We start from the raw sequence: 72,089 nt of genomic DNA on the forward strand, positions 1-72,089 counted from the left end.
AGAGATTAGAGCGGCTATCTTTGGTGTTTCATGGTGCATTCAACACGGTTATAACAAGATTATTTTGGAGGTTGATTCCAAGCTTCTCATCAAGTGGCTCAAGCACAATGTAAAACCACCATGGAGCATTCAAGACAACCTACTGGAGCTACAAAATCTAATAAGTCGGCTTGAGCCTTTTCATTGTCATTACATCTACAAGGAGGCTAACTATACGTCGGATGCTTTATCAAAAAATAGTCACGACTATGACATTCCTCAACACTACTATACCCATCATCAATTGCCAGAAGAAGCAAGAGGATACTTCAAACTTGACCAGTTGGGCATGATAAATTTCAGAAGAAGGAAGTTGAAGAGAATAAAGAAACCACCTTGATCTTTCTTTCAATGACTTTGGATCTCGCAAGTCATAGTGCATCTATCACTGTACCTTGCTCGTATTGCTTACACGTCTTCATTCGAGCTTTTACTTTTTCAAGTTCTAGCTTTAGTGAAGATGTCATAGTTTTTTATTTGATTCCCTTTTCTTACTATTGTAAGGGAGAGTCTCCCTTGCTTATGCTTTCCTAAATTATATTGTACCGAGAAAAGTACTTTCTTCTTGGTGCTTAGATCTATATTTTTTTTTTAGTATCTGGAATAAGTGAACCGATCTTAGTAAGTTAGTTGACTTTTAACCACTATAAGATCGGAGGTAAGATTTATGCCTCTTATTGTACTTTCTTTTTATTTATTTATTTATGATAAAGTGTGGGGGTGTGTGGCTCAACCCCTGATGGACTCTAGACTCGTCTGTTAATTTATTTTTTTTAAAAACTCTTAATCCTAAATTTTGAATTTTAAACCCTAAATCTCAAACCCCAAACCCTAAATGCTAAATCTCGAATCCTAAATGTTAAACCCTAAGCCCTGAACTCAAACCTTGAATCCTAAATTTCAAATCTGAAACCCCAAACCCTAAACCCAAAATCCTAAATCTAATTCTAAGCTTATAACTCTAGACCCTAAACTCAAAACTCTAAACCTTTAATCCCTAATCCCAAACCTTTAAATCCTAAACTCTGAACTCTAAACCCTAAACCCCAAATGCTAAATCCTAGATCGTAAACCTCAAGCCTCGAACCCCAAATCTCAAATCTCATATTTGTGGTACGATTATTTTTCCTTTTTGTTTTTATATTTAAAATCTTTTCTTGTTCTTAAAGTATAAACACAAAATCATTGATTACATTCTTATTACGTACTTAAAACTTTTAAAAATTTGGTACTTCTTAAATTTTTCTTATTCTTACGCTTTTATATTTATTTTTAGATTTTTCAAATCTTCTTAAAATCAAATTTAGTTCATTTAGAATTCTTAAACTAATTGCAAAAGTATTAATTGTCATTAATTCTGATGACTTCTAATAAAAAAAAGTTTTATCATAAATATATTTAATTAATTTTTAATTCTTAAATATTAGAAAAAATAGTGAAAAGATGATCTTGTTTAAAGCAAACACTTTTAATGAAGGACAAAAAGTTTAAACGATATTATAAGACACCTCACACTTTTAATAGATTATAGATTATAGATATATTATAGATTATAGATATGTATATAAATATAGATTATACATTATAGATATAATTTTTTTTGCTTAAAATATTTAAGTCAAAAAAATAAAAAAATAAAAAAAATCATAAAGTAAAATTTCTAGTTTTTTCTTTTGGAATATCACGAAAAATCATAATTTCTACAATAAAAATTTTAATCTTTCATATGAACATTGTTGTAATAATCTGTTTATTGTGTTATAACTGCAAATGACACAAAAAATATAAATCGCATTAGCTAAGAGTCATGCAACAAGCTCATCACATCTCCCACCCCCTAACCACGCAATCGTGCTTTGCCCGCTAAAACTAAAATTTCTTAACTCATTACTTTGAGGAGTTGTGTGCTGTGAGGTATAGAAGATAAGTAGTCGCAGAATAAAATAAAAGATTATTTTATTTTATATTTAGTTGGAGATATTAATTAGTATCGGGATAACTTATTTCTATTACTATTATATAGAAGAGGTGGTTTTGACGTAGTTACCAAAAAACTCATCTACTTCCACTTAATTACATACCATGCTCCAATATATAATTATTCTATTATTTCATCATAATAGTTTGAATATTTAATATATTCTATTAATTTAATATTTAATATTTCTATATAATAGAAGCACTGTTTCGGCCAGTGCTTCATCAATTACTATACTATCCCTAATTATTCTGTAATTTACTATATTATCCCTAATTAATTATTATAATTCATTTATATATTAGAATTAATAATTTTTTTTATTATATTTCCCCTATATAATTATTATAAGTCATTTATATATTAGAATTAATAATATTTAATTAAAAAAGGATATTTATCACGTTTTTTACAGCTACTTTAATCGTAATTTTACTATATCATCCCTAATTAATTATTATAAGTCATTTATGTATTAAAAAATTAATAGTATTTAATTAAAAAATAGATGGCATGTCTGCCTATATTACCCCTAATTGCTCCGTGATTTATTATATCACTCCTAATTAATTATAATAAGTCATTTATATATTAGAATTAATAATATTTTTTAATATATTACCCTAATTAATTATTATAAGTCATTTATATATTAGAATTAATAATATTTAATTAAAAAATATATTTATGGTGTTTGTTTCAGCTACTTTAACCGTGATATTACTATATCATCCCTGATTAATTATTATAAGTCATTTATGTATTAAAAAATTAATAATATTTAATTAAAAAATCAGCTTCTTCGTCATTTACTATATTATCCCTAATTGCTCCGTGATTTACTATATTACCCCTAATTAATTATTATAAGTCATTTATATATTAGAATTAATATTATTTAATTAAAAAAAATAGATGTTTATGACGTTTGTTTCAGCTGCTTTAACTGTGATTTTACTATATCATTCCTAATTAATTATTATAAGTCATTTATATATTAAAAAATTAATAATATTTAATTAAAAAATAGATGATATGTCTATCTATGGTTTCAACCAGTGCTTCGTCTATATTACCCCTAATTAATTATTATAAGTCATTTATATACTATAAATAATAATATTTTTTATTATATTACCCCTAATTAATTATTATAGGTCATTTATATATTAAAATAAATAATATTTAATTAAAAAATAGATATTTATGACGTTTGTTTCAACTGCTTTAACCGTGATTTTACTATATCATTCCTAATTAATTATTATAAGTCATTTATGTATTAAAAAATTAATAATATTTAATTAAAAAAATGGATGACATGTCTGTCTATATTACCCCTAATTTCTCTGTGATTTATTATATTATCCCTAATTAATTATTATAAGTCATTTATATATTAGAATTAATAATATTTTTTTACTATATTACCCCTAATTAATTATTATCAGTCGTTTATATATTAGAATTAATAATATTTAATTAAAAAATAGATATTTATGATGTTTGTTTCTGCTGCTTTAATCGTAATTTTACTATATCATCCCTAATTAATTATTATAAGTCATTTATGTATTTGAAATTAATAATATTTAATTAAAAAATCAGTTGCTTCGTCATTTACTATATTACCCTAATTGCTCAATGATTTATTATATTACCCCTAATTAATTATTATAAGTCATTTATATATTAGAATTAATAATATTTTTTATTAAATTACCCTTAATTAATTATTACAAGTCATTTATATATTAGATTTAATAATATTTAATTAAAAAATAGATGTTTATGACGTTTGTTTCAACTGCTTTAACCGTGATTTTACTATATCATCCCTAATTAATTATTATAAGTTATTTATGTATTAAATAATTAATAATATTTAATTAAAAAAATCGATGACATGCCTGCGTATAATATCCCTAATTGCTCCATGATTTACTATATTACTCTAAATTAATTATTATAAGTCATTTATATATTAGAATTAATAATTTTTTTACTATATTACCCCTAATTAATTATTATAAGTCATTTATATATTGAAATTAATAATATTTAATTAAAAAATAGATATTTATGACGTTTGTTTCAGCTGCTTTAATAGTAATTTTACTATATCATCCCTAATTAATCATTATAAGTCATTTATGTATTAAAAAAATAATAATATTTAATTAAAAAAATAGATGACATGTCTGCTGCAGCTGCTTCAACCATAATTTTGCTAAATATCGCTTATAATTAATTATTATGAGTCATCTAAGTGTTAAAAATTTAATCATATTTTTTAAAAAATAAAATAGACATAAAATGATAAATTAACTCTTGATGTATTAAATTAAGTTGACCTACTTCAACCGTGATTTAACTGTATCACCCCTAATTAATTATTATAAGTCATTTATATATTAAAAAATTCATGATATTTAATTAAAACATTGGTTTCGACATGGCTGCTTTAAGAGTTGCGCTGTGATTTTACTATATCACCCCTAATTAATTATTATAAGTTATTTATGTATTAGAAAATTAATAGTATTGAATTAAAACAAGAAAAATATGCGTTTATGACATATTTGTTGCAGCTGCTTCAACCATAATCATCTATGAGAAGATGATCCCAGACTTTATTGTTAATTGAAGTATCTTTTGTTTCAGTTTTATATGAAATAATCCTATGAATATTAGTTCTACATCTTTTCTATATTTTGTAACAGGTCTCAATCTTATCATCAAACAATTAAAATAACCTGACTACACGATACATTACACTTTTTTATCATGTGAAAAAAAACTATCTTATAAAACTTCACTCCTTAGCGAGTACCGTCAAATAGTTATTATTTAAAAAAATATCATTTTAAATCAATGTTCATTTATGTTTGTATCTCATCAATATCGAATATTAATGTTAAAAGATGTCTATAGTGTTGAGCCCGTGCTGACACGGGCCATGCACCTCTAGTATTATATAGAAGAGGTGGTTTCGACCCCTCATGTAATTACCAAAAAATCCACCTACTTTCACTTAATTACATACCATGCCCCAATATATAACGATTTCATTGTTTCATCATAATAGTTTAAATATTTAATATATTCTATTAATTTATATTAATTAACTATAACTACATATTGAAAGTAAAAAAAAATCTATTATATAGAAGAGGTGGTTTCGACCCCTCGTGTAAATACCAAAAAACCCACCTACTTCCACTTAATTACATACCATACCCCCAATATATAATGATTCCATTATTTCATCATAATAGTTTAAATATTTAATATATTCTATTAATTTATATTAATTAACTATAACTACATATTGGAAGTAAAAAAAATTATTTATTTAATTGGCTAACATGTTCAAAACTAATTTCTTACCACAAATCACAATAATTCATAACTTAAAATATTATTGACTCTCATTATTTTAGCAATGCCACATAAATTGAGACAATAGAAAAAGAGTTGCAAATCATAATAATTAACAACTTAAAATATTTAAAAGATATATAAAAATTTTAGTTGACTCGCAAAATTCTATCGAAGCCATATAAATTTGGACACAAGGAGTAAATATATTATTCGATAATTACGTAAAAATTATTATAAATCACAATAATTAACAAGTTAAAATACCTTTTTAAAAATCGATAAAAGTTCTATTCAACTCTCAAAATTTTATCGGTGCAACATAAAAATTATCTTATTGGAAGTAAAAAAATTTTATTTTTTTAATTAGCTATCATGTTCAAAACTAATTTCTTACCACAAATCACAATAATTAATAACTTAAAATATTTAAAAAAACATAGAAATTTTATTGACTCTCATTATTTTAGCAATGCCACATAAATTGAGACAAAAAAAAAGTACTGCAAATCATAATAATTAACAACTTAAAATATTTAAGAGATATATAAAAATTTTAGTTGACTCTCAAAATTGTATCGAAGCCACATAAATTGGGATACAAGGAGTAAATAGGGGGTTTGGGCCACAGGTGACAAAAGAGTTTTAAAATGAGGTGTAGGTGACACAAGTCTTAATTATTAGGTGGAGGTGACAATTACTTTATTATGATTTAAGAAAGTTGGAAAAGTTTGAAAATAACCCACAAATTTTTAAATTTATACTTTGATCCAAATGTTAGCCTATATAACGAAAAACAGAGAGAAAAAAAGGCGTCTTTCTCTCTCTTCTCACCCTTTGTTGATTTCTCTCTCTTAGCGATTTTTGTTGTTCATTGTTGCTACTGCTTCATTATCATCATCTTCTACTTCATTATCATCTCCATCTTGTTCTTGTTGACCATTTGTTGTTGTTGTTACCGCTACTGTTGCTATTTGACCAATTTATTAGGTCAAATTTTGTTTCTAACATCACTTTCCACTTTGGCATTACTTCATAGGAGACGTTGGTAAGTCGAATTATGATTTTTAGTTGAATTTGTCATCTAGGTAACTGCTATTGTGTTGTTGTTTTCCAACAATGGATAGAATCCAATCATGAATCCAACATAAAATCCATCTGTTTAAATAGATAAATCATCTGTTGCGACAGATGAGACATCTGTTTTAAAGAAAAACTGATAAATTGGATTCATGTTTAAACAGATGGCTCACCTGTTGCAACATTTGACATATATGTTGCAACAGATTAGTTACCTATTGCAATAAAACCTGAACACGTTCCAACATAGGTTACAACAGATTAATAACTTGTTGCATCAGGTAAGTCATCTGTCGCAACAGGTTAATTATCTATTGCAACTGTCACTCACCTGTTGGAACCAGCTTCAAAGGTGATTTAGTTATAACATCAATTCCAACAGGCGATTCATTTGTTGCAACAGATATTCAGACCCGTAACATGAATCCCAAAAGATAAGAATTTGTTGCGACTCATAACTTACCTGTTGCAATAGATAACACATCTATTGGGATTCATTCACGGTACTATGAAATCATATCAACTTTTTTTAACAAATGACTTTATTTAAGTACCACTAATGAAGGGATTAATAACAATAGGGGTGGATTGTCATGGTCATTGGGTCGAGAAGAACAATCGATATGTATGCCGTTGGAAGGAGGGTGAAATGCTAAAGATGATAGTTATGACAGTCCAAAGTGATGTTTCGTATGATGATTTTGTGAACTTAATCATCAGCTTTTGTGGACTGAATTGTCAACTGAAATAATTCGTCATCAGCTATATGCACAACTCCTTTGAAAATCAGAGGGTACTGACTTTCAAGATAACCGATCAGGTTCGTTTGTATTCTTATCTAAGTGAATCAACCAGGCCGGTGTTAAGGGTGTACATGGTTGAAAAGACGAGAGAGAATGAGAACCATAATGTAGAAGAAAAAAAAAAGAAAACAAAATACTTCTTTGATGATAGGTTGGATGATCTAGACATGAATATTCCAGATGCTAATCAAACACTTACGCCCGTTGATGCGACCAATACGATGTGCAGTTCTTCTCAATCGACACAATCTGGAAATCTTCAAGACGACGGGACTGGCTTTTTTATTGGAATGTCATTCAAGGACAAGAATGAACTATCTAACACTTTGTTTATTTCTTGCGTGAAAAAAGATTTCAGAATAAAGAAGGTGATTAATTCGAGCAGTGTCTTTTGCTTCAAATGTGTTAATTCGAACTGCAAGTGGTGGTTGAGAGCAGTGAAGTACGCAAGTTCTGATAGATTCGTCATTTATAAACATGAAAAGCATCACACATGTGGTTTGGAGCACATCTCGGGCCAAAATCCTCACGCCACGGCAAAGGTCCTCGATGAATATTTCAAAAGTAGTTTCCCCGATGGCAAAGACCCTTCAACAAGGCTTATGGCCAATTAACTTTTTACAGATTTGGGTGTCCTGGTCAGTTATTAGAAAGTATATACGGCCATGGGAATTGCCAAGGACCTGGTTCAGGGGACACTCGAGCATGGGTATGAAGTGTTGGATGCTTACCGTTACATGATTGAGTCCACAAATCTCGGAAGTAAGACGGCATTGCATCTGGATGAAAATGGAAGGTTCAAGTACTTTTTTGTATCCTATGGTACTTGGATTCAAGGTTTTTGACATTTGAGAAAAGGCATAGCCGTTGACGGTAATTTCTTGAGGAGCAGGTATAATGGAGTTCTGCTAGCGGCGGTGGCACAGAATACGGAGAATCACATCTTTCCTGTCAATTTTTGTGTAGCGGACAAGGAATGTGATGCCTCTTGTGGATTTTTTTGAACAACTGCGACGCTGCATCGAAGATACCGAAGAGTTGTGTTTTGTATCGAATAGGCATCCAAGTATTCCAAATATGGGTTCACTTTTCTTCACTTCAGCTTACTTTGGTTGTTGCATCAGACATCTTGGAGAGAACATTCAAAACAACTATCACAACGAAAGGGTCGTTACCCTTTTTTATAGAGCAGCTAAAGCATATAGTAGAGAGGAGTTTTTAGACCATTTCAATCAAATAGCAGATGTGAATTCCAAGGTAGCAGAATTTCTTGCACGTGTCGGTTTCGAGAGATGGAGCTGGGCATTCTGTCCAGTAAATAAGTACATTCTTATGAATTTAATGTCTTGTTTGATTTACAAGTTTAGTTTGATGTTGTACTAAGTGATTCTTTTCTATAGGTACAATATTATGACATCAAACATAGCTGAATCGGTGAATTCATTATTTGGTGATGAAAGAGAATTCCCCATCAAAGCTATGTTTGAAAAAATAAGCGAGAAATATAGCAATTTTTTAACGAAAGACGTGTGCAGTTCAAGTTCCTAGAAAAAAATCCCGATTTGTTCTCGAAATCGAAAAGAAAATATCAACGAATATCAGTTTGGGAAATAGGTTATTCTCTCATAAAATAGTAGATTACAAATTCCGTATCACCGGTCATGGTAATGCTGCCACGTTCGATCTTCAAATAAGATCTTATACGTGTAGAGTTTTTGACTTGGATAAAATACCTTCGAGCTCAATACGACCATAAATATGGACCTAAAGTTTACGAGCACTCCTCTCAATACTATTCGGTGGAAAAATATGAAATGACATATAGTAGGCATATTACTTCGGTACCTCCTGAAGAATCTTGAGTTGTTCCAGTAGAGCTTATGGGGAGATTAATACCTCTTCCATATATTGACCCGAGCACTATCAAATCGGGAAGAAAGCCATATAAAAGGAGGCGTGGAGTTAGAGAATCATTTTCATCAAGAAGAAACAAGTGCTCCATATGTAAGTGTGCTGGCCACAAAAGAACTACATGCCCGAATCATAATCCACCATGATCGTTGTAATTGCAGAAACTTGTGTTGTTGTTTGTTTGTTGTGTACTTTTATATATTTAACTCATTGTTGTAAACCTAGTATTATCATTTATTATATATAAAATATCTTTTTTTTAAAATAACTTGTGCATCAATAAAATGAGGCAAAACATGAACTTAAATAATACAGCAGACCACAACTATTCTCAACAGTTGCACAAACAACTGGAATGCTTTCCTCCAATAGATGAAAATCTGTCGAAACAGATGGATAATCTATTGAAACCCAACAGATGACCAATCGGTTCCAACTGTTGAAAGAACTCAAAAGCCAAAATTGCTAGTGCTACTAGATTCAACATTGCCTCCAACCGTCGACATGTTAATATGTATTAGATTAGAAGAAAACAGAATAAAAATTGAATAGGAATTAAAACGCCAAAGTCTGACTAAAAATAATTTTTCATTAAATGAAAAAATAAAATACATTAGGTATAGATCCAATATAGAAAAATTAAAATACATACGCTAAAAGAAAAAACACATTCTAATTATTATTGTCATCATCATCATTAATGACAATCGACCAATCAACTCGCAGCAGCAGGGCTCTCATCAGCCTCTGCATCTCTCTGAAAATTGTCGCTATCACAGCTATCAACTCGCTCTGCAGGTCATTAACCTGCCTTTGAAGTTCCCGCACTGTGTCGCGTAGAATAGCAATGTCCAGAAAATGATCAACCATATCTGTTGCAATAGATGGTTTGTATATACAACAAATAAGACATCTGATGCAACTTATGTATTATCTGTTGCAACAGATGGATAGTATGTATAAGTTGGAGGAGATGTTTTGATATCTTCTGACAGCTGATTCATTAGTTTCAGTTTCAACAGATGGAGTATTCAATTCATTAGCTGTTTTCAATGTGTGAGATAAAAAGTCTTCACCTCTTTTTAATAGTTCCTCTGTTACGTATTAGTTGGGCCCTATGATCTTGGCACACCAATTAATAAAAATATAAATTAGGTGATTGTTTTACCAAATTGGCATTATTAATTATGATTAGAAAGTATAAATATGAATAATATACTTTATGTAGTCATTTAATAATAGGGGTAATCTTGAAAGAATATAATAAAATTCTCTTGATTTTATAAATAGGAAAACTAAATTGAAACAAACATATTTAGAAAGAAGTAATCACATGCATGCAGATTAATTAAAAAAAAAGTCAGGTCTATCGCAACAGATTTACCATTTGTTGCAACATATAGATTATCTGTTGCGACAGATAGACCATATGTTTGGAGGAGATATTTTGATTTCTTCCAACAGTTGATTTGTCAGTTGCAAGAGATGGAGATTTCGATTCATCAACTGTTTTGAATATGTTAAGATAAAAAGTCACGACTCTTCACACCTCTATTTTAATAGTCATCATATTCGTGTAGATGAATAAACAACACTGACATATCCTGATGAGGTAGGAAGAATAATATGCGTGCAATGGATCCCATTTTCATGCATGCGAGTTATGTATATTATTGATCATGCTACCTTGAAGACACATAAAGTGCAATGATTTTTTGAATGTAGTTTTTTACCGATGATTAGACACTGATCCTTCAAACAAGATCCTGAATTGTACAGTTTAGTTTGATAGGTATGAACTGATAAGATCGAAGGGTTCCAAGACGGTGGTGTCGATACCCCGTTACAATTTAACAACACGATTTATGCACATATTTTTGTGTCAAGTTTGGGGAAGGGTTCAAATTTTTGGCGCCAGTGTAAAGATCCAATAGTGATTGGACCGGTTTAAATGGCATAATAAACTTCTTGAAAGGCCTCCAAAGCCTCGCAATGCAGAAAACAATGATAGAACCAATAGAAATTCTCCGGGTCTAAATTTATATAGATGGATTGGAAGAGGAGACTATTATACATCAGAAGGTGTTTGGGAGAAAACCTGTGGGGGAAGAGGGAGGTTGAGAAGGCCATATATCATCTTAGCAGTTGTTTAAGAGGATACACAGGGTTAATTCCTCTTGACCATTCTTCTTTTTCTTCAACGACTGATGGATTTTCATTTTTGGATACACTTTCACATTCGCATCTCATCCAGTTTTTTCATTTTTCATGTCAATTTCATAAGCTAATTTCGCTACACTTTCTTTCTGACCCTGTGTATCCTCTTAAACAAGTACTAAAATGATATATGGCCTACTCAACCTCCCTCTTCCCACACAGGTTTTCTCCCAGACACCTTCTGCTGTATAATAATCTCCTCCAACAACCCATCCATATAAATTTGGACCAGGGGAATTTCTATTGGTTCTATCGTTATTTGCTGCATTGCGAGGCTTCGGAAGCCTTTCAAGAAGTCCATTGTGCCATTAAAACCGGTCCAATCACTATTGGATATTTACACTGCCGCCAAAAATTTGAACCCTTCCCCAAACTTGACATAAAAACATGAGCATAAACCGTCATTAAATTGTAACAAAATATTGACACCACCGTCTTGGTCCCTCAGCCTTGCTAGTTTGAACCTAACAATCTTAAGTATAAAATTTCATAGCTTATTTGAAGAATTAATGCCTAATAGGTCAAGAACAAACATTCACAAAATCATTGTAATGGATGTGTGTTTTCATGGTAGGTTGATCAGTAATACATACCTCCCACATATGAAGTGGTTCCATCTGCAAGCAGCTTATTCCTCTGAACCCATCTTTACTCTAGCCTTTAATGCTGGCCAGGCAAAATTGGATCCAATTTCACTTCCTTTTGTCTGCAAACAAGAGAAATACATTTGATGTTAAACAAGAGAAGAACAAAAAGAACATTACAAAAGGGTAACACAAAATTGAGTGAATCAACAGATGACCAATATGATGCAACAGATTACCCATCTGTTCAACTGATGATGCATCATTTGCAAAGGATGGATGACATATTGCAACAGATGGGCCATCTGTTGGAATAAATCAAACCAGCCTTGCTACTGGTTTGATTTCTTCAAAAAAATTCTCTGTCTGTTCCAACAGCTGATTCATCAGTTGAACAGTTGAGAAAACTATTGCAACACCACCAACAACAACATCAGCAACAAAGAAACAAATAAAACAACACCAGATGTTCCAACACCATCCACAACACAAATGTCACATATTCCAACACAACCCCCCCCCCCAACAATAGCACCACCAAAGTACCAAACAAAAGACATAAAAAAAAAAGTAAACTGATAATAAGGCTTTTTAAGTTCTCCCAACAGATGACTTTTTTTTGCATATTTTAATAAAAATAACGGTTTGTTCATTCAAGACTTAAAAGTCACCTTTCCTTCAATTTTCTCAATAAATAGCAAACTGGTAATGGGTAAATCATTGATAGCAACATATGTAAATAACTAATTTAAATGGCATACAAAGAAGAAGACGAGATGAAAAGAGCAACTTTGAACTATACCTGCAATGTCAAAAAAGCAAACGGATCAGAACATTCAGTTCAGTCGAGAAAAGATATTGAATTGTTGAGATCCCAAAGGATCCTCATTCGAAAGAAGAGAGAAAAGAGAGGGAAAAAGGAAACAACAAAGATAATTGAGAATAAAGAATAAAGAAGAGTTATGAGTTGAGTCTAGTCTAGACTACTTTATGGCTGAAGGAGAGAGAGTTCTAGATATGAGGGGTTTTAAATATTTATATATAACTTTTGAGGGGCACGAGGAGACGATGACATTGAAAATACCAGATAAGACTACTCACTCAGGAGCTTTTTGAGTTATCAAAGTTGTACCGAGTAATATTTTTTACCGCCTTAGTATTTAAACTATTTTATCTCGGACAGAAAATACCTAAATTGTTTTATAAAAAATAGGATCAAAAAATATTTAAGTGCAACAGATGACTTAATCTGTTTGATAGTTTACAACAGATTCGTGATCTGTCACAACAAATGACGTAATCTATTTAATAGTTTACAACAGATGCGCAATATATTACAACATATTACCTAATCTGTTTGGTTTGATCTAACAGAAAAGACATATATTGCAATATGTTGAACATTTGTTTATATATAATTTCAATTGAGTTCATATGTTAGACTAAAACCTTAATTGAATGTGAGTTCTCATAGGGTCAAATACAACTTTAATTGAGTCTTTTGGCAATTTCATGATGACACGGTACTGTGTTTCTCCGATCAGAGTTGTCGATCGATCACTTTGAGCCGAGCCAATTCTTACTACCTCATATGTTAGACTAATACCTTAATTGATTAATCTAGGACGATGGTACTAATACCTTGATTGAATAATCTGGGACTAGGGGTGAGTTCTCATAAGGTCAACTACAACTTCAATTGAGTCTTTTGGCAATTCAATGATGAGATGGCACTACGTTCCTCCCGACTAGAGCCGTCGATTGATAACTCTGAGTTGAACCAATTCTTACTACCTCATATGTTAGACTAATACCTTAATTGATTAATCTAGGACTAGGGTACTAATATTCTAATTTAATATAGGGTCAACTACAACTTTAATTGAGTCTTTTGTCAATTGCATAATGAGACGGTACTGCATTCCTCCAGACCAAAGTCGGCGATCGATCACTCTGAGCCAAACCAATTCTTACTACCTCATATCTTAGACTAATACCTTAATTGATTGATCTAGGACTAGGGGTGAGTTCTCATAATGTCAATTACAATAGATGACAGCGCCAATTTAATAATTTACAATAGATGGGTAATCTATTGCAACATATGACTCAATCCATTTGATAATTTACAACGGATGGGTAATCTTTTGCAACAGATGACTTAATCTGTTTGATAGTTTACAATAGATTCATGATCTATCACAACAAATGGCTTAATCTGTATGATAGTTTACAACAGATGTGTAATATGTTGAAACAGATTACATAATCTGTTTGATCCAACAGAAAAGATATCTGTTGCAACAGGTTGAACATTTGTTTATATATAATTCAGTTGAGTTCATATGTTAGACTAATACCTTAATTGAATGTGAGTTCTCATAGGGTCAACTACAACTTCAATTGAGTCTTTTGTCAATTGCATGATGAAACGGTACTGCTTTCTCCCGACCAGAGTCGGCGATCGATCACTCTGAGCCGAACTGATTCTTACTACCTCATATGTTAGACTAATGCCTTAATTGATTAATCTAGGACTAGGGTACTAATACCTTGATTGAATAATCTGGGACTAGGGGTGATTTCTCATAGGGTAAACTATTGATTAATCTAGGACTAGAGGTGAGTTCTTATAGGGTCAGCCACAATAGATGGCAGCGCCTATTTAATAATTTACAACATATGGGTAATTTGTTGTGACATATGACAATCTATTTGATAATTTACAACAGATGGATAATTTGTCGCAATAGATGACTTAATCTGTTTGATAATTTACATCAGATTCATAATCTGTTGTTACCTAATCTGATTGATAATTTACAACAGATGAGAAATCTGACGCAACATGTTGAACATTTATTTTTTACAATTTCAATTGAGTTTATATGTTAGACTCCTAAATTAATTAATCTAGGACCAGGGGTGAGTTTTCACAGGCCACCTCCTAGAGTGCTCGGTCAACTACAACTTCAATTGTTTTTATATGATTTTAAAAATTACGCATATATTTTATGATTTTAAAAATAATTAAGATCATTTCGGACCAAATTAACATTTTCAAAACTACTTGTCTTTCTTTTCCAAAATACAAATCAACCCATACAAAATGTTTCATCATATCAAATCTCGAGGTCTAGCTCTTTCTCTCTCATTCTCACTCAACAATAACTACTTAACAAATTTGCTCAACCCTCCACAACAGATTGCTTTTCTTTTCATTTTCGACCACATAGGTGTTATTTTCGACATCATTCTTGCTTGTATCAGTCGTTTTCTTTGTCTTCATAGGCAACAGAGTTCAAGAAGAGCTCTATATTTGTTTATTCTTTTTTTTTTCTAAAAAATAAGGGCTTTTAAGTTAATGATGAAAAATAAAATTTTTAGTTGTATTATCTTCATGAATGGGTTTACAATTTTGAGTTTTGATGGTAAAATCATAGGAAGAACTTGAGAAATCCCTAGTTTCGATTGCAGTGTTCTGTTGACTGTCGTGCTATAGTTGGATAGTGGTGGTGGTGGTGGTGGTGTTTGTGGTCATGTGGTGGCACCGGTGGTGGCATTGGTTGGTGGTGTCGGTATTTATGGTGTTTGTTTGTTTGTTTGTTGTCATTGGTTGGTGGTATTTGTGGTGGTGGCTATTGGTATGTCGGTATTCGTGGTGCTTGTAATGTATTTTTTAAAATCTATGCATACATTAACTGTACTGTAATTTTTATTTTTCTTTGTCTGTAGGTAAAACATGTCTCCCAAAAGAAAAGAAAGTGAAAGTGGATCAACATCTGAACACTAAAAAAAAAGGCTACAGTACAGAGGAATTCAGAGGAGCTTCCTGAACAATCTCAGTCAGGGAAAAGTAAAGTTGAGAAGAGATGTGAAAACAACATTGAGGAAGGTGGACAAGGGTCCGTAGATGGTGATGAAGAAAATAAAAGTGAGAAAGAAGAGGAACTGGAGAGTCAAAAAGAGAAAGAGGATGATCATCAACATGATGATAATGGATCACCGATGGGGCATGAGTTAATATTGACATCCCATCATGATCCTATCAAAACTTTTAGTATTGACAGGTTTAAAGTTGCGATGCTGATAAATGACCCAGAAGGAAAATAACAAACTGGTTAAATTGTACTTAAATGTCAGATGGGGAAAATTTTTGAACATTTTATGAAGATTATGAAGAACGAAAACATAGGCGGACTTTTTAAGAAGAGCTGCTTTGGATGCTTTCTTGAGATGCCTGAGGACTCCTCTGCCCGTATCCGTTTCCCTATGACGATGGTAGATGGTCTTCTCAAGCGCAGGATCAAGTACACGGGGGATGATAAAGATCCGGATGAGGGAGGCAAAAAAAAGATGGATGAAATATGGATCAACTACTATGGCATGCCTGTTTGTTTTGGCTTGCAAGAGTTTGCCATAGTGACGGACCTGAGATGCCATCGTCCAGAAGGACCACCACCCCACAAAAGATCCAAGGCAAGAAAATTCAAGTAAAAAATAGATGGGTTGTTTGACATAGCTCGACGTGGCTACAAAGCATCGAATTTATTGACAAATCTCAAGGATAAAATTATACCAGAGCAGTACAGGGAGAAATTGTGCTTAGTTTGGTTTCCCCATTCAGTTATATTGGTAAGAGACGTCACCAAGGTCATAGAAGATAATTTGTTGGCGCGTGCTGAGGATTTTGATAAATTCAACAATTATCCCTGGGGATATGACGGCTTCTACCTGACTGTCCAATATTTACTAACAAAGCTATCCTCAAGGACGACCACATTATACGGCTTTCCTTGGGCTTTCATGGTAAAAGTAATCACTAATTTTACTCATCCATTAATTTATATTGAATATAGTTATTATGATTTTTTTGCTTGCTTCCTGTTTACACTTTTTTGGCTTGGACATTTGAAGTCATTCCTCCCCTCCGAAAGCAGTTAATGGATTACCCGGATGAGGTTTCTCATCCAAGGATGTTTAGGTGTTTGGCTGCAAAAAGCAACACCAATATTAAGGAGGCTGATCTCTTTAACCCTCCAGATGATGCAGTACGTCTTCTTCAAGTAAAATAATTCTACTCAAAGATAAGAAAGATATTGAACAGGTGTTATATCTGGTGCATGAGATATTATATCTGATGCACCAGATGGACATCTGTTGTGAAGAGATATATCTTGCATCAGATTACCTATCTGTGGCTTTGGTTCTCTGAACCCGACTCCTAAAAGATTAACCATCTACTGTAAATTATGCAATAGATGTTTAATCTGATAATATATCATTCATATGTTATGACATACAGATCATCTATTGCATAACAGATTACCCATCTTGTGCAGCTGTTGCAACAGATGATTGATATTTTGCATCAGATTATCCATGTGTTGCTCTATTTCTCTGAACCAGACTCAAACAGATTTTAACCATATACTGTAAACTATGAAACAGATGGGTCTTTTTTTTTAAATGTAGCCCAATTGTGAAAATTATTATATTATATGATTTAAATGCATCTATTTTTTTTCTTTTTTATAGGTTGTGCTTCCATGGATCGTGCCTACTGAGGAGGAGTCGGTGATGACTTCTTATATTACTCTAGGTCATGTTGATACTATTGCAGACCCAACGGTGGAGTTAATAAAGAAGGAATTGGCTGGAGCAACAGCCATAAGAACAGCCTAATGTTGAGGCTCTTCATGACCAACCTTTTACTAAGGCAGATCTGGGTATTTCTTCTGGTGGAGTTGTTGGTGTTGGTGGCAGGAATACTGATGCTGCTACCACTCATGATGATGAGCATGTTGATGCTCAAGAAAGAATAAATATGTTTGAAAATACCCCTTTTCGCCCTTACACATGTCCCTCTCACTCCTTTTTACCCTCGTGTTCTCGTTACAAATACGATGAGTCTGTTCGATTATTCCAATAGATGTGTCTTATGTTGCAACAGATAAAGGCCATCTGTTACAACATATGCCTAAATCTGTTCTTTTTTTTTCTAATAGATATGTCATCTATTGTATTATCTTAATGTTTTTATCTAAAGTTCATCTGTTGCAATAGTGGGAAGACCTGTTTGATAAATATTAACAGATCACCTAACTGTTGCAACATATGTCTAAATTTGTTCAAATTTTCCAATAGATGTGTCGTCTGTTGCAACAGATACATTATCTGTTACAATATTTGAATCTAGTATTCCTTTTCAATTAATAAATTCAAATCTAAGGAATAAATAAAATTCATAGACAAAATAAAATAAATCGAAGCCTTCATAAATTAGCTTAAATAAGTCAACGAATAAATGAAATGTAAAAAAATTATTAAGGGTACAGATCTCAACAAATACATCAACAACAATTTAAGTATACTACCAAGGATTGCTTTAACAGGCTCAAGCTATAAATATCTACTCAGTATGGACAAGTTATTCTTCATTCGGTGCTATGGAATTCGGCTTTGCTCGTTGTGGATCTTCATTGTCGCTTGTGTATGGTTTATGTGCTTTTTGTTCTCCGTATTTCCATAAAAAGTGTAGCATATTGTCAATGCTGTTCAGCAGTAGCTTCTTCTACATCCATCTGGATAGCCAAAATTGGTCAATGCTAATCACGGAGATACAACAAAATAAAAAAGGATAACTATCTCTTCTAGCAAATCAAACAGGTCTTCCTCCCATTTTAAATTATCCCAAACATATTATATTTCTGTTACAATAATGAATCAACTGTTGGGACAAATTTCTATATGAGGAAGACCCTGTGTGATAATTTCTAATGGATGAACCATCCGTTGCAATATATGAATTATTTGTTGCAGCAGATAAGTCGTCTGTTGGTATAAATAAAAACTGTACGAAGAGCTGTTTGATTTGCTAAAACAGATGAGACATATGTTGCGCCAGATAAAGTATCTGGTGCAACAGGTTAGTCAACTATTACAACAGTTGTATATATCTATTTGATAATTTTTAGCAGATGTGTCATCTGTTGAAACAGATATGTGTCTGTTTGTTTTGTCAGTTGTAAGACATATAATATATTCACTTTCTTCAGCTCGTGCTGCTCTCCTTTGAACATTGTACGTTGCTCAGTGTAACACGCGGACAGAGGAGTTACAATTTTATTTTTTTGGATGCCTGATAATGCCTTGAAAATCACTCTCCTTCTCCTCTTAGCCCTAATCTCTAATGGAGCGAATGGAAATAAAATTCTCTTTGATGGAATGAGACCCTTCTTAGATGTCAATTCCTTTACAGAAGCAGTCAATGCATTAATAACATTTATCAGTACATCATGTTTCGCCCTGCAGTCTTGACATTTGCATGTAGAACATTCGCTGGGAGAGGCAAAATCTGTATAACCAGTATGATCATACTCATAATGGTTTGCTTTAAATACTGTAAGAGGAGCATCATTAGCACCAACAGCAACACCACTGCCACTACCAACAGTTTCATCAACAACAACAAGCCCACCCTCTAAAATTATTTTTCTTGTAATGGTTGTTACTCCAAACAATTTTATTTTTATTCTGTCGATGACCTTAGGGTCCGATAAAGTTTGCACAAACCGTAAAGTAAGAAAAAATGGCATCTTTAAATTTCGATTGGTCGGAACTAGCGACGGATGCACATTCTAACATAAATCATTACATATATTAGAACGATGATTAGATCATTCAAAAAAAATATTAATTAAAAAAAATTAATTATAATTATACTTACTGCATCCTTCGGGGGTTTGAAGAGATCAAGAGATTTTGTATTTTTATGAGTTTTGGCCGACAACCATCTCAAGATTCTTAGATAAGAAACTCCTTCCTGGTAGTTCATTTGTTGTCTCAAATAAGGAATGGCTTCAAACGCCCAAGCCTATAAAATAACGCCAATAAATCAAAACCATTATTGAGGGAAAAAAATGAATGATATCATAATAGAAGAAAGAAATATTTACCATGTAAGTTGACTGTCTTTGGCGCTAACGGAGTCAACAAATATTTGACAGTCATTTTAAAGCTTTCATACCTCCATGGATAGCTGTTAAACGCCTCAAGATCCTCGGAGAGCTTTATTAAACCGAGGCTTATGTTGTTGTTAACGTCTCTCGCCCAAAGAATATTATGTACAAACCAAACCAAGCACAATGACTGCTTGTGCTTTTTTGAAAGTCCTTTACCTTTCAACACTTCTATTAAATTTTTATTTTTGAAGCTTGGACCAACAATGGACACCAGGTCATCATGATCACACGACTTGCCTTTGTCTTTTTTGGGTGTGCGGAGTGCTTTTTTTTGGGTTAGAATAGGTATAACTTGAGAAGGAGGATAACATTTTAGTCCATTACTCCTTCCAACCAAAACAAACAGGCATGCCACAATAATTTATCCACACCTCATCCATCTTATCTTTGTTTTCATACATAAACCTACGCTTGAGAAGTTCATATACCATTTTTATTTGGAAACCAGCATTGTAGTCCTCTGGCAAATCAAGATATTTCCCAAAGCAGCTATCCCTAAAATAAGCATCCAATTTTTGTTCTCAAAGTATTTTTCTGAAGGCATCGAAAGATTTTCCCATGGCTGAGTTAACCATGAAATTACCCATTAAATATGCGGCACCATCGCACTGCATTCTCACAGGATAACGATCAATGCTGAAGGCTTTGACCAGCTCTTCGGTGGAAGGGCTATTAGCATCTGCATCATCTCTTTTGAAATATTTTTCCTCCCCGTGTTCATCATATTCTGCTCCCGATTGAGATAACGCTTGTAAAGCAAGCTCATAGAGTGGTGGATATAGCCTAGCTGCTTCACTTGTTCCTTTACTTGGACTTGATTCGATTTCTGTTATTTTGGGAATTATATTATCTAAAATTAACAGAAACATAAAATAATATATTATTGTTGATTAATGCATCATTAAAAAGGGATAACAGTAAATCAAACAAGCAAAATAGTTAAATAACAATTGCAACAGATCACCGATCTGTTGCACCAGGTAGTATATATGTTGCAGCATATAACCAAACTGTTGCAGCGGATAAGTAATCTGTTGTAATAATACAAAACATACCACTCATCTTTTAAGATAGATGAATAGTCTGTTCAACAGATCACACAACTGTTGTAACATCATCTGTTGCAACATATGAGTGATCTGTTGGAACAGTTAAATAATTCGTAGCAATGGTTGAGTAATTTGTTGCGACAATACAAAATATATCACTCATCTATTGAGAAAAATGAATGGTCTGTTCAACAGATCACACAACTGTTGTGACATCATCTGTTGCAACATATGAGTGATCTGTTGGAACAGTTAAATAATCCATAGCAATGGTTGAGTAATCTGTTACGACAATACAAAATATATCACTCATCTATTGAGAAAGATGAATGGCCTGTGCAACAGGTCACATATATGTTGCAACACATGAGTGATCTGTTGGAACAGTTATCAATGGTTAATATTATTTAGATTTCTTCCAACATAACTTCGTTTATCGTGGCAAATGAATGATCTGTTGAAAAAATCAAGTCTTGGACTTTTCCTGTAGGAAGAGTTGGTAGGATTTTATCCAACAGGAGGTTCATCTGTTGCATCAGATCATTAATCTGATGGTTCTTCCATTGTACCAGATGGTTAATTAGTTGCATCAGATTCTTTATCCGAAGCTTAATCTGTTGCAACATATGGTAAAGCTGTTACATCAAATTATTAATCTGTTCATCAGAATTATAATCTGATGGTTCTTCTGGTGCATCAGATGGTTGATCTATTGCATCATATGATGAATCTATTGCATTAGATGGTTAATATGTTGCACCGAATGGGTAATCTATCGGAGGAAATAGTAGCACAATTTTGTTAAACAAAAAATAACAATTTCACCATTTTTATCAAGAACAAGAACAGAACAAATCAAACAAAATTGTCCTTTTGTTTTTATAAACACAAACAATAAAAATACAAACAACAAAATATCATAATTCACTTCGAAATGGGAAGAGAAGAGAAGAAATACCAGAAATTAGGATTTTATTCAGACCACATTTCAAATTAGTGCAACAAATATTAAAATTGTTAACCAGTACTATAAGAGAAGTTGGCTCAAGTTCCTCGTTTTCTTCAAAACTAAAAAGGCCATAAATTTTTACCTGTGAAAGAAGAAAAAGACCGATGAAGAATTTGAAGTTGTTGTGGTCAGAGAGCAAGGCTGTCACGTTGATTGAAGTCGAAAAGAAACTGAAATCCCAACTATTTATAGTTGGATGTTGAAGTCGCCGAGGATTGAAATAAGAAATTTGCAGAACAGTTAATTGGGAGAGAGTTGAGAGAAGCTGTCGAGAGGGAGATGAGAGACGGGTTGATTAAATTGAAGAGGAGAACTCGAAGTCTAACTATTTGTCTTCGGGGGTTGAAGAGAGAAATTTTGCAGAACTGTTGGTTGGGAGAGAGTGGTTGATTTGGATTGAAGAGGGTGTGGGTTGCGTTGATTTGTATTTTTAAAAAAATTAGAAAGTTTTGAAAATATTAATCAAGTCCACAATTAACTTGATCAAGTTTCCTAATAATGTTTGACCCTACCTGTTGGTCAATGTCACCAATCCTTCATTCAAGACTTAAAAGACACCTATTCTTCCATTTTCTCGAGTAAATATATTATTCGATAATTACATAAAAATTATTATAAATCATAATAATTAACAAGTTAAAATACTTTTTTAAAAATAAATAAAAGTTCTATTCAACTCTCAAAATTTTATCGGTGCAGCATAAATCATAACAAAATAAAAAATTATCTTAATTAATTGCAACTAAATATTTAAAGCAAATCAATTTTATTATTTTAATTGACTTTTATATAGAAAATTAATATTTTTATTTATTTATTTCAGTAAATTTAAATTTTAAAATTAATTTTTCTTATATAGAAATACTAATATTTAAACTTAACTTTAAATTTTTAAAGTATAAAATTAATAAATTTAATTTAATAAAATAAATTCTAATGAATATTTTTTCACTATCCAATAATATTTAATATATATCAAGTTAAAAAGAAATAAAGAAAAATATATAGTAAAATTTTATTATTGTGAAAGATAAATACAATGCACTATCCAATAATATTTAATATATATCAAGTTAAAAAGAAATAAAGAAAAATATATAGTAAAATTTTATTATTGTGAAAGATAAATACAATGCACTATCCAATAATATTTAATAATATCATATGTTGCATATTCAAAATATAGCATCCCGTATTTAATTAATATACTACTCCGATGAGTTATCGATGATTATTATTGGATATGATAAAATTATATTGATTTTTACAGTAATAACATAATCAATCGCTCTTAATTAATTATTAAGAGACATCTAGGTATTAAGAAAATAAATAATATTTAATAAAAAAATAAAATAGACATAAAATGCAAAATTAACTCTTGATGTTTCAAATTAAATTGTCTTATTTCAAACGATGATTTTACTCTACCACCCCTTATTATAAGTCATTTATGTATACTGGGTTTGTTGTTGTTGTGTGTATTAGAAAATAAAGAATAATAAAATGATATGTCAACATAAAATATTTGATTAACTGTCAAAATTATATTAGTGTCACGTAGATTGGGACGGGATAGAAGAAGATATAAAGCAACATATATTATTTAAAAATAAATAAAAAGTACTATAAATAACAATAATTAACACAAATTTCAAAAGTTGACTGTTTTCTGCTTCAGCTGCTTCAATTGTGATTTTAATGTATCACCCGTAATTAATTATTACAAGTCACCTATGTATTGAAAAATTAATAATATTAAATCCATAATTTTACTATATCACCTATAATTAATTATTATAAGTTCTTTATGTATTAAAAAATAAATAATATTTAATTAAAAATATAAAATAAATATTTATGACATGTCTGATTAAGTTGCTTCAATCGTGATTTTATTATATCACTCCTAATTAATTATTATAAGTCATTTATATCTTAACAATTAATAATATTTAATAAAAAATTAAAATAGACGTTTATGACATGTCTGTTTTAGTTGTTTCAACCATAGTTTTACTAAATATCACCCCTAACTAATTATTATAAGTCATTTAAGTATTAAAAATAAATAATATTTAATAAAAATAAAATAGATATAAAAATGATAAATTAACTCTTGATGTTTTAAATTAACTTGACGTCTTATATGAGATCCACATAAATTTTTCACAAGTATTTTTTATAGTAATTTCGCTATGTCACTTCTAATTAGGTGTTGTAAGTCATTTAAGACATTTATGCTTCGCTGTATCAGTCGTGATTTTACTATATCACCCCTAATTAATTATTATGGTCATTTAAGCATTGTGCCACATAAGTTGAAATAAAAAAAATATTATAAATCACAATGATAAAAAATTTAAATTATTTAAAAAATATAGTTGGCTATCGTCGACACAAAACTCTAGACAAGGAAAGTAGCATATATTATTCAAAAATTACATAAAAAGTATTATAAATTACGATAGTTAACAACTTAAAATATCTAAAAATAATTTAATCTGTTATATATTTTTAAAAAATTACATGAAAAATACTAAAAATTACAATAATTAACAACTCAAAAAATTTAAAACATATAAAATATTTGGTCGACTTTTGAAATTATATTAGTGTCACTGAAATTGTAATAGAAGAAAAGTATTATAAATCACAATAATTAAAAATGTAAATTACTTTTAAAATATAATTAACTATCAATGCCATAAAAATTTAGACAATAAAAATAACGTATATTAATTTAAAAATTATATAAAAAATATTATAAATTACAATAGTTAACAACTTAAATTATCTAAATACATTTTAGAATAACATATATTGAACTCATGCTAGAATCCGGATCAACCTAGAAAACATATGAAATTCTTTTATTAAAATTTTTTATTTAAATATATTAAAATTAAAAAAAAATAAAAAAATATCTAGTATCTCGTATAAATTGTGGGATATGTAATTTCGGATAATGTGGGATTAATTATCCTGACATAACTATTTTCGAAACCCCTAACTTTAGGTTTTGAGAAGAGGCACGTGGCCAGCATACGACATCTCTAAGATTTATTTATTTTCTTTATCTCTAACATCAGACACCACAAAAATATAGAAGACAATTTATGTTCCGGCTTCTCATCTTTCTTCTTTCCATCTTCCCACATACAACTTCCTAAGCATCACCTATGGCTTCTCTTCTTACCAATGGAATCTCACCCTTCTCTCCTCAATCCATCACTGATCAACCTAAACCCCTTAAAGGGTCTACCTTTTTGCCTAATTTACACGCCCCAAGAACCCCAAATTCAGGCAATTTCAAGATTCGAGCTGCTGAGGTAAGCTATGATGTCGACGCCACTGTTGAGTTTCCAGGTAATGAAGAAGACCCACTTCAGAAATTCTTGAAAAGAGATTATAAATGGGGTTTTAATGAAAAAATTGAATCTTTTGCACTGCCGAAAGGGCTTTCTGAGGAGACTATAAGGTTGATTTCATCTAGAAAGAATGAGCCTGATTGGATGCTTGAGTATAGGTTGAAAGCTTTTGAGAAATTTGTTAAGATGAAAGAGCCTAAATGGTCTGATAATCAGTACCCAGAAATTGATTTTCAAAATGTTTGTTATTATTCTGAACCTAAAAAGAAACCAACTTTGAATAGTCTTGATGAGGCTGACCCTGAACTTGTTAGGTATTTTGACAAATTGGGTATTCCCTTGAATGAAAGAAATAGGTTAGCTAATGTTGCAGTGGATGCTGTTCTTGATAGTGTTTCTATTGCTACAACTCATAGGAAGACTTTAGAGAAAGCTGGTGTCATTTTTTGTTCTATTTCTGAGGCTATTAAGGAGTATCCAGATTTAGTTAGGAAGTACTTGTCTAAAGTTGTGCCCCCAGAAGACAACTTTTATGCGGCTCTTAATTCAGCTGTGTTTAGTGATGGATCGTTTGTGTATATACCCAAGAACACCAAGTGTCCTATGCAAATATCTACTTATTTTAGAATAAATGCAATGGAAACTGGACAATTCGAGAGGACTTTGATTGTTGCGGATGAAGGGAGCTTTGTGGAGTATTTAGAAGGGTGTACAGCACCTTCTTATGATACGAATCAGTTGCATGCTGCTGTGGTGGAGTTGTATTGTCATGAAGGTGCAGAGATTAAGTACTCCACCGTGCAGAATTGGTACGCGGGAGATGAGGAAGGTAGAGGAGGGATTTATAATTTTGTTACGAAGAGGGGAGTTTGTGCTGGGGCTCGTTCGAAGATATCATGGACACAAGTAGAGACGGGCTCAGCTATTACCTGGAAATATCCAAGTGTTGTGCTAGAGGGTGATGAGTCAGTTGGTGAATTCTATTCGGTGGCATTGACCAACAACTATCAGCAGGCAGATACAGGAACGAAGATGATACACAAAGGAAAGAATACAAGGAGTAGGATTATTTCAAAGGGTATTTCAGCAGGAAATTCTAGAAACTGCTACAGAGGACTAGTTCAGGTCTTATCAAATGCAGAAAATGCTCGGAATTCCTCCCAGTGTGATTCAATGCTCATTGGTGATAGTGCTGCTGCCAATACTTATCCGTACATTCAGGTAAATTGCTTGCTGTGAACTTTAATTTTGCTTTCTGTCTCCGCATGATAAAATATTTCTTGATGAAACTTTATCTCTCTCCACTTTGTGGGACTACACTGGTTATGTTATTGTTGTGAAACTTTAGCTCTCTTCCTTTAGAATTACGTTGTTTAGTTGTGACATATGGCCTTGTTACTCTTTAGGTGGAAAACATGCTCTTTCTATGGTTGCAGTGTATTTCACTGTATTGTGTGGTCTCCTAATTTATGCATATGATGCTGCTGGTATCATTAAGTTCCAATCTTTAATGAAACTTCTATTTACCTGATCAAAGAAGAAATCAGTAGTTCCAATCGTCAAAAAAAAAAATCATCAAGAGCCTGTTTGGATTTGCTTCTTTTAGGTGTTTTAAAACCAAAATAGCTTTTAAGCACTTTTGTAGTGTTTGGGTAAGATAACGAAGTGTTTTAAAGCCATAATGACCCAAAAAAAAGTTGGAAGCCATAAGTTAGGATCCCTTACTTGTAAGCATAAGTATAAGCCCATCCTAACAGTCTCTAAGTTCCATTTTACCTTTCTCATAGTACAGGAGCAAAGTTTCTATTCTACCGCCCTTATCCAATTGCAGAAAAGAAAGGGGAAAAAGAAGGATTTCCACCTTGAAATTAGAAACATTCCGCAAGAGCTTAGAGAAAGATTCAACAAATGTATACATTGTTGTAGTTACTTTTAAAACAAGTTAGTTAGGTCCATGCTGGGACTGTCGGCTTGGAAATCTTTGAGCTGTACGGCAGGTCAGTAAGTAGTCTCTCTTTCGTTGTTGTTTGAGCATGTTTTCATGTAGATCATGAGGGTTACTGATCAAAAATGGAAAAAAAAAAAAAGGGAAGGGGAGAAGGGTACTGCTTACTTTCATTTGAAGTTCATTCTCACGAGAAGGTGTGTTATTTTAACTTCTAATATGTCCATTGATCGTGTGTTGGATGAAAAGCATTGGATGTTGTACCCCCGTGCATGACTGAGTGGATGTGTGTTGATCTTCTGGAGCTTAATTAAGCCTCAGTTGGAATTGAATTAAGGGAAAAAGCTCTGTTGTGCCATCGAACTATCAGAAATGGCTCATCCTAGCAATCTTTAATTATTGAGCCCATTTATGCCATCACAGTGATACAAAGTGCACATTTTTGCCACTCTTCACTAACGGCCCTAATAGCTGGTTTTGAAATACCAGCATTGGACTCGTGGCCTCCAATTAAAATTTAAAGGTCTACTTCACTTAGCGGTTCTACCAAATTAAAACCCCATCCCAATTATATTAACCCGACCCTCTCCCTTTTAACCCAAAATCGGCCAGCCTCCTGTTCTGGAGAAAAGAGAGGGGGGGAACTCTACGGTCTCCATTCCCGAAACTTGAACTCATATAAATTAGGCAAGAATACAAACCTTGGCAGCCTGGACTAAGATAAGGTTTTCCGGCATATCCTTCCTCACAAATGCCACGATAACCTCCACGCCCACGTTCAGAATCAACGTATAGACTATGTTCCATGCTTAAATCAGCTGTTGTGTTTCGAACCTCACTACAATTTTTAGTCCCAAGTGCCCAATTGAGCACAATAGGAACATCATTCAATATTCTGCGCACACGAAGTTCGGGTTTGTGAAGTCTGATGCACCCCTAAATTTTAACCTTTCCTGTCGCCAAGGAAGGCATAGCCACAAGGATTGAAGGACCAGACATTCGTGTGATTTGCCATGCTATTCACAAATCCCAAATAGGTCGTCAATCCCATAGGGATGGCTGATTGACCGCAATCAATCCCGGAACAAGTCCCATCACCGCTCACGTCCTTACCTTTTGAAACACGCAGTTATACACCCAGTGCTGAACTTACGCCTTTCAGATGATGAAAAACCTAAACCCATAGCTAAGTCTTCACTCTCCACAACCTTTTGAATGACTCTCCTGTGTTGATAAACATATTTTCTTTGCCATCTAGTTCCCCATCTTTCCATAGCATCTGCTTGCCAACATGTGGCTGGTTGATATATCGATGACCTCCATGGATCTAGCTGGTATATTGAGCACATTTGTGGCTCCAGTATTGAGATAGGCAGTAGGAGGATTGGATGAGGTCTCACACCTGATGTCAAATATAGTGTGTACAGAGCAACCAGCATCTGTTCCAATCCCGAATGGGCAAGGAACAGTCAAGTTCCAGCAATTCGTTTGGCAGCCAGGCTTGGCCGCGTTGTTGCTCATGTTCGTGCTCTCTGTTGACATAACTAACGTAGGTAGAATAAGAAGCAATAAGGCAAGAAAAGCCATCTTGCTACTTCAGATTTAGCTAGGCTTTATTTTGAAGTGATATAGCTATTTTCCCTCATTATGTCTAATATAGGATACTTAGCTTGAAGAAGGATAATAATATATATTATGGAAATCCACTTGAAAGTTGAAACTGTTATAATATATATTATGGAATCCACTTGAAATTGTTATAGCAGGTTTCGAATTTCTTGACATGTTAGTTCTTTTGAATTCTCAGCTTTAATAGTATAAAGGTATGAAGATGTTCACTTCCTCCCCTTCCCCTTTGTGATGGTGTTTGATAAGTCACATAGTTTTAAGAAAGAAAGACTTTCGAAACGTATAACCTAAAACATCCGCAGACATTTCTATGTGGCTACAAAATCATGTCATTATGAGTAAAATGAGAAGTTTGAAATTAAAATATTTCTAACCATAGAGAGATGTAACAAAAACAAGAGTTACTGGCCAAGAACACACTAAAACTATAACTTTTTTCACCAGTTTAATTCCTCACCGATCCATTTACCCTTTGCCAACCGAAGATATCATGGCCTTTATATTAAAACACATGTCGGTGCTGAGTTGGCCAAATATTGTTCCGAATGGAGCTAGGAACAAAAAAATCCGAATATACAAAATGGGGCTCAATACAACGTATCAACTGTGGTAATGGTGAAACCAAAAGGATATCTTCCATAATAAGCAATTATTACTTTGTTAGAAACAAACAGAGCAAAAGCGAGGTCACTGGAAAGTTACAAGGTCGGTGGGATATCAAAGTTCCGTCTAGACCTGCAAAAGAAACTAACATAATAACATGCAAAACCAGCGAAATCTAAATCACCGGAGAGAAATGGAGCATTTTTCGGTGAGAACAAGGACGTCCAACGGCTGCTACGGTGGCAAACACTGAAGCAATTTGTTGAAACTCTATTTTCCGATGGGGCAATCCATCTCTGAAATTAAAAGAAAACAAAGAAAGAGGAGAAAGGGATGAGAGATTGAAAGGTGAAATAGGGAAGGGGCTGTGTTGCTTACTACCGGAGCTAGAAGCTCCTCGTTGGAGCAGTAAAGAATTAAAGGGAGCTTCCTGGTTTTGGGTTAAAAGGGAAGTGGTTTGGGTTCAATTCGGGGGTGGGTTGATTTAATTGGGAAGGAAGGCTGAGATGGTTTGGGCATATGATGAGGGGGGGCACGGATGTCCCAGTTCGGAGGTGTGAGAGGCTAGCGTTGGATGACTTCAGGAGGAGGAGAGGTAGGCCGAAGAAGTACTGGAGGGAAGTGATTAGACGTGATATGGAGCAGCTTCAGCTTACTGAGGACATGACCCTAGATAGGAAGGTGTGGAGGTCGCAGATAAGGGTAAAAGGATAGGTTGTGTGCGTGGGCTGTAGCTAGTAGTTAGAAGAGCCCTGGTATAGCCAAGTTACTAATTCTAGGACTGTGTCCATAGGTAAGCTCCTAGTCAGGAGGGTTTGGGTGTGGAGGGTGTCTCTGGCCTGTGAGTGTTTGTTACTACTAGGTGGGTGTCGTTTTTCGGATGCCCTATTTCTTATCTCTTATTGCACATTGCACTTGGTTACCTTATCTCGTACTATTTTGATTTATATTTATGTCTTAATCCTTTTTAAGTGATTCCATCTTGCTTCATGTTTCATTATGCTTTTGTTTATTATTCCTTATCTTGAGCCGGGGGTCTATCGGAAACAACCTCTCTACTTTTTTGGAGGTTGCGGTATGGACTGCGTACACTGGGTTGAAATACACTGGGTTTGTTGTTGTTGTTGAGTTATAATTTGGTGGGAGCAGAAAGTAACGTGGACCTTTAATTGGAAACCACGTGTCCAATGCTGGTATTTTAAAACCAACTATTTGAGCCGTTAGTGAAGAGTGGCACGAATGTGCACTCTGTATCACGGTGATGGCATAAGTGGGCTCAACTATTAACGGATGACATGAATGTGACATTTCTGATAGTTCGGTGGTATGTTTGAGCTTTTTCTCTTTAATTAAGCCTCTGTTGCCGAAGATTAGTGTGAACCTATGCACAGTGAAAGGTATTACATGTAAGGGGTCGTTTGGTAGAGTGTATAAGAACAATGCAAAATATGATGTGTTAGTAATTCTTGTATTAGTAATGCTTGTGTTAGCTATGCTTGTATTTTTCTTATGCAGTGTTTGGTTTGATGTATTAAAAATAACATGAATTAAATAATTTCTTAAAAAAAAAAATTTTTTTACAAAAATATCCTCCATATATATGTTGGAAAGGATGTGAAATTTTTTTGAGGGATAATAGTGTCTTTAATCGTGTTAATGCATGTATTGAATCCATTGCATTGCTAATACCATGGATTTTGAGGTATTAGTAATACACACCTCAATACACAATAGTGTGCATTAGTTATACATAGGGTGCAAAAGTATACCAAACAAGGTGTTAGTAATACACATTAAACAACATGCATTAGTTTTTCAATACACTCTACCAAACGACCCCTAAGTGTTATGGATGTGGTGTTATGTTTTGCAGAAGCAGAAAACTGCATGTTCCTCTCTTTGGATACCTTATTTTTATGCTTGGTTCAGAACTCCAGATGTAGTACATTTACCAATGAATATAGTCCAACTCAGTGGCCTTTGATCATCATCTAAAATTTTGCTAACTCGAGGAAATTTAACCTTTCATTAAGTTTGGGATATGATAGTTTTCTTGTAAAATACCTCTCAGGAAACACACTCCCGCTCCTTGCGGTTTATTGGGGAAACTAGCGCAAACCAATTTAAAAGCAGTTTGCAGTCTCTAATATTCTTGATTGGATTTACCGTATATATCCTGCTATATTTTAGGATATCTCAGCAAGCTTCTGTGATTTCTATATAGAAATAGATTAGTGTATGGTGATCAAAAGAAGAGAACATTTTGTTTCTCTTGGTGTGGCTTTTGAGTTCTAAGTCAGATGCTACATGAATTTTGTAGTTATCCTGGTAACTGGAATCAACAACATAGCCCGTGTAATCCCACTAGTGGGGTTTAGGGAGGGTAGGATGTATGCAGACCTTACAAGGGACATTTGTGGGTTTAGAGAGGTTGTTTCCAGTAACCCCGGTAACCCTGAAAATAGTTAGATTAAATTCAACACATTGATATGAGGTGTCATTTGGTCAATCGTTGTTTACGCTCCTGCTGCATGTGTATATGTAACTCCTGTGCAGCGCTGGCAGTGCTAATTGGAACTCGGATATTTTGACTTGAGAATTTAATGTAATTGTATTTTGCGCTTCTGTTTCTATATTTATGCATAGCTCCATTTTAACAGGCCAAGAACCCCACTGCGCGGATTGAACATGAAGCCACAACGTCAAAGATTGGTGAAGATCAGTTGTTCTACTTCCAACAGAGAGGAATCGACTACGAGAGAGCAATGGCTGCAATGATCTCTGGGTTTTGTAGAGATGTTTTCAATGAACTTCCTGATGAATTTGGTGCTGAGGTGAACCAATTAATGAGCTTGAAGCTTGAAGGATCTGTAGGTTAAAGCACACCTTTCATTTTGGTCTGTAAAACTGATTGCTGGTGAAAATATTGGCTTTTGCAGCCATTGGTTTTGTCATCTGTAAAGTTGTAATAGTATTGTACTGTACCCAAACTTTTCTCTATTTACTCTTCATGTAAATAATGTGTGTGAGGCAATATCTCAACAGTTCGATGACTTCTAATTGATTGTGCCTGTGCTTGTTTAAGGTTCTTCAATTGAGGAATTCAATTTGAATTGATTGGTCTCTTTACTTGAATGGTATAGGTACATTCCATTTGTTCAATGAATGAGTTAAGCTTGAATGATATCTGGAAGTTGAAGTTGTGTTTGGAAATATCTTTCACTTGAAATAACGTTCATACAAAATTTGAATTTGGTGTCTATATCAATTAATGAATGCGTGATATGTGTTGAAACTTAAACAATATATCATTTAATGATTGATTAATTAATACTCCATTCGTCCCAAATTTCCTAATGTAATTTCTCATTTTACTTATTTTTTTTATTATTAATTAATCAAGAAGGGACAATTTTTTTTTTCATGTCTTACCATTTGCATTAATTATTTTTTCTTTAAACTAAATATTAGGGTAAACTAACCATGTTATTAATTATTTTTCTTAACTAATGTGTCATCTCAATTTGGGACAGGTAATTTGGAATGGAGGGAGTACTAAACAATATATCATTTAATCATTGATTAATTAATACTATGAGTAAGATAAGTTGCATTAATTTGACATAAACATTTGATTGCACGCAAGTGCTTGCCGAATTTAGAGTACTTTGTCCGCAAGAATCTTCACAAGCCGATAAGTTCTCCAATTCTAGTTAGTTGGTTTAATAATCAGTTATCTTACTCTAAATTTGAAAAAAAAAAAAAAAAATGTACAATAACTGCAAGCTGATGAAAGGATCTCAAAAGAAAATCAAAAGCTAAGAATATGCCGAAATTGTAAAAATTAAACCATGATAATTGAACCAAAAAGAGAGAGAGGAAAAAAAAAAAGAGAGAAGAAAATAACCAAATTAAACTTATCTAGTTTGCCTTCACCAGTACTTGCCTAAAAGAGTATATAAGAGGTGGAGTCTTCGATGGCAATGGCATTCATTTTGTTTGTCAAACCACTCATTGAGGATTCTGGACATTAATTATTTTCACTAGTATATCCTTATAGTTATCTGAAATTGATACTAATTATTAATGAAATACTAATATGATGAAGTATATATTTCAATATGTAATTATTGCCCAGTCACTTGGTCACCAACTCTCCATCATTGTATTTTAAAATTATGGCCCGTAGGCCACATTAGACAGTTCGGGTATACAAATTTTCTTCTTCTTTTTTTTTTTTTTTCAAAAAATTTATTTATCAAAAAGCTGTTTGGTAATACATGTAGTCAAACTTCACACTCTTAACTTGAAGTTGAGTTCTTTAATTTTAAAAAATTGGCTTTAAGTTCTACCACTTCTTCAAGCAAATAAATTTTCTCGCCTTACAAAATTTCTCTATAGGAAAAAACAAATGTAATACATTGTTCAGACACAACTTCATTTTCAAATTCCTTTTTAACTAAACTTCAAATAATACTATTTTTCGAATATCACCAACTAGACCATATCCAAATGCCTACTTAGGGTGTGTTTGGTGTGAAGCAAAATGTTTTTCATGAAAAATGTTTTCCTATAAAATGTATTCTTGGAAAACAAGTTAATTTCTTACTTGTTTTCTTATGTTTGATTGGTGGATGGAAAATATTTACCGAAAAATATTTTCTAGTATTTGGTTGGTGTATAAAAAAATATTTTTCAAAAAAAATACATTTTAGTGTTTAGCTAAAGCATAAAAATATATTTTAGAATCCATTTTTAAAAAATCAATTAAAAAAATTAAATCCTTTTTTGGGAATGGGGTTGGTAGATGAGTGGGTGAGGGTGTCAGAATAGGTAGTAGGAGTGAGGTAAGAAAAAATTTTGAATATTTTTTTGTTAAAAGAAAAAATTAAAAAATTCGCGGGGGGTCATGTAGGGTAGTGAGGAGGAAGGGGAACAAAAAAAATTGAATTTTTTTTAAAAATAAATTTAAAAAAATTATTTTTTATTTTAAGGTTGCGGGGGGAGGGGGGAGGGAGGGGGAGGGGGAGGGAGGGAGTAAGAGAAAAGTTTAAATTTTATAATAAAATGTAAATATTGTTTTACGAAGGGGGCTAGTAGGGGTAGGGTGGGGTTGGGGTAGGGGATGGATTAAAAAAAAAATTGAAATAATTTTTAAAACAATTGAATTTCGGGGGTGGGGTGGAGGTAGGGGTAGGGGTGGTGTCGGGGTGATAGGGTATTGGGAGTGGGGTAGATGATTTTGAGAATTGTATGAACATTTCAACTTTAAAGTGAGGTTGAAAGAGAATTTTGGAAAATGTTTTCCTTACTTTTTGAAGGGAAGCCATTTTCCTTAGATTTAAGGAAAATAAATTGATTTGAAAAATATTTTTCAAAATATATAAACCAACCAAACATAAGAAAACTGAAAAACATTTTTATGCATACCAAACACACCCTTAATGTTATCAAATTTCCACCTGATTTTTTACCTTGCTTCAATTAACAGTTTTTTTTTTTTTTTAAGGAAATTATCTTCAAGTCAATTAATTCCTCTAAAAAAGATTTTTTTTTTTTTTTAATATGTTCTCCGACAAGCACAATTGGTTGACTTGCCTTTTTTAAAAGGTGAAAGGAACAACTCTTGAATAAGTTCAAGAAACACAGAAATTGGAAGAAATTGAAATGGCAAGAGACATAGTCGTTGACTCATCACGATAAATAAAAAATATGGTTGGCCTTGGACTTGCCCCATCTCTATATACTGCTGATGCTAACTGTATAGTATATACTTTTTATATGCAATTATTTCATTTTGACGGTGGAATATATTTTCCTGGGACAGTTCTCCACTACTCTTATACTAGTTCATATATAGCCATACATCTTTTTGTTGAATTTTTATTCACACAATTAAGACGAGAGGCCCATATTGTTTCATCATTTGACGTCGAGCTCAAAGACAAGACATTATTTAGAAAGATCGGAACAAATTCAGAATAAAGTTACTACTAGATTTTTTTTTGCCACTAAAAAGTTATTCAACTTTGCTTCATTATCACAAAAAAATTATTAGAAGAAAACAAAAAAAAAATTTATAAGTTATTAATTCACTTAATTAACTATGATAAGTTTATTTTATTTGGTGTAACCACAAAATATGAGTAAATTATTTACTGTTATGAATTTCCCGAAATTATAAGACTCAAAAAAAATTATACTTAATGCTTTTCACATTTTTTTGTATGTTATATCAATACATATTTAAAATTAATATTAGGTCGGCGACCCTTGCGAGAACTATATCCACATTCGAACTTAGTTTCAATTTGGTTATAAAAGAATTACTGTATATTTGGGAAAACAACTACTAGTACTCTCTCTATTTTATAATAATTGTCATGTTTTCTTTCTTAAAAGTACATTTAATTAATTTTTAAAGTTATATTTAATAAAAAAAATTATAATTTGTAATTTTCTTTTTTAATATGGTGAAAAAATAATCTTAAGATATAAGTCCAAATTTATGCATCGTTTGACTCAAAAAAAAATATTGTGTCAAGTAAAAAGAAACAGTTGGAGTATACATTTTCCTACTTAATTAACTAGGTAATCATGGAACATATTGCACGTAAGATGTTACTGAATGTAGCATTGTTTATTCACCTATGAGTCTACCACTATAATTATCTAATGAGTTCTTTCAACCGTCTTACTTTTCTAAACCAAATGTTGCAATTCTTTTAAGACTTTTATTTACAATCATCTTTATACATAATTATTTAACTTCTTGTGTTTATCATGATTCATAACGTCCTAAAAATTAAACAATATGCATGCTCGAGACCACAACTCTTAATTAATAAGGGGTGCTAGGTGTTGCTTTGAGATAATTAATAGAGACCTAAAATATAGTTCCTCAGGTCCCATTTCAACTTTCTTTAGCTAAACAAAGGTCCCAAAATAATTATCATTTTAAGAATATAAAATTAAAGTAGGATATTGTTTTCAACTACATTGTTAATACTAATGAAAAATGCACGTTATTTGAGAGTAAATACTCGATCTACTTTATTAAATAAGGACAACTTATTAAATTATGCTTTCTATTTATTATTTTATTAATTAAATTTAATTTAATCATCTCTCAATTAATTTTTTTGTAAGAAACGTAGAAAGGACAAATACGACTAAATAAAAAAATACACATATTCAACCATCTATTACATTTTTATTACTTTGGTGCCTATATATATTAGTAAACTTCACAATTTTTGGACGTTTTGGTAAAATGAAGATTCTATTCAACCAAGTTCCAAAAATCATTTTAACACAAGCTTCATCCAAAAGTCAGTTGGTATACATCTCAATCATCCACTAGCAAAATGGTCCACTAAAAGATGCGGTATATATAACATAGATTTTAAAAAAACATAGCTTATGCGATTTGGTTTTTAATCGTTTGCAAACAAATTTAATTATTCGATGATGGAAAATAACAAGTATTCAATCAAAGTTAATACGCATGAATTGACTCAACATTGGCCACTTGTGTATTACCATCCTCTGCAATGGTGCATAGGGAAAAGGATCTTGTATTTATTTTCACTCAAGTCTTATTGGGTTGGCAAAATGGGCAATATTTTCCTGGACCTCCATGATGCACTTCCTAATTAATTCCAGCTCAGTCCATGTTTTTTTTAATATAAAAAAAGAAACATAATTATTATTTTCAAAGTTAAACTTCAAAGAAACCTTCATGGCACATGCAGCTGTTTAATTTCATCACACACTTATGGGTTGTTTGGTTCACAAACTAAATAACATCCTAAGTTTGATGGTATAAAATGGGATATTTCATGATTATATTTATGATAAAATTTATATTGCATCTGATTGACGGTATAAATCTACACCATTAATTAAATTAAGTATTAATTTTATCTCATCGTGTGATATCACCTTATCTCGCATACCAGACGAGTCCTTAGTACTTCTTTCTTGACTCCACCAAACAATCCTTCCACTATATAAATATTTCCTCATTTTAGCTTCACTATCACATCTCTACAATCAATAACTTCTCTCATAATTTTCTCCACTCCCTTAGAGAAAAATTAGTCATGATTAGTCTATTGAGTAAACAACAACATGCTTACTCAAAGATGGAAATTGATGACCCTGAAGAGATGCAACATAGGAAAGCACAATTCTTGATTTACAAGGCATTAAAGAAATCAGATTCTGTTAGAAAGCAACCATGGCTAAAAGTGAGAGTTTGTAAGTTGAAGATCAAGATTGGAAGGAGATTGAAGAGATTTAGAAAGAGCATATTGTTGACATTCTCTGTTACTAGAGTTGGAGTTTACAAGCAATTTATGTCACAATTGAAATCTTGGAAAGGTTTGCTTAAGGGTAGAGAGAATATGGTTAGTACTACTCTTCCACCAATGTTCACTTGAAGTTTTTGTTCTTAAACAAGTTGAGGTCGACTGTATGAATCTCAATATCCATGACACTCCCAAATGAATGAGAAAAGAAACAAAAAGGGAGAAGACAACTTTTTTTTTTTTTTACTTTTGATTTTTTGGCTTGTGTTTGTTCACGAGAGAATGGTGGTGAAACGTGATTAATTCACATATACAAATACATGATTCGCCCTTTATGAAACTATAAAGTTTGATTACAATCCATTTTCCTCATATGTTCTTTTGGAAATTTACTTCCATTAGTTTACTCCGTTCCGTTGATTTAAGTTGGAATTGAAGTTTAATACGTCAAACTAGTTCATCCCTTCATTCCTCATTTTGATGGGGAAAAATGGTGAAGAGCAATAATTTCATCGTATCAAACTCAAAGGCGAAGTTATAATTTAAAATTTATGAGCTCTGCATCAATCATTGTTGTTATTGGGTTCGCAAGGAAATATTTATATATTATCTTTAATGAATGTCTTAACATAAATTTTGTCCAAACTTGTACCTAATACTTTAGCTCCACTCCTGGTCATCCCAAGAAAAAGAAACAGCATCAACAGTGGTCTATTTCTTTTCTTACCCCATCAATGGGTTGCCCAGTTCAATTTTTAGGGTCTTCTAATTTGATTTCTTTAATTAGGTAAATAAATTTTGGGCTCATGTTGAACTTTTCATTGTAAGAAACAAGTATATATTAATGGGAATTTATAGGTTGTTGGTGCCTATTATTTGTTAAATCGTACCATAGCTTTTGCCCTTTTTTCGTTTCATGGTTATTGTTGTACTTGGGAACATGGACCAATTGGTAAATTGGCTTTTCTTCTTTTAATCAATCCCACTATATCAGTACCATTAAACCATATAAAACTAGTAAATATACTAAATTGTTTAGTCTAGTATGCAATTACTTGGTCAGATTTTATTCTTAGATTCATCATATGGAAAATCTTAGGATTTTCCATGAAATGATAAATTCTAGTTAATTTATGTGCATATTCTATCCGCTTGTAATAACAATTATTAATAACATTCTCGGTGTATTTTATAAGTGAAGATAATAGAGCACTAAGTAAACTTTACTCTTACTTTGGTGACACAGCGTCAGAAAAGAATATGATAAAATTTTCTAACTATTTGGTGCCGTGAGGTTTTGCCAATTAGTCTAATATTGACTTTGTTTGAATAGCTATAGCTAGTATGGCTAAAAGAGAAGGCAAGAACATGGCATCCATGATTAGTTCCAACTTGTGAAAACACATGTACCTATGTTGGCTTTCGCTATTCTCCAAAGCTAGTTTCCCTACTACTACTATTATTTATTTTATCCTCAGACCACATTTGGCCTTCAGATGAAATGAAGGGAGAAAACAGAGGGAAAAAGCTTGACATTTTGACTAATATAATGATCCACGTTTGTAACGAAAAAATGAAAAATGTAGCATGCTAAACATCGTGTATTGTAATAGAAATAGAAGCAAAAGTATTAGCAAATGTTGAGCATGTTTTTCTTCTCTAGAATTAACAGTGGTAGCATTCCACAAAACGTACAATAAGCAATGCGTAGAGTTGGGAAGAATTCTAGCATGTTCATCCAAATTTATGGAAAAGAGCTTTTTTAGAAAGTGCTAAAAAAATTGAAAAGTTTAATTGTTTGGTCAAGATTTTAGAGAAAAATTAAACATTTTTGATTAATAGTAGAAGTTATTTTGTAAAATCTGAAAAAATAATATCATATACGTAAAACTTATCCAACTTATCTTGTGTTGATCCAAACATATGATTTAAATTGTGCCCCTTCCTTTATTGGTTCAATGAATCAAGGTATAATATATAAGCATGTTATTTAACTTAGCTTTATATGACATCTATGTCTTCAACTTTGGGCGTGCATAAACGTACAATTAAACTTGTATAAAGTTAAACAAGTAAACTCACACATCCTTCATGACAATCCGTGTGAGATTACCCCTTATAGTTTGTTTACTAAAGTAATCTTTATATTATAATATCAGTATAACCTGTTCAGCGATCCAACGACCCTTATAAACCAAATGAACCTTAGTTGATCACTTAGTTTAATTAGTTCAATGGGTGTCGCAAAATAAACCTTAGTTGATCACTTAGCCTAACAATGATGGTGGTGGGGGTATCCTGTGTGGGAGATGACTTTTAACTCACCTCTTTCGTTTGCATAATTAGATGAACAACGTGGGCATCCATGAAGAGTTGATAGATCAACTTCCACAGTTCACACTAGCAGTAGCCAGTAGGACACAAAGCTGCTAGGCCAACAATTTTTCCACCTATGTTTTTGCCCATTCATCACTGTTCCCTTCCAACACATGTGGGGCTGGGACTTTATTTTTGCCCTACTGGGTACAACCGTACACATTCTCATTATTCAACCACACCCTTGCCCATTTATTACTAGTACCACTAGTACTATATATCCAACCCCATTAATACTCTCTTTACTTATTCCATCATATATATTTATATATATATATATATATATGAAATAACCTATGTTATTACTATAATATAAATAGTGGAATGAATAATTTTGGGACTAAGTTGTATGCATTTTATTCAAAAATTATTATACATTATTTATACCTCACGCCAAAAGACCCTAAAATTAAAGTTCTGCACACCCTATCCCAAGACTATCCAGAATTCATGTTCCAAAATCCTGCATCATGTGCAAATATAAATGACAAGAAGATGAATTAAACCAACTTTTTCTCCCCTTAACTAAAATCATGTGCCACATGGGTTTAGGTGGTTTTAATATTAACATTGAAACTGACACCGAATTTCTAATAAATTTTACATATTCTCTCTTAGTTTAGTGAATTATTGCAGTCTTACTCAGAGGAAATCTCGTCTCGAAATTATTTAATTTGTTTCCCCTTTTTTGAACACGGTTAGTAACTGTGTTTATAAACATAAAATCAGGAAAGCAGAGACGTCAATTTAATAAAAGCATAAAGAAATAAAAAGTTATTCTGAGTCCACAATTTTTTTTTTATGTGTTCTTAAGAAATTTAATTCTCGCACAGTTGCTCACGATATACGGATTAATTCCTTCTAGGATAAAACAATTATTTTGTAATATCGACACTTCAATAAACTCCAATGACGGAGCAAATTACACGATTCTACGACTTTTGTTTAAAAAGCAAATGCAAATAACGATTTAGAGGGGAGAAATAATTCAGTCAGTCCAAAATATATCTTATTGTATTTTCCATTCACATCTTAAAATCCCAACAAATTAATCAGATCAACTTCAAAAACTTTTCGGATCAAGTCGGATTAAGTAACTATCATAACCCAATCAATTTAACTCGAAATTACTTTTGGACTGCTCACACCATCATTTAAAATTTATACACCTTCTAGGATAATGAGGTCGACATTTACATATAGTACTATTGTATACTATGTATATGTAGGATCAAAGCCTATGTATGCTCCACCGAGCTGACTACTTTCTATTTCTGGCCCCATAATTTTCATTGGGCCTCATCGATTCGTAATCCATAAATCTTTAGCTGGGCTTTAGCTTTTCCATTATATTATATTTTGAATAAATTACTTATAACAACATCTTAAGTTTCTATTATTACTTAAAATTCCATCCAACTAAACTAATTACAAAAATCCTTTTTTACTCAAAATAGTTGCCTCTTTTCTGATACATCTAAAAAAACACCTACATCCCCTTATTGTGCCGCAAATCAAGCCCAAAAATCAGGAAATATATCCCACAATTTTCTTAACTCACCCGTTTTGAATTTCCACCATGTTCTTATCTTCATTTTCTACTTCAACATTCGATTTTCTTAACTCACCCGTTTTGAATTTTCACCATATTCTCATCTTCATTTTCTACTTCAACATTCAATTTACAACTTCCATTAACTTTCTTTTGAATTTTCACCATGTTCTCACCTACTACTCAATTAGATTTAACAACTCCATCTTTCCATCATTAACTTTCTTTTTTAATTTCCACCATTTCATTATGATATGAACGACATTGATTTTCATGAAAATAGATTGAAATATCAAAACTTTCTGGACAAAATGGCTATGATGTTTAAGCAAAACTTTTGATTGTTTTTATTACAATTTCTATAAATTAATTTTCGTCCATATGTTAGACTATTATGCATCAAAAGATATTTTACTCTTCAGCAATGTATCATATAAGCTAATTGTAGTTTTATATCTTAATGTAAATTATATAATGCATCAAATATTTTCAAAAAAAAAAAAGTCAAGTATAATGCAAACTTAATTACAGTGATGTATCTCAACCAAAATAATTTAATGTGTCAGAAACTTAAATTAACAATACAATAGTAGATATAATACTGTTGTATTTGCATATAAAGTAATGTATCATAAGATATTTAGGTTTTAATACAATGTATCAGATAATTTTTACACATATAAAGTATTTAGCAAAAAATATAATAATGTATTAGTAACCACAAATAAATATAATGTGTCATGAATAGTAGTGTATCATGAACTCAATGTTATTAAATGAGCTATTTGTTATCATCATACAATATATCAAGTTTTTACATAATAGGAAAATTCATGATATTTGTTATCATAAGTTATTAAATGACGTATATTAGGTAATTTAAACAACAATTTCTTTACTTGAGCGCATTAATTGCTCAACTATAGGCTTAATTATCGTTTCTTTCTGTTTTTAATCATAATTAAAGATTTATTAATGTATCATAAACTAATGTATCATGACGTTAACTAATGTATCATATCTGAAATTTTATGTAATTATTATAAAAATAGTGAGAGAGGGTAATTAGATAGTAGAGTATTGGGATTTATGTTGTTTACCCTATTATTTTTCCTTGCTCCTTAAGTCTCCTTTTCATGTTCACTACTTATTTCTAACCTCTGCGTGGGATCTTTTTTTTTTTTTTTGCCCCCTTAGTCACTCAAACTCACGACCTTATAATTGAAAGTCGGAGGTGGTTACCATCCTAATTAAAGAGGTAGGCCAAAGAAATATTGAAGAGAGGTGATTAGACATGACATGAAGCAGTTACAGCTTATTGAGGACATGATCTTAGATAGAAGGGTATGGACGAATGAATTAGGTTAGAGGGCTAGTTCGTGGGAGTTAGTCTAGCTAGTAGATAAGATTGCTTTGGTGTAGCCATGCTAATAGTCCTAGGGCTATGTCTGTAGGTTGGAGTTTTTTGTTCGAAGGTTTTGGGTGAGATGCGTGTTTTCGATTAGATAGTGTATAGTACTACTCTGCGAGAGTCTTATTTCTGTTATTTCATCTTATTTTATGTTTTATTACATCATTATATTGTTTGTTGTCTTTTTGTTCCGAGTCAGGAGATTTTCGAAAACAATCTCTATATTCCTTCAAAGGTAATAATATAGACTACATATATTTTATTCTTTTAAGATTTCACTGTGTAAAAATATATTAGATATGTTGTTGTAGTACTTCTCTGCGTCAACAAATTGCAAAATGAGCAATCATATATTTTTGGCCAAACCCATCGATAGGACCTCAAACTTATCCCGAAAATTCACTTAGACCCCTAAACTAAGACTTGTACCTATCAGGCACCTCAAGTGTTAAAATTGATATCTATCAGACACAAGATATTGATTTGGCAAGGAGAGTGTAACACACTCTTCTTGGGCGCGTGAATAGTAGAAAAAAATAATATTTTACTTGTTTTAAAATTAAAAAAATTATATTTTAATTATTTTATTAATATAAGTTTTAATTATTATAATTTCTTAATTAAAAAAGAAAAAAGAAAAGAACCCCCCACACCCCCCTTCATTGTCGTCCTCACCCCACTCTTCCCGTCTTTGTCATCTTCCTCACCCCCACCTTTCCCGTCATCATCGTCGTCCTCATCTTACCCCCTGCTCATCATCGTCCTCACCCTACCCCCAAGTTCATCGCCAATCCCCACACTTTCTGTCATCATCGTCGTCCTCACCTTACCCCCTGCTCATCATCTTCCTCACCCTACCCCAGAGTTCATCACTAATCCCCACACTTTTCGTCATCATCATCTTCCCAACAAAAGCAAATGATAACATTATTCTCCAAAATCAGAATCCAAAAACAGTTTTCGAATTTAGAAATGTAGAAATTAAAAGGCGCTTGTCATCTCCATTTTCGATCACAGCCGAGCAAACATCACTACTCAAAATAAAATATAAACCCACAAAACTTATTAAAAATTATATCAAAAAATTCAATACTCAATAGAATTAATTTGTGTCCTCTCAATCTTTCTTTCTTGTCATCTTCTTCGTCTGCTAAACTCATAACAAAGCTAAAAAAAAATCAAAAGAAGTCATTGAAGGACAAGCTCAACAACATGGAAAGGACGTGGACCACTACCAGCACCATTGCTTAATTTTGCTGAATGAAAACAAATTAAACCAATTAAATCAACCAACAAAAATGAAAAAAAAAAGATGAAAAAAGAAATACCTTTGCTGATGGTAGTGAGAAAAATGAAGAAGAAAAGGGAGAGGTAGGTTGGGGGAGGAAGAGGGTGGGTAGGGATTTGCCTTTTAATTTTTTTTTTTTTTGAATTATTAAGAATTGAAAATAAATTTTATTTTTAAATTCGAAAACTCATTTTTATAGTTAGATTTGGGCCCATTTGCCACATGTTATCATTTTATTAGTTATTTTTTGCCACGTCAGGCGAGTGTATTACACACACTCTATGCCTGTTGCTGATTAGGCAAAAAATGTTCAATTGAAATAAAATTTGGGGTTTAGAAGTCTGATAGGTACAAGCCTTATTTTAGAGGTTTAAGTGAATTTTTGGAATAACTTTGAGGGACTATCGATGAATTTGTCATATATTTTTCTATGCATGAATTGCTTTTTCTGCATATTTAATGTAGGAGGGAAAGTTCACTCAAATGGTAGGGACCAATAGACCATCATTTTAGCTTTGTAAATGCGCAATAGGATGTGAATTTTAGCAAAATATATTTTATTAATCTTTGATCACGATATCGATTTTTGAGCATTCAGAATATGGTTAATTCACCTTTGGATGATTCTTTTTAAGCATTCGAGCACTCTCTTAATAGGATCATGATATTGAAATAGCTTACATGATGCAAGCTTAGATGATGCTTATTATAAGACTGACTTTCACAATAACAAGGCTTAAATTTAATTATATTCCATAATTTAAATGTAAAAGATCAGGTAACTTATCATTTTAAATAATGTTTTACTTATATTTACTATAGACAAACAAAATTAGACCTCCTCTAATAATTTGTTGATTAGCACATTCGATATAATATTAAAATTTATTTTTACTAAATAAAAATTAGACAAAAAGTAATACAAGATATTTCACACAATTTTAGAGGAAACATTTTGCACAGTAGTCATATTTTTTTGACTTGTTAGTTTTTCATTTTCACCTTGAACTTTCCCCTTAAAAAAGGGGGAAAATGAATGGAGAAAAAAGATGGATAATAAATTAAAATAAAGGATCAAAGACAAAGGAAGGGAGAATAATTAATACATCAACACTTCCTAACTCAAATCAAATCAAATAAAAGGTTGATATACATTGCCTCTTTTTCCCAAAGTTATTGCCGAAAATAATACTTAAAATAAAATGTGAGAGTGAAAAGCGCAATGTGTAACAAGGAATAAAGGGAATATATTTTCAAAATTCCGCTTTCTTTCATTCTGACAAACAATTCGGAGACTTTCGCTTTTCCCTTTGTTCATCCATAGACGACCATCAGCTTCTCCATTGTTAGGGTTTCCTCCCTTTCTCTCGAATCAGGTACCTTCATTTCCTCTGTTGTTACGTAGTCTTTATTGACATCCTTTTAATTGGTTGGTCGATTGATTTTCAGTTTCAAATGCTTCGTTTATTGATGGAATCGATGTAATTTTGGTGAACTCACGTTGAATTTTGGTCATTGTGATTCCTTTTCCAGGTTTGATTGGTTTATTTTGGAAAATTGTGTTGTGGTTGGAATTTTGGAAGGTTATATAGCTGGAAATGAGTGTAGTTGGGTTTGATGTTGGAAATGAGAATTGTGTTATAGGAGTTGCAAAGCAACGTGGAATTGATGTGATATTAAACGAAGAATCGAATCGAGAGACACCGGCTGTGGTGTCTTTTGGTGAGAAACAAAGGTTCATTGGCACGGCTGGAGCTGCGTCGGCTACTATGAACCCGAAATCAACTATCTCACAGGTTAAGAGGTTGATTGGTAGGAAATATAGGGAACCTGCTGTGCAGAAGGATTTGAAATTGCTTCCGTTTGCGACCTCTGAGGGACCGGATGGTGGCATTTTGATTAATTTGAAGTATATGGATGAGAAGCAGAGTCTCACTCCTGTTCAAATTATGGCGATGTTATTTGCACATTTGAAGCAAATTGCCGAGAAGAGTCTTGAGACGGATGTTTCGGATTGTGTTATTGGCATACCTTCGTACTTCACAGATTTACAGAGACGTGCTTATTTGTATGCAGCGGAAATTGCTGGGTTGAAGCCATTGAGATTGATGCATGACGGCACTGCAACTGCATTGGGTTATGGTATATACAAGACCGATTTTTCAGCTGGGGGTCCAACAAATGTCGTGTTTGTTGATGTTGGTCATTGTGACACACAAGTTGTTGTAGCATCTTTTGAACCTGGCCATATGAAGATATTGTCTCATGCTTTTGATAGTGATTTGGGCGGGAGAGACTTTGATGAAGTTTTATTCAGATATTTTGCTGCAAATTTCAAGGAACAGTACAATATTGATGTTAATTCAAATGCTCGGGCTTCTATAAGATTGAGGGCTGCGTGCGAGAAACTGAAGAAAGTTTTAAGTGCAAATCCAGAGGCTCCGCTTAATATCGAGTGCTTGATGGATGAGAAAGATGTAAAAGGTTTCATCAAAAGAGAGGACTTTGAGAAGCTTTCTTCAGATTTGTTGGAGAAGATAAGCATTCCTTGTCGTAAAGCTTTGCTAGATTCTGGTTTGACTGCTGACAGGATTCATACTCTTGAGCTTGTAGGGTCAGGCTCTCGAATTCCAGCTATGGGAAGAATTTTAAATTCTGTTTTCAGAAAAGAACCGGGGCGGACAATAAATGCTAGTGAGTGTGTTGCACGTGGATGTGCTCTTCAATGTGCAATGCTTAGCCCTATATTTCGTGTCAGAGAGTACGAGGTTTGTGACGTAAACTAATATAGTAATACTTGTGATCAAGATGGCTGTGAATTCCTTACCGTTTTGTTACTTATGAGAACCATAGGTGTTAATAATTGATAAATCAGAGTGCAATATTCATCGAGCATTCTAGACAAGATTAAATTGCAGGAAATGAGGCCATGACATAGCCCATCTTTTGACTCAGTCATTCTAAGCTGGATCCAGGCAGGGAGATCACAGAAGGCTTTGAGAAGGACAATATGAATAGCTAGATCAACCATATGGGTGAAACCAATTGACATTGAATTAATAGACTACACTCTTTATTATGTGAAATAATCCAATTATGTGAGACAACCCTTTTACTTCACTACAATCACTCTGTTGCTACTTTAGTATTTCATTCTTTCTTGTAATAAACTGGAAGTATATTTGAAAGAGCTAAAAGGAATTTTTGGGTATGTACTAAAACGAGAAAGATCTATCTTCACAAGGTGGGGGTAGGGCTGCGTACACACCACCCTCCCCAGACCTCACTTGTGCTATTACACTGGTTATGTTGTTATTGTTATACTAAAACGAGGAAGAATTATTGTGCATTGGGATAGCTTAGTACATCTATGTCATACTTATGCCTTTTACTGCTTAAGAGTTGTCATGCATAGGTATCCAAAGCCTTAAATTCATCTCACAATCAATATCTTGAAAAGCAATAATACAAAACATTGTCCAGAGGATAGTTGGAATAGAACATAAGTGCACCAAGTCCTAACTTTGGCATGAACATTATTGGTTTCATCTGTGTTTTGAGTTTGGAAATCTTCCATTTGCAGATTCAGGATTCATTTCCTTTCTCCATTGGGTTTGCATCTGATGAGGGCCCAGTTTGCACCCTATCAAATGGCATATTGTTTCCGAAGGGCCACAGTTTTCCCAGCATGAAAGTGCTAACATTGCAAAGGAGCAGCAGTTTCCACTTGGAAGCATTCTACACTGACAAGAATGAGTTGCCACCTGGTGTATCCGATAAAATAAGCAAATCTACGGTACAGTTTACTTTGTCCCTTTTAGCTAATAGGAGAAGTTCTATCTTCAAGCTTTGTTCGGGGAGATCTAGAGTATCATATCACATTTGATCTAATTTTCTTGATTATGTTAGGGATGATTCGCTATAGTTGGATTACTCTAATCTAGATTGTAGCTAATGTTCTAGTTGCCAAGGTTACAACTTAAAGATCTCTAAGCTTCTAAGTTTGCCGAAGCTCATGGAACTGTCTTTGAGAACTTACGTACAGCTGTCCGTTGTATCATTTGTTACATACTTGTTCTTCTAACCTGATTAGTTTTTCATTTTCCTTTTTGGTTTGTTTCCAATGATGCATCCCTCGAAAGAGAAGTTTTCTCTTGATGGATATCTCAATACATCTGTATATCATATTTTTGAAAAGGTAAATCAAAAGAAAAGTAAAATTAAATAAGTCAACTATGTCTACAGGGAGTGTTACATATTGTACTAGTTCATTGTATGTTAAAATAACTACATGCACTACTCAGTAGCTTTGCATATTTTATGTTGCGAAATCTTGTTGATCTTCTCTATTGAATGATCCTGCTTAAAATGTGTCCTCCCTGAACCAGTCACAGAAGCAATTTTGCCCTCCAATGTACAACAACAACAAATGCTCAGTGTAATCCCATGAGTGGGGTCTGGGGAGGGTAGGGTATATGCAGACCTTATCCCTACATTGGAAGGTAGAGATGCTGTTTTCTATAGACTTTTGCCCTCCAATGTCTGCCTTAGAAATAAGACAGGAGATTGAACTTGATCTCTCTGCTAAATTTGGACACGCTAGGGCATAAAGCTGGGCCACACGTGTTCATAGCTGATGTACATCAGTCATCACTCATCAGCCAATTTTGAGATTCAAGATTCTCAAAACTAGACATTGCTGGTGAGCCACTACGTAAACCTCTGATCCTTCAGTCTTTCACATTGAAGCTGAGCTACAGAGTCAACTATAATTTGCAGGGTTTCGATTTCTCCAATTTACTTGAAACTAACTTTTATATCCACTGTAATTATGTAAATTAGTATCATGCATGAGAGGATAAAGATAAAAGGGATGTCATTGGTATGAAGGAAATGGAAATTTGATAAACTGTACGGTGACAGAATGTCTGCAGCTGTGATGATTTATCATTAAACGACAAAGAATTATTTTTTGATATTTTGGAGAATTAAGTTTTGCTATTAAATTCACTTCTCTAATAGGTAGAATAGTATATAGTCGCTAAATACCAGAAATATATATCATGATTTATCCTACTAGAAGTATGTGTACATCTGTCCAAGAATTATTTTATATCCCAGAAAGAACATATTTAGGTGGTTTCTGTGACATTAAAGAGAAGTGCAGGAAATTGGAAATCATAATTCTGGTGGAATATTATGATCGATGTTTAAATAAACATGGTACTGAGGGACGATGCCAAAAGATATATTGCAACAACAAGATACCCAGTATATTCCCACAAAGTGGGATCTGGTGAAAAATGATATATTGATGCAATAAATAAATAAATAAATGAACTTGCGAAACACCCTTTTTAGTTGCCCTTATTTACCCTTCCGAAGATCAGTTGATTTCTCTCGCTGTCACTTGGATAGCTTCAACGTTTAGAATAAGAGAAGGAAAGTGGCATTCAGGGTCTAAATCTTTTTTTTTTTTTTCACAAGATAAGGTCATTTGGGTATTTTTCTTTCGGGGAAATTTCTGGACATCTAACAGGCAGACTAATTCGGTGGTCATATTGATTTTTGTCAGTGTTACAAAAGAACTGGGAAGTTACAGTCAATGTTTGTGATGGTCTTTTAAGCAAAACAACAACATACCCATTGAAATCCCGCAAACAACGTACCCATTGAAATCCCACCAAGTGGGGTCAGGGGAGGGTAAAGTGTGCTCAGATCTTACCCCTACCTAGGTAGAGGTTGTTTTCGATAAACCCTCTGCTCAAGGGAAAAAACAGTCCAAAGCAGTCAGAGAGAGAATAACGGTAATGAAGAACTCATGGCAAAATAATATACACACCCTGACATATTATCTTAAGAAAATGCTCTTGGGTGTAACTCAATCCCAACAGGTAGCTCACAAGGCGAGAATTTTTTTCTTCTTTTTGACTCTTATGAGGTGAGGATTGCCCAACGCCATATAGTGAGACATCCTGTTCTCTCAGACAATGTGGGATACCTTAACATCCCTTTGAATGACTTGGACATTTGGAGCGTGAACAACATAATATAGGAGCCTAACACTGGATAAACGAAGAATAGAGATGAGTCTACCAAGTTGAATTGTGTGACCATATTGTTTAAAAGCTTACGTTGTTGGAGAAAACATATTTTAGTTACATTTATGTTATTTTTTCAACAGTATAAAGAACAATAACAAAAGAAAGGAGACCGTAATTGTTATAAAGATTTCAAAATTTTCAATTGGATGATAGGAAGATGGCTTTCCCCTAGCCTATTTCCCTGAAATATCACTAACATGTTGCATGTTAAATATTATTCTCATGTTGAATATGATCACATGACACCTTTTAGTTAGTTCTTTTTATGCTGTCATGCATCTACTGGGATTTAATCTTATGCTGTAGAAAGAGTTATCTAATATCTGTGTCTTTTCAAATCTCTCTGGCCGGCGAGTCTATAAGCTGAGGAAATTTGTAGCATGAAGTTTATTTCTTTCCTTGCTTAAGAAGGCAGGTTATCTAGCTTCTGCTTCCTAGCTGAATCTCAATGTGCAACAGTTTGAGGAAAATGCGTACCTGTAAAATTAATTTAGTTTGGGAAGTTCTAGTAACTAAAATTGATGCCAGAGATATGCCGTTGCTAAGTGTCTTTAAGAATTTGAAATTGATGCTCTCATCCTTAATGTCAAGTTGACTCCATCAGTTTGTCAGTTAATCTCACACTGTACTTTTTTCTTTCGCCAGATTGGCCCATTCCAGGTTCCTCATTTTGAAAAAGCAAAGATCAAAGTCAAAATTCAATTAAACCTCCATGGAATTGTAACAGTAGAATCGGCCTGGGTTAGTGCAAATTTACATAATATGGAAATTAATTACTGCATTTTGTCATCCCTTCAGCTGATCAAACTTTCTTGAAGATGTAACCTGAAGTTGTTGCTGCATTTTGTACTCTCTTCAGCTGATCAAAGATCAAACAAGTCATTCTACATCGGAAAATAATGTTGATACTTATGCAGAAAATATGGAGGTAAGCACTCATGAAGCGTCTGGTGTTACGCATGGTACTGATGATAGTTACTCTGTGCATTCTGTTGTATGATTAGTTAGAACTTATAGTATCTTCTGGTACTTTTTGTAATCACTGCTTAATTTGCATCCTTTTTTTGGTGGTTCTGTTTGAACCACTGCGTTAAGAGGACTGGTAGTTTTCTTCTTGTGGTTTGTTGGACACTTGAAGTTATTAGTCCCTTCTCTCTAAAAAGACAGAACCACTGTGTTAAGAGGACTGGTGGTTTTCTTCTTGTGGTTTGTTGGGCACTTGAAGTTATTAGTCCCTTCTCTCTAAAAAGAATGACTCAACTGTATCGTGACTCAAGCATTTCTTTCTTTTATTACAATTTTGTTAAACATTTCAAATCTTTTTAATTATAACGATTGTGGATTATAATACTTTTGAAGTACTTTTTAAATAGATAATTTTATTTAGAAGAGATTTATTTTGCAAATTTGTCCCACGGAGATGGTTGGTTGAGTTGTTAAGGATAAGAGTAACAACCTGAATCTTATTCTAGATTGGGATTCAAGCTGTAACACTCAACATCTGTTCTAGCCTGAGTGAGCACTGAGCAGGATTACCCAATTCTCATGCTTGTAGGCTATCATAGGTTGTTTAGTGGTTTAGTCGAGGTTTGAAGCTGATTTTGGCACCATCGTCATTTAAATAGTAGCATATAAAAGAGGGACTCATCACGTTCTTTGCTTTTCTGCCAAGCGAAGTAGTCCTCCCCTAGGACCTTAGCCTTGTGTGACTTCAAATGGTCGACAACAGTCAGGACCAGGGCAAAAATCCTCAAAGCTAAAAGCATTAGGAGAGCTGATCCCTAGCATAAATGCTCAAGCAGTTCTGAAAGCAGCCAGAGCTTTACATGGTGAAAGCAACAAGTGGCTTGATCAACTTCAATCTAATACCCGAGTTAACCAACAAGTGGCTCGATCAACAAGTTTTATTCATTCTTTTAATAGAACTTACAAATTTGAGATGTTGTAACGAGTGGCTGTTATAGGGAGGTTTGACTATACTTTTATACTTGAATTTGCTAAAAATTTCTTTAGATAATTGGTAGAAAATGCATACAAGCCACATGTGTCGTAGACCTAAATAAATAAATAAATAAAACATCCCCTCTCTAATTGGTTAAGCTTTTACATGAGGCGGTTTGCATAATTCCACATGCCATTAGAGCAGGCTAAAATCATACATTGGAGTCTCACCGCTACCTGTCAAGGAAAATATTTCCATGTGCTTGCCTCACATAAAAGAATCAGATCTGCATGTGAGATGGTGTGTTGTAGAACTGCATGCTCACTGTTTCTCTTTCTCATTGATGTTGCAGTGTCGCCATTACTTTAGTTTAGGGTATTACTCTAGGTAATTGATTATTTATTTTCCTTGAAAAGAAGTATACTTATCTGATGTCAGTTTATTCGATAATTTGATCATAATCTAGGACCCAACACTAGGACGTCAGCGAGTTGTTATTCCATTTATGTGCTATTCTTCTTTGGTTGGAAACCTTTTGGCTATTTGAAATGTGTACTTGGCTATTTGTAAATGAAACCGTGTGGTTTTTGCAGGGAGATGATACAAAGAGAAGTAAGGCCGTTAAGAGACAGGATATTCCTGTCAGTGAAAGCGTTGATGGTGGAATGACCCTCATGGAGCTATCCCAAGCTCAGGAAAAGGAATGCCAGTTAGCTGAGCAAGACATAAAGGTGGAGCGAACTAAAGATAAGAAAAACACCCTGGAGGCATACGTTTATGAAACTCGTAATAAGGTATAAGATCAAATTTCAAGTCTCATAATTATCTTGCTTGAAAGACATCGATTCAGCTGATATGTTTCACACTTTTAAGGTAAGAGTATAACTTTAGAGGATATAACATTTTCATCTTTCAACTATTAAGTATCAAACTGAACCAGAAGGTTGAGGAGTGATGAATGCATCACTGCTTAATTTAGTTTCTTATTATCCTTTCCTTTACAAGTGGAATTCTTTCAAGTTTTGGTGGCCCATAAAATTTGCAGTATCACTTGCATTTTTAGGCCATCCTTCTGAGTAAGTTTGTTTGCAAATACCACTAGGTGACACTCATAACTTTTAAACACATGTTGGAGTTGATACGTACTACTTATTTATCACTATTTGGTATCTTGTCATTTTGATACGGATTGTTTCAAATACCCCATTTGCTGATTTTGGTTTTGGTTTAGTTAAATGTTATCAGTATCTGGTCCATTTCCTTTACTTTATGCATCTATTTGAAATTTTGAATAGCTTTTGAATTCCTATCGGAGCTTTGCTACGGATTCGGAGAGGGAGGGTATCTCATATAATCTACAACAGACTGAAGAATGGCTCTATGAAGATGGAGATGATGAGTCTGAACAGGTGTATGCGGAGAAGCTGGAGGATCTTAAAAAGGTTTGTCATTTGGTATTAGTTGTAGAATTTATTTTTAATTTTCCAATGCCTATAGACTGTTTGAAAGTGATGCAACCAACCTAATGTTATTAGATGGTGGACCCTGTGGAGCATCGATATAAGGAAGAAGAGGCGCGGGCACAAGCAACTCGACATCTATTAAATCGCATTGTGGAACACCGGATGGCTGCAGGATCACTTCCAGCCAGTGAGAAAGACGCTGTATGATCTTATCTATATAACATGCTACAGGCCACAGATCTTTGTGATATCGTGATTAACCTGAATTTTTTCTTTGCAGGTCATTAATGAATGCCATAAAGCAGAGCAGTGGCTTCGAGAGAAATCCCATCAGCAGGAGGCATTGCCCAGAAATGCTGATCCAGTATTATGGTCTGGTGAAATCAAGAGAAAGACCGAGGCTTTTGAAGCGTATGTTCACCATCTTCAAAACCTGCCTAATTAACCTATGAATCTTGTTTTCCTCACACAGTTGTTATACATCTTGTGGTTGCATGTTTTTGGTACTTCGTTCACTGACAGAATTAGATTTTCCACTGTCTACAAAACTATACAAGAACAACCAAGTCTCAATCCCTTTAACATCCATTTCGCTCCACTTTTGGACCTCTCTACAAATAATTAATTGATATAAGATTAAAAGAATATATACTAGGCCCTCTTGCACTTGTCTGTGTTTGTAAAGTGAACGTCTCTACTTAGACTTTTGTCATCTGAACCCCTGAACTCATTGAAACATAATATTTCAAACCCCATTTTGGTGTGTAACACAATTGCTGCCACGTCAGCTTCCACGTTATTTTTAGATATTGTATTAAATTCTACGTCATTTTTAAAATACCACATAAAAAATTAAATATTAAATAAATTTAAATTGAGAAAGTAAATTAAAAAAAAAATTCACTCTTTAAATTTTTCATTTTTAATTCACCTTTTAAAAAAAATTTCATTTAAAATTCACCTTTTAATTTTTATTTTTTTTCATTTTTAAAACTGAAACACAGAAAACAGAGAGGAACCGCGAGAGAGAAAGACTTCCGGCGAGAACTCGCCATATCAAGAACCAGCCCCCCCTCTTTGTTTCAGTTGTCTTCGTTTTTCACTCTTTCTCCCGTCTCTCTGTGTCTTTTATTCGCTTTCTATGTGATGTTTTCTACTACATCATACCCAGTGTATCCCTACAAAGTGGTGGGATCTGGGGAAAATTAAAAATATATTTATGTTAGTACTATATATTGAAATTCTGAGCAGTTCAAGGTTTAATAGAGTTAGGGAATGCATGTTAGATGCGAGTGACATTTGAATTTATCTGTAATTTCGGTTTAGAAAAACACACAACCAAACCTGGTAGTAGTTTTACAGACAGATTATAATCGTAGATGTGTGTGTGTGTGTACTCCATACTCTATATATGTTAGTATGTATTTAGGCATACCGCACATATATACTTCCACTCTTTTCAGACTAAGAGAACATATTCATCATTTTGAACTGCCTACACTTATGACATACACGTAAAAGTGGCATCGGTTCCCTGAAAGCAAAGCAACTGTAGTTTTACTCCTTAGAATTGTTAGAATTTACGACTGATTGGTTCCTTAATTATGGTTAAGACCCAATTAGAAGATCCTAGCAAGTGCCTCTTGAGAATTGAGATAACTACAGCTTATTGGTTTTGCTGCATCTTGTGTTTTCGAGCATCAACTTTTCTTTGCCTGATGTGCACCAATATTGTGAAATGAATTTCAGGATGTGTAAGCATGTAATGAGGCACAAGTCCTCACCCCAAAAGAGTGAGGATGGCTCAGGTTCGGACTCAAGAAGTAAAAGGAGAGATGACATGGATGTAGACTAAGTTGCATCGATGACAAGGATGAGAGCAGGCGTGGCGAATGATGAGATGATTGTTTATTGAGGCTGAGTAAACCTCACCAACTAGAGACTTATTTTATCTCCGGTACTTAATCAAATCACAACCTCTCTTTTGGGTAGACTCATTTGTCTACGCAAATTTTGTGTTCTTCATGATCTGTATTCACTTCCCCAAGTCATTGTGTCGTCTTGGTGGCCTCAAAAATATAAATTGATTATGTGCAGAGTTTCTGCTGCTTTTGTAGTTTATAACAGCTTATAGGAGGCAACACAAATGCTGGAAACATTATGTACTTATACATTAAGAAAAAACTAAAGATTTTTCTTCTGTTTTGTTCTGATTGTTCTCTGTTGTGAGTAATTCAATAGTCTGAGGGGTTGGTCTGGTTGCGGATAAAGTTAGAGAGGAATTGTAATGCAACAATTGTAATACATGGATAAAGATCTATTTGATTCTCTGGTGCATATGTTTCCATAATTTTTGGTGTATTGCATTAAAATATATGATATATAGTAAAAGTGTCACCAATTTCACGTAAAAATATTTTTTTGTTGAACCCGGTATAAAGTAACACTCGAATTGCTCTATAAGTTATATAGGTGTGTTATATCGGAGCAAAATGTTAACCAAACGCATGATAATATAATACCAAAGTTTATATTTGGTATTATATAGGAAATGCTTTTCTAATTCCGGTAAGCAAATGAACCCTTAGCATATGCAATGAGGTTGCCTTTTTTATTCTCTCTTAGACTCTCATTTTCTCATTTTTACTTTCCTGGTTAGACACTTACGATATCAATTTGATTGCGCGTTGTGGGCCTAATTGCAGAAATAAAGTTGTTATCACCCTCTTTATAACACAATCAACTAAGAAACGTGCAGATACAGGCGATGGTTTTCTTACAGATAAGTTGATTGGAAGTAAACTGCAAAAAAATTTTTTTTTTTTGTTCTTTGGATTCAGCCATCACTGTCTTCTTGAATCGAATACTTTGGACACCAACTAAGATAGCAACAACAATATACCCCTGTGTAATCCCACAAAGTGAGGTATGAGGGGCTAGAGAGTGTCTGGTGAGGTAGATAGGTTGTTTTCGTAAAGTAAGATAGAATACTAATAAATCATACTATCTGAAATTATTTTTATCTGTTTTTTTTTAAATTTAGAAATAGTAACCTATTCTATTATAGATTTCGACTCTCTTTTGGTAGATAACTTCTTTGCTCTTGCAGGTACTGCAAGGATTATTTGGAATTCATGTCTCTCTTTTCCTCTTCATTCCTTGTTTAGAGATTCTTTTACATTTTCCCATTTGTCCAGACGATTTCTAGCTTTCTCTACCTGAAAATAAAAATAAAATTAAAAAAAGAATCCCAAATCCATTTACAACAATATTCCAATGAACTATTGGCTTTAAATTTACAAGTTATAATATCACCTCTTTATCCCAATCTGTACGGAATGTGAACCAAAGCAGAATGAATGTTTGCATCACAGTTCCTCCAATCATTCCAGTCCATATTCCCTGCCATTAATACACGTATATGTGTTTGTTCCAAAATATGTGGTAAAAATATACAAGGCTTCTAAAAATAATGAATTTTGTGTATTAAAAATAATGACCTTGGCACCGAAGTCATATTTGAAGCCAAGAAGACATCCTAATGGAATTCCTACACCATAATAACACCCTACATTCACGTATGCAACAAATGTCTGCCATCCACAGCCAACAGCAACACCTGAAAAAATTCAGAAAGAAAAACAAAATTGTAAAAAAACTTACACAAATTTTGTGTGAAGTAAATATGATAATTAACCACTTTAAATCTACAGAGACTAAAATGTGTTCACATGAACTTGTCAAAGGAATTTATTAATTAATTGGTAGGGTGCCTACGGACATGTGCACAATATGAATTTGCACCTAACCTCTGGTCATATATATATTGTAACAATTAGGACGTAGATGAAATGTTTTCCACATGCAATATGGTGCTAAGTTTATTATCAAGGCTGTAACAGAGGTCAACCCAATTTAAAATTTATGGGTCCAAAGTTGGTTTTTATTGGGTAACTTATCACCTAGGAGATAAAATGAGGTATCAAAGACGATTTTATTTTGAAGACTTGAACTCGAAATTTATGGATAAGAAAAAAAGACACTTACAATCGCATCACAAATTCTAATAGTGCTCGGCTCTTATATCACAGCGAAAAAGTAGGCCTTACTTAAATCTAACTCATCTAAAATTAATTTACTATATTATAGTTATCTAAAGTTATGTAAGAAGAAAACAACCTAATCTTTTCAAATGGGACTATAACAGTACTGACAAATAAGGATGAGCAGTCGCTGTATTGAAAGATGATTTAACAAGCTGGCCTGGTGATACAATCTTTTTGTGAAATGGACTAGCCATATATTTTTTTAGGAAAATAATGGACTAACCTTATTTGTTGTGCCTATGGGTGTCTCTTTTCCTATTAGTTTCTATCATCCAGGAAAGTGATGCCAACTTTTTGTTAATTTTTTAAGAATAAACAACAAAAAAATTCTTTGGACATTTAAGACCTTAGGTATTGTGTGATTCGCACATAAAGTTATTCCGATATTATAATTTTGCGATTAATTTGTCTCATCTTTTAGGTGGTATAAAGTAATATCAAGTTTTGAGGTATTATTTTGTCTTAAAATTAATTATATTTTTATTAAATAAAATATTAATTTAATTTCAAACTTAATTCTGAAATATTTCGCTTGGAAAGCAACCGGCCCTCAGGTACTAAGCAAGTTCCTTCCAACTACTCCATTTGCAAAAGTATGAATCTCACAATAGATTAGCCGCCTACACACGTGGCCCTTCTTTGAATTAAAGGAACAAAGAGGAAATCTTTTTAAAAAGAGTAAATTATCTATATACTGATGATCACAAGTGGAGCCAAAATTTTTATTAAAGAGATTCAAAATTTGAAGAAAATCCATTGAAGGAAGTTCAATATATACAAAATATACATAAAAATGATTTTAACTATGAAGGGGTTTCTCCGAACCCCTTTAATAGGATGGCTCCGCCTCCGTTGATGATATAATTTCTTATATACATTAGAATTTTTTTAAAAAGGAGATTCAATTGATTGTCCTTTATCATACGTGGTTGCACCACCACTTCCATGCAATGTGTCAAGTTCAAGTTATATGAATTAGCATTGAATTTATTGTAATTTTTAATGTTATAGGTATAGACCTATTATTTGTTGCAATTTTGACACATTTTTATACATGAATTTATATTCCGCATCAAAAATATTAATTTCAGATGAACCAAGCGACCACCACCCTTGTATCTGATATAAAAGGTAGAAGATCTAGTGACTTTTGAATTTAACTTTTATACGTTAATCGTGAAACTGAAGACAACACATAATAAGTGAGTTCAGTTACATGAAGAATAAGACAAATAACTTGCTACAACATGTTAGATCACGTAAATAGTATAAAAACTTTACCTTGTCAGCGTATATACCCTATATAATATCATACTACAAATAAGGAGATTAAGGAGGAGATATATCTTACCAGTCAAGACTGGTTGAATGCCATTGAGAATAAGGGTGAAAGCTAAAAATGGACACAAATCAGACACTGCATTGGCCACAGTTTCACCCTCGGTGAATGCATAGCTAATAACATTGCGCAAACATAGCACTATTATAGCTTCCACCACAGCTATAACAAATGAAATTGATGTCACCACAAACACTGAGAATGCTGCTGACTTTGGATGTGCTGCTCCTAGTTCATTGCTCACTCTCACACTGATCAAAACGAGTTTAACTTCTATAAACTAACTGTTTAAATGTTTCTTATACCATATCACTTGTAAATATAGGTAATATTCTTTAACAAGAATGGTTTGGTAACTTGCACATAATCACAAGTAATTATTTTGAACTGTCATGGTATATAATTTTAAATAGAATATATATACCATGAATGGTTAATGGGTAACCAAGAAAGAAAAACTGACCTAGCAGCAGCATTGAACCCCACTGCAACCATGAACATCAGCCCATTCACTGCCATGCTACAAATATAAAAGTAAAAAGATTTCTTTAGTTCATTGGCAAGTCATTTTTAACTTTTCAAGGCAACAGAAGTGGATCCAGAATTTAAAGGAGTGTATGCGTGTAGAGTACCATTGCAATCATTTCTCCCTCGCGATAAAGGATCAAATTAAACCTCTGTATAAATACACGTATCAAAAAATTGTATATATGTATAGTTCCAGTAGAAGGCAACGGGTGTAAAATGTTGGCCAAGAATATCAAGTCATAGCTAATTGATTAACAACTTAACCTTTTTTAGAGAGAAATTTCTTGATATTGACACTATAATATATATAGATATAGCTAACTAGTTTTATGAGATCATGAACAGAATGTAGTTTTTGGTAGCATACAAATAAACAGAAGGGTAACAAAATCTCACCATACTGAGATAGAATCCAATGCAAGCTCAGGATTCTTGAGCAACCCTGAAAGCAACACAAGAATTTGAAAATACCATGTCTCCAAACACAACATAACAGCTGAAGCCGCCGATAACTTCACGAATTCCCATAATCCACTGAATGCCTCCCATCGAAAACCTGTCCAAGTAGCCTTACACCTTTCACTTGTCAATATGTATATAAACTGAGCCCCAACAATAATCCACCAAGAAAGACTCAATACCAGTGATGCCCCTATCAATCCCAGTCCAATTTTGTATACAACAATCCAACTGAGCAGTAAGTGTACAAATAGAGTCCCTAGGGAAATAAAGGCACTAGGGGCTACAATACTCTGAGATTGCAAGAACTTCTGTATTGGGAAATTCACCGCGTAAGCAAATATCTGGGGTATTAGGCCATACACAAATACTGCTGCTTGTGATGCAACTGGTTTTGATTCACCAAGCGCGAGCAGTATGTTCTTGGAAAACAAATACACCACAGCTAGTGGTATGCCTGTTATTGAAAGTACTACTGTTGATCTTTGTAGGTAGACTCCTAACATTTCATATCTATTAGCTCCATATGCTTGTCCACATAGAGTTTCCACTGCACTGCCCATCCCTAGCTGCAACAACAAGGGAAAAATGAAAAGAAAAAAAAGAAGAAGAAAATTGGAAAAGTTATACATGTAGTGTTGTTTTGTCATCAAAATTCCTCTGCTAGCTTTTCCTTTTTTGCACACACAAGTTCTCAACTTTCTTTTCCTTTACTATCATAGTTTAAGTTGAAAATTGCATAGCCATAAATACCAAATGGACAAATATAAGGAACTTACATCATATTGCGATTTGCGAAAGCAACTTAGAGATATAAGGGTATACCATAAGGCCATACGATTTGCGAAAGAAACTTAGAGATATAAGGGTATACCATAAGGCCATAAGCACATAATTGGATGCCTTGATTGCCAAGAGAGGCAGCAGCAAGCTGAAGGTTTCCAAGTTGACCCGAAAAGATTCGTGTAGACATGGACATAGCATTATTGATCATGTAGACAGCCACTGCAGGGGCTGCAAGTCGAAAAAGCAACTGGAATTCGATCCAAAAGGCGGACCTAAGGCGTTGAAAGTAAGGTAATTGGGAGTTGGAGAGCACCTCCTCGAGCTCAGAACTCGCCCCATGGGCAGCCAACAAGGGCTGCTCAGCTTCAGACTCCATAATTTTTCCCATGCCAATGTGAAAGTAGAATGTAATGAAAGTAACTTGTAGGCATATAAATAATAGATGAAGTTGTCATCTTGACATTTAATCTGAGAAAATGAGAGGTAAAGAATGTATGTCATTTTGTGAAGAGTGGAATTAATACATGGTATGTAACAATCAGTATATAGTTGGAGTTGTTTGATGGAATATATAAAGATATTTATCTTGTGCAGTACTTGTGTACGTGTAAATTTGTCACCAGCAATATGGCACTACTCCTTTTCTGAAAGCTATATCACACAAATGCATTAATCTTCCACTATGTCATCTTCTACAAGTTACACTAAAGAATCTAGCTAGTACAAAAATCGCGTTGTAGCATTTTAACAAAATGAGAAAAAATTCTTGGACACAGAAACTGCTAACATAATGAGACATCTATCAATAAATTCTTTATTGACAAGCCATATAGAATCTAGTAATTTCAACGAGCATGTAGAATGGAGAAGAAAAAAGATCTTTATTGGCATATAAAAATTACTTGGATGAAAAAGTCTTCTTGAGGCCGTTTCATGTGAGATTTGAGAGGTTAATGTATGTCATCATTTTATGAAGCATGGAATTACATCTCTTCCATACTAAATTACACTACTTTTCTTGGACGTATAATGCACCAATACACTGAAACACCTTTTAATCAATCTATCGATCAATCAACTATTTTTTCGATCAAGCCATAGAATGTAGTATCCTAATGAGCATGTAGAACGAACAGAAACTATATTTTAGGCATATAATATAAATGATAGATGATAAATTAATGGTTAATATATATCATTTTGTGAATTACTTGGTAACAATTAGTATAGTTGGATTTGTTAGATGGAATCTTTAAAGATAACTGCGTACATTTGTACAGTAGTTGTTGATATATAGAGCATGGTAACTCATGTGAAAATCCGTCACAGAGATCAGATCTACCTTATTAACAGGGAAGATCTAAGAAATGATAATTAATTCCATCTTATGAAATTATTAACCCCCCCCCCCCTCTCCCCCACCCCAATCTATTTTTTTTTATAACTTCCTTTCCGCTAAATGATGCTTCATTGTTTCCATTTATTTGAATGTATTTGACCGCATATAAAGTTTAAGAAATTAAATATAAATATTTTATACTTATATATACAATTAATTCATCGCTACAACTTTGGCCTATGGCAGCTCTAGTTTTAGGGAACACTTGAAAGGTGCAACCAAAATATTTGTGCAACACTACATTCTAGTTTTAAGGGGTGGGCTTTATTGAAGTGTTCTTTATAGGAAAAAATACATAAAGTAACATATTTAAGTATTAAATTACAAAAAATAGCAACATTTTTATCAAATTACATTTTGTAGCATATGTATTTGTATTTTTATAGCAACAGTTTGCAAAAATACAAAATACATATCGATCATAAGGACAATAAAAATCAATATGTATTTATATTTTTGTAGCAACAGTTTGCAAAAATACAAAATACAACTTGTTATATTATGTAATTATGAAACTGTTGCTATGAAACTCATAATTAAGGGAATAAATATGCTATTTCTGAATTTTGCTCTTCTTAATAATATAAAGACCGCGCTTTTGAAGTGTTGCCAAATCATGGCATTTGGTATTTGAGTGTTGGTGATATAAAACATGTGCATAAGAAAAAAAAGGAAAATGAATCGATTTATGCTATGATGAAGCATTCGAAGTATAATTGCACGCTCATACGGTCTTTGTGGGATTCGACTCCTCTGCATTTCTGTTATCTCTATTTTCTTCAAGTTTCTACTTGAATGAGAGACACATGATATTAGTTAAAATGAATGGTTAAGATTTAATTACTAAATTAAGATTCTGACCATGATATGAACAACAAATATTTTACCTATTTGCTTCCAAAATTTTAGTAATTCAACAATTGTTATAGTTACATAATTATTTTACCCCTAAATATATTTTTTTTAAAAAAAATTCTATCTATTTCTACCTTTTTTTCTACGCTGTGTTCTATTTTTATGCTCATGGACTATCTTCCAACTTCTTTAAGTTAATTTTTTATTTCATTTTAACCATTAGATACTTTTTCTTTAAAATTAGCTATGAGTATAAATGGTGACACTTCAATATTTTTAATAACCAAGTTTCTTTTTAATTATGCTAATTGATTATTTTTATTATAATATCGATAATGCTTGTGTTATTATAATAATTTACTACTCAAAGATTTATATTTATGAGATAATTTTTTACTGTTGTCATGATTTTGGCTTTGCCAATTTTTTTTATAGCTAGTCTTTTTTTTTTTTTTGGATGAAGAGAAAAAATGATAAGAGCTAAGAAATTTGGAAAAGGCAAAAATAATAAAGTTTTTAAAATGATAAGGGTATATCTATAAAAAAAAATTTACCATAAAATATTTTTTTAATCATAGGATAATTTTTTTCTAGTTAAATCATGGTTAGAAGAAAAAAGTAGGAAGAGAGAATTTTTAAAAAATATATTTATGGATAAAATAATTTGGTAGTTGTAATTTTGAAATTACTAAATATTTTTGAAGCAAATATATAAAATATTTATTAGTCAAATCTTAACCATGAATAGAGGTAAATTTCATCCATGATCACTTAACTTTGTATCTATTACGCAAAAGTCACTTTTCTTTCATTCATTTCATCCATGGTCATTTAACTTTACTCCGACCATCACAAAAGTTACTATGACTGGATTTTACAATAATGCCATCGAAGAAATGATGTGGCAACCTTAATTAATTATTAATTTTAATTTAAGTGAATATATAATATATTACTCGTATCTTAACTTTTTTTATATGTGGACAACCCAAATTTCCTTATGGATTATTTAATGAAAGACTATCATTTTCTTAATAGATTAGATTATCTAATGAATACTATTTACATAAAAAAATTTAGTTGATATTTTTATGAAATATTTCATAATATTACATTCATCTGCCAAAAAGGTGCATCGAAAAAGAGTGATAAACAAGATAAATTCTTCAAAACACATACATGTATGATATTTTTTATTTTTTTAAAAAATAATTTTGAAGATAAATCAACACGCTAAAGATAGTTTTAAAATAAAATCTTTTTAATTGTGTCATTGAATAAGTATTGTCAAAATTTGTACAAAAAATATTATATTAACGTACAGTTTTGTTAATAAAAGTTATAAAATTAAGTACTTTAATAGATAAAGAAATTATAGGATATCTAATTTTTATATTTATCAATTAAATTAATTAAATAATATGTAATTTATCAGAAATTGAATATTATAATAAATTTTTTTAAGAAAACTAATCGATTAGTCAAACAATTAAAAATAAAAAGACAAACTCGGTAAATAGAGTAGTTTATCATATTATTATGATATACCGAATGCAAAGACTCAATTGGCAACAAAAAGAATGTATGAAAAAAATATCAACTACATGTCACAATTTTAGAGGAGAAAAATAATTTTATCAACTACATGTCATGATATATTAGTGAAAAAAATAATTTACCAATATATGTCTCAACTTTAGAGGATTTTAAGAATATATAAATATAATTTTATTTCATAAAAATATCAGCCAATTTTTTTTTTTTATGAAAATAGTCTTCATTAGGTAATCTCATCTATTAAGAAATTTAATTGGTATTCTTTCTTTAAACAAATCATAAGGAAAATTGGGTTGTGCATATATAAAGGGGTCAGGATATGAGTAATATATTATATATTCACTTAAATTAAAATTAAGAACTTATTAAGGTTGTCACATAATTTTTTTATGAAATTATTGTAAAATTCGGTTATAGTGACTTTTGTGATGGTTGGAGTAAAATTAAATGACCATGGACGAAATAAATGAAAAAAAGTGGCTTTTGCGTAATAAATACAAAGTTAAGTGACCATGGATGAAATAAATGAAAGAAAAATAACTTTTGGGTAATAGATACATAGTTAAGTGACTAAGAATGAAATTTATCCTCATTTTAACACATGTTATGTGTCTCTCATCCAAGCAAGATCTTGGGAAAAATGGAGAGGAGCGCAACCCGTCTTTGCGGAGATTATTCACCTCTATTCTATGCTTTTAAAGGGTGCTATATTTTTATGAAACCAACATTTTTCAGGTGTTGTCACCAATTTAGCTAGAAGGAACCTGTTCTCTTCAAAAAAAGTGAAGTGACTAGTCCTCATCATCTTAAAGAATCAGATTCCACTATTATAATTATTGACAGAAATATATTCTCCAAAGGAGTAAACCTTTTAGTACTACTAAAGCTTCTATAACTTGCACATTCTACTCAACCAAATAAAATTTTCATTTTCTTTTTATGGATCATTCCTATTAAGCAAAATGACATTCTGAAACTTTATACTATGTCGGTTTTATAAGTTGGACATTTCTACTTACATGTTTGTCATCTGAACCCGTGAACCTACTAAAAAGCAATATTTTAAATCCTTTTTTGGTGAGTGTAACACATTCTCTCCTACGTCAGCTGTCACGTCAGTCATGCCTGTCACGTTATCTGACACATCATTTAAAAAAAAAATAGAAAAAGTATTACATTAAATTCCAAGTCATTTTTAAAATGCTACATAACAAATTAAATATTAAAATTAATTTAATTAAATAAGAAAAAATTATAAATTGTAGAAAAATTTGAATAATCATGCTTTTAAAATTTGAATATTCATTTAAAAAAAATAAAAAAATATTACATTAAAATTAATTAAATATTTAAATTAATTTAATCAATTAATTTAAATTAGTGAAAAATTAATTAATTAAAACTCTTAACTAATTAATTTATTTAAATTAATTAATTTCTAAAATTTAAAATTCTTACCTAATTTAAATAAATTTTACTTAAATAATTAATTTATTTAAATACGATTTACATATTTAAAATATTTAATTTAAATTAATTGTGGGGGAGGGGCTGGGGTGGGGTAGGGGGCTGGGGGATTGGGGAGGGGCTGAGTGGGGTGGGGGATGGGGGAGGGGGGTTGCGTGGGGCTAGGTGGGGTTGGGTGGGGTGGGGGCTGAGGGAGGGGTTGGGTGAGGTGAGGGGCTGGGGAAGGGGTTGCGTGGGGCTGGGTGAGATGGGAATGGGCTTGGTGGGGTGGGGGGTTGGAGAAGGGGTTACATGGGGTAGGGTGGGCTGGGGATGGGCTGGGGTTGGGTGGAGGGCTGGGGGAGAGGGGGGGGGGGGGGGGGGGGGGGGGTGGGGGGGGGGGGAGGAAATTTTTTTTTTTAAAAAATTTAAAATAATTTTTTAATTTTTAAAAATATTTTTAAAATATTTTTAAATTAAAAAAGATGGAGGGAAAAAGGATCCTTTTTTATTTTTTTTTAAAAAATTAAAAATATTTTTAATTTTTTTTAAATTTAAAAAAATATTTTTAAATTTAAAAAGATGGAGGGAAAAAAAGGATTTTTTTTATTTATTTTTTTAAAATTTTAATATTATATTTTTTAAAATTATTTTAATGTAAAATTGGCCAAAAATTGACCTCCACTCGCACCCCTAGGTGAGTGTTTACACTCTCTTTGTCCTAATCACCATGACCTTACCACATAGGTAAGGTCAACGGTCAAATGGTGCGAAATGTTGTTTTTTGATGGGTTTAAGGATCCAAATGACAAATGTGTAAGTAGAAGTGTTCAACTTACAAAACTGACATATTAGAGGGGTGGAGAAGGTCATTTTGCCAAATATGAATTATAACCAAATCTCACTTAACCCCCCTAACTTTTTGGGCCTGGGAAACAATATCCCTTCATCTTTTGAAAGGGACATACGATACAATGTAATTGCTTAAAGTTGTTAATTAGCGAAAAAGCTATATGTTAGTATAATGTAATCCAAGTTAATTGAGGGCCATTTTTGATACTTTTAAAGATGAGAAAAGCTATAAACGCACCACTAAAATTGTCTTAAATTTTTAATAAAACGCTTAGGGGCCGTTTGGTGTGAGGTACTAAGACAAGTTATCCCGGAATAAAATAATAGTTCCGGGATAAACTTTTTAATACACCATTTGATTTGACAATATTTGGAATAATTTATTCCGGAATTAATAATAGTCCCGGAATAAGTTATACCACATATTTGGTGGTATAAATTATCCCATCTTAATTTATTCTGGGATAAATTATAAAATGACAAAAATATCTCAAATCCATTACAAACACATCTCTCCAATCTTTTTCATCATCTTTAATTATTGCTTTTGAAATTGAAAAAAAGATTATTGATATCTAATTGATTATCTAAAACGTGTTATTTATGACAAATTAAAAAAACTAAAATATCTTATTTTGGAACGAAGAAAATATATGATTAAGAAAAATTAGCCTCTTATTAATTAAACTTTGCATTTTTTTTTTCATTCCATTACTTGTGAATTTTATAAACCTATACGCTATTTTCTCATATAAAGGATCAAAATACAAAATTAACAAATTAAAAAATAAAATATGTTAGATTCATACATAATAAGTATCAAAACTAGGTACTATAATTTTTTATATATCCAACAAAATATAGGTACTATATTTTTTAAGCATAGAAAAATGAAATTCAACATCAATTTTTTGCTTCGAAGTGTTATTTTTGTGAATTGACAACACAAAAAATTCTTACTACACAATGAAAAAGATTAACTAAAGTAAGTAGATTTTATAATAATAATTACCATTCACTAGTAATTTATAAAATATTTTAACAACTACAAAGGCGTTGTCTAATTTTAATACACATTATCGTTTCACAATAGACTCTATTGTTCAATTACATATTTTAAATTAAATAGTTTTTTAATAACTTGAAAATTGTTATTGTATGTATCAATTAAAATGAATTTTAATATTCTATATTATATGAGTAATATGTGTTTAAATGAAGTGACATAAACAACAGATCTTCTTTTACTTTAACAAACTTAAGTTGGAAGTTTTTAATTCAAACTAAATAAGATGTAGTAAGTTTTTTTTAAAACGCACACGGTATAATTATGGAAAGACACATGCAAAAAAATTAAAGCTAAATAAGATGAAAGTTTTATTTTTAAAATACACACGATATAAATATGAAAATGCACCTACAAAAAAATTAAGCTAAATAAGATGAAAGTTTTACTTTTAAGAATAACTATTTAAAGCTTGAAAGCAAATATATATAAACAAAAAAGAAGTTAAATAAGATAGGAGTACTTTGGTAATCACATACTTTATTCTTAGAAATTATATCATGTATATTAATTTGAAAACAACAAACCAAACATTCAATAAAAAATAATCTTAGTATAACTAATCTCAGTATAACTTACTTCATAGTAACTTATCCCAACATAACTAATCTCAGCATAACTACATTTCCAACCAAAGTACACCTTAAAGTACGTGGTCCTATTACCTCCCTAAATAATTTGAAAGTAATATTATTAACTCATTTTGAGGTCAACTCTACTTTAAAAAAAAGTGATTTTCACGCACCAATCTTTGATTGCCACGTGTTAAAATGTCATTGTATTATTTAAAAAAAAGGAAAGAGTACGATTTTTTATAAATAAAGAAAAAACTTTTCAAACCCCTCCCCACACGCACGTCTCTTCTTCCCTTTCCCTAACCCTCTTCACCAAATTAAAAAATATAGTACAGTACGCCATTTCCATGGCTTTCCGCTACTAATTTGTCGTCGTTTGAGTCGAAAAAAATATTTTCATCATTTTCGTTGAAAAAATTAAATGCCGATGGTGAAATTCATTAGCAATGCATGTTATAGAAGAATCTTTTTATTGCCAAAAAAATCATTTTCACCGGATAAAATGGTGGCTACCAATGATTTGTTCATTTCCTTCTTTATTTTTTCTTTTTATCGTCAGTTACCTTTTCATCAATTTCATCGAATGGTGCAACTCACTTCCTTAAAAGAAGCATCTCTTTGTCGTCGAAAAATTTATTTTGACAGGATAAAATAGTGGCTAACAAAATAATGCATTATTGGGTCCTATTTGGTGCATCATTTGATTCATTGAGGACGAAGAGAGAAAAAAATATTTCTGATTGAAAAAACTTCTTCAATGCTATCAATGATATTTTTGGAGAAAATTGTAAGATGGATTTAATTAATAAAGAAGACAAATCAAATTAATAATGTCATGTGGCTTTTCTACACTGGCTTGAGGTTTTATTTTTACTTCTTCACACGCTTTATCAATGTTAGAACATAATTGGTGAGAAAATCGGTCAAAATGATCTATTAATAATAATTATTATAATTTTTATGGAATAATAGATCGCCACAAAATTAAAATATTTTTTAGGAGAGATAATTTGAATGATGAGGTTATGTCTTTTCTCTTTAAAGATATATGCTATGATCCAACTAATAGTTGACTTGATTTAAGATAAAGAGAATCTATTGGCTCTTTCAAACGGTGGAGGGAGTATTGTTTCTCGAGCCCAAAATATATATTACTCCAAAACATTGTATATAATTGGGTTGAAGGGTGTCAACCAAACACCAAAGACATCCTTTACATTCATAGTAATATTTTATCTATCACTGCGTGCAAAACACCTATTAAAGGAGCAAAAAAAGAGTAAAAGGATAAAAATAGTCCAAGCAAGACCTTTACACATAAAGAAAAATGTCAATAATTCGTTGTTGCACAAAGTATCAACAGGCCCTCCATATTTCCATAAAATCTTTTTTTTTTTTCTATACATAATAGGTGTCTGTTTTCCTTTATTTTTATGGTAGGCGAGTATATATATCTAGTCTAAAGTGAAACAATAGGGGTTTTATTTTACCCCTTTTTTACTACGTACTCAATACTTTTTTGTAGTGTGTTAGTTAATACAATATCGATAATAAAGTCGAATATAAAGTTATTCAAATTCACTTAGTTTAATACTTGTGATTTGTAAAGAAAAAAGATAATGAAGCAATCCTCACTCCTCAGTCAGCTGCCAAATATTTTAAACCAAGAGTACAAACTTAGATTCTATATATGATATATAATACTTATAATTTAATTCAAAAATCTTGTTAAGAATGTTCATATCATGGAATCTGAGTCATAAATGTCTATTCTTTAGCCTAAATTATTTGTACGTGGGTCATTGTCTCATGCAAATATCTCACTAGCTAAAGCAAAATAATAATGTAATTAATAATTGCACACATCATCTTTAATTTGGAAAAGAAACCACAAGGATGTCGGGAGCGGAGAGCAGGTACATCGTGAATTCTAGAGTTCTAGATTTTGACTTTTGATTTTAAAAAAGTTTTTGATAGGGAGCGCTATGCTAATATCGTATCTGTTCAATTAGAGTAAACTCTGATTAATTATGCTTGAATACAAATATCAAAAATTGAATGACTTTCTTTTTTTTTTTTTTGTAAAAAAAGAACTTTTGAAAAGAAAATATTATACTCCTTCCATTCATTTTTACTTGGTCACGTTTTTATTTTGAGATGTCAACAATATTTGTTTAGTTAATAAAATCAATGGATAATTTTTCTATTTCTACTCATTTTACGTTAAATACGATTCGTTATCAAATGCATTTTTCAAATATTAAATTTATTATATTCAAAAGGTAATATGATAAATTATTCTTATTTGTTTCTTTATCACTGTGTCAATAGAAAAGTGAATAAATAAAGATGGACGGAGGAAGTAGCATATCGGATGTCCTATGAGGCGTCCATAGGGTAAAAGTAATATTCTCTCCATCTCACCGTTTAGTCGATCTCAAAAATAATATTATTATATTTTCTAATAACTGAAACCAATTTAATTTTAAACCTCTTTTTTATCTTTAAAAAATTATTTATAACCACGCAAATCTTTAGAATTTATTTAGACTATAGATTTTCTTTTCTGGCTTAAAGTTTTTATCTAATCAAATGATACAATGTAGATTGCGAGGAAGAGATTTGGAGAACTTGAAGTTCTTTCCGTTTCTCATCTTCGAAAAGTGCACCAATAATCGATTTTGGGATCTCATTTACTCAAGATCTAAATTCATATCATAAAAAAATTAGTCGCCGCCGTAGATTGAAATTGAAAAGAAAAGTTATATAAATAAACTTTCAATATTGATGTAAATAAACTTTCGAACTGTATGAATATTTCTGTCAAGATCAAATTTCAAATATATGTCTGAAAATTGAAATGTGTGTGTTTCAAAATGAGAGTAATTTTTATAAAGTTTGAACTATGGGTATTCTAACCCTTTCCACATTTCCAATCATTTTCAACAATTACCATCTTATTATTTAAACTCACTTTTCATATTCGAAAATCAAGATTCACTTTTTCAAGCTTGCAAATTTCATTAATGATTATTTTTAGCTGATGTTTT

General features: G+C 32.3%; 3 protein-coding genes across 6 annotated transcripts; 2 read left to right on the top strand and 1 right to left on the bottom strand.

Moving 5' to 3' along the window:
• Nucleotides 1–23,024: 23,024 nt before the first annotated feature.
• Nucleotides 23,025–32,736, top strand: LOC107859575 (UPF0051 protein ABCI8, chloroplastic). Its single transcript, XM_016704625.2, has 2 exons — nt 23,025–26,667; nt 32,284–32,736. Exons 1-2 carry the CDS (start codon nt 25,258–25,260, stop codon nt 32,500–32,502), a joined length of 1,629 nt encoding a protein of 542 aa, XP_016560111.2. The 5' UTR covers nt 23,025–25,257; the 3' UTR covers nt 32,503–32,736.
• A 12,920-nt stretch (nt 32,737–45,656) lies between these two features.
• LOC107859576 (heat shock 70 kDa protein 16) lies at nt 45,657–56,418 on the top strand. The gene is made up of 10 exons (XM_016704626.2): nt 45,657–45,938; nt 46,096–47,330; nt 48,146–48,358; nt 51,312–51,407; nt 51,526–51,594; nt 53,202–53,402; nt 53,904–54,050; nt 54,144–54,272; nt 54,352–54,482; nt 55,821–56,418. Exons 2-10 carry the CDS (start codon nt 46,161–46,163, stop codon nt 55,924–55,926), a joined length of 2,262 nt encoding a protein of 753 aa, XP_016560112.1. The 5' UTR covers nt 45,657–45,938; nt 46,096–46,160; the 3' UTR covers nt 55,927–56,418.
• A 352-nt stretch (nt 56,419–56,770) lies between these two features.
• Nucleotides 56,771–62,701, bottom strand: LOC107859578 (protein DETOXIFICATION 40). Of its 4 annotated transcripts, none has more exons than XM_047407054.1 (8): nt 62,560–62,701; nt 61,378–61,757; nt 60,441–61,072; nt 59,980–60,036; nt 59,529–59,767; nt 57,572–57,690; nt 57,387–57,473; nt 56,771–57,289 (listed from the first exon to the last, which is right to left on the bottom strand). In XM_047407054.1, exons 2-8 carry the CDS (start codon nt 61,675–61,677, stop codon nt 57,224–57,226), a joined length of 1,500 nt encoding a protein of 499 aa, XP_047263010.1. In that variant the 5' UTR covers nt 61,678–61,757; nt 62,560–62,701; the 3' UTR covers nt 56,771–57,223. The 4 variants fall into 4 exon arrangements, with proteins under 4 accessions (XP_047263010.1, XP_016560114.1, XP_047263009.1 ...); XM_016704628.2 differs by lacking the exon at nt 62,560–62,701 and adding an exon at nt 62,192–62,553; XM_047407053.1 differs by lacking the exon at nt 62,560–62,701 and adding an exon at nt 62,501–62,544.
• Between the last annotated feature and the right edge of the window lie 9,388 nt (nt 62,702–72,089).

The sequence above is a fragment of the Capsicum annuum genome, chromosome 2, assembly GCF_002878395.1.
Source record: "Capsicum annuum cultivar UCD-10X-F1 chromosome 2, UCD10Xv1.1, whole genome shotgun sequence".
NCBI lineage: Eukaryota > Viridiplantae > Streptophyta > Magnoliopsida > Solanales > Solanaceae > Capsicum > Capsicum annuum.

Coding starts and splice junctions, on each gene's coding strand:
- LOC107859578 (XM_047407054.1), bottom strand. CDS start 61,677: ATGGGAAAAATTATGGAGTCTGAAGCTGAGCAGCCCTTGTTGGCTGCC. Junction 60,037..60,440: donor TTGGATTCTATCTCAGTATG/GTGAGATTTTGT, acceptor TTATATTTGTAG/CATGGCAGTGAATGGGCTGA. Junction 57,474..57,571: donor AATATGACTTCGGTGCCAAG/GTCATTATTTTT, acceptor TATTAATGGCAG/GGAATATGGACTGGAATGAT.
- LOC107859576 (XM_016704626.2), top strand. CDS start 46,161: ATGAGTGTAGTTGGGTTTGATGTTGGAAATGAGAATTGTGTTATAGGA. Junction 47,331..48,145: donor TTCGTGTCAGAGAGTACGAG/GTTTGTGACGTA, acceptor TTCCATTTGCAG/ATTCAGGATTCATTTCCTTT. Junction 51,595..53,201: donor CTTATGCAGAAAATATGGAG/GTAAGCACTCAT, acceptor TGGTTTTTGCAG/GGAGATGATACAAAGAGAAG.
- LOC107859575 (XM_016704625.2), top strand. CDS start 25,258: ATGGCTTCTCTTCTTACCAATGGAATCTCACCCTTCTCTCCTCAATCC. Junction 26,668..32,283: donor ATACTTATCCGTACATTCAG/GTAAATTGCTTG, acceptor CCATTTTAACAG/GCCAAGAACCCCACTGCGCG.